The sequence below is a fragment of the Cololabis saira genome, chromosome 7 (genome assembly GCF_033807715.1).
Source record: "Cololabis saira isolate AMF1-May2022 chromosome 7, fColSai1.1, whole genome shotgun sequence".
Lineage (NCBI taxonomy): Eukaryota > Metazoa > Chordata > Actinopteri > Beloniformes > Belonidae > Cololabis > Cololabis saira.
The window spans coordinates 1,004,866-1,075,908 of NC_084593.1; the positions used below are offsets into that span (position 1 = coordinate 1,004,866).

Below are 71,043 nucleotides of genomic sequence, written 5' to 3' on the forward strand. Positions count from 1 at the left end.
GCCCCCGACGTGAAGAGTCCTGGAGCACGGTCACGGCACCATTGTAACAGTTGTTCACTTCAGCTTCCTTTCGTCTGCGTTGTGTTAGTAAGGGACCGACACTCCTTGGATTTTTCACCTGACATTTATTGCCTGCATACAGCGTGAGAATTCACTGGTCAGTCATAAGCACGTGCGCGCACACACACGAGGCGCAGCCCGTGAACTCAATCCTCTCATTCTGGTCCAATGTATTAATAAATTAAAATAAATGTGTACACAACAAAAATATATACCTGCATACAGCGTGAGAATTCACTGGTCAGTCATAAGCACGTGCGCGCACACACACGAGGCGCAGCCCTACAGAGAAGTTAGAAAAGTTAGCTCAGCTTTAGAAGCTAAGGAAGCTAACTACGATATAAACTAATTTGTTGCACCAAGTATAGTACAATGCAGTCGCCACTTTCTGTAATGTAGATAAACATAATATCATGACAGTTGTATTCCTGAATTATGTGATTATGACAGAGTTAACGTAACACAGTGCTTTGTGTACCCTACCGTGAACTCAATCCTCTCATTCTGGTACTGCGTCAACGTCACAGCCAGTATTTATAGACAGAGGAAAGTCACGCCAACCAATGAACTCTCACGATACTGGTACTATCTAAAAAGTAATAGGTGGCAAGTGGAGTCAACAACAAAACTCTGTTACACATAGATGCTACTTTTTAAATATATGTATATTTTAAAATCTGACGTACCCCCTGTAGTGCCTTAACGGACCCCCAGGGGTACGCGTACCCCCATTTGAGAACCACTGATTTAAGGGAATATATAGCAGTCTTGTTTTGGTTTATGTGTTTTATTTGTTTGTTTGTTTAAATGTTTTTCTCTTTTCATTATTATTATTATTATTATTATTATTATTATTATTATTATTATTATTATTATTATTATTATTATTATTATTATTAGATAATTGAATGTGAAGCTATAATAACTAGATCCTGTCCTACATTCTCCGGTCAGTAGGGGGCGCTAATGAACCTTACACTTGGTTTTACCATCCGCCTAAAGAGAAGAAGAAGACGCGTCAGTCATTTATCTCAGAGAGAAACAGCCGCAACATCGTCGCGTTTCTGTTTCTATGACGACGTCCACAGCTTCCTCGCGTTCACGTAGTTTGGTGTTTTTGCAGATTTTAACCTGAAGTTTAAATCGCTGATCTCAGGTGAGTCCGGCGACGCTTCCTCCTGCTGTTAGCTCCACATGCTAACGCCGCTAGCCGAATCCTCGTAGAGAATCTCCCTGATTTTACTCTGACTTGTTAAAATAAAACACCCGTTTGAAGCTGAAGTTCCCGTAACTCAGTAAACTGATTTAGCTGCTGCTGTGGCTGCTATCGGGGCTGTTTTAATCATTTATATATTTATTTATTTAACTCAGACCATGATCACATGGTCTGGAGCACCAGTTTACAAACCATTACATTCATAACAAAACATTACATTCATAACAAGTGGCGGCTCTACATGGTTTATTTATTAATTTATTCATTCTTTATTTATTTATTTATTTATTCATTTATTCATTCTTTATTTAATTCATTCATAAAATAAAACAACAAACAGTTTAATATAAATACAAATGTTCCTAAATTGTGAATGAAAGGGAGCAGAAAGAAGAAGAATCTTATTTAATCTGCCCCTTTTTCCCAAGAAATCAATTTACAAAGAACGTAAATTAAAAAGCAACAACAAAGTAACAACAACAGGTGTAGTACCAGTTATAGTACCAGTTGTAGTACCATTAGAACCAGCATCAGTAGTACCAGTCATTTATTTATTCTTTATTTAATTCATTAATAAGATAAAACAACAAACAGTTTAATATAAACACAAACCTTCCTAAATTGTGAATAAAAGGGAGCAGAAAGAAGAGGAATCTTATTTAATCTGCCCTTTTTTCCCAAGAAATCAATTTACAAAGAACCTAAATTAAAAAACAACAAAAAACTAAACTAAAATATCTGCAGGCGACCCAGACGTCCCATTCCTTTTTATTTCCCAAGTTACAATTCAGTTAATCCCGTTCAACAACAACAAACAATGTTTCTACCTTTCATGACGATGGGGACGTCAATCAAACATAACTAACATATGTCATAATATTTCCTTAACATTCTGGCTTTAAGATAAGATAAGATAAGAAATCATTTAATAGTCCCACAGAGGGGAAATTTGCAGATTACAGCAGCAAAGGGGATAGTGCAAAAAACAAGAGGCATCAATAAAAATAGTTATCACACAGTAATAATAACACACTATAAACAGTATATACAATAATAATAATAAGAAGAAAAAATAAATAATAAGAAATACTAGTATATAAAAATAACAGTTGTTATTGTTCTTTTGAATGTAATGTTTGATTTAGATTCTTTATTCAGATTGTTCCATAAACTGATTCCTTTCACAGAAACACAACGTTCCATCAATTTAGTCCTGAATCTTGGATTTTTTTATCTCTGTTCCTTTTAAGTTATACTTGCTTTCTCTTTTTACAAATCTTTTCTAGATGTTGATTGGTAAAGTTTTCTTATGAGCTTTAAACATAATTTGCCGAATACTATAGTCTACTAATTCATGAAATTTCAACAATTTTAACTGAAGGAATGATGGATTTGTTGGATCTTTATATCGTTTTCTACTGATTATTCTTATGGCTCTAGTGCTTGAATTTCAATGTTGTGTTTTCAAGGCCTGAAAAGTGCTTGAATTTTAGTTTTAAGTGCTTGAAAGTGCTTAAGTGATTAAATCAGTACGGGTTTCCTACACATTTTTCAAGGTCAAATTCAAGCACTTTTCAAGGGTCATTTTCAAAATCTTCCAGCACCTTATCGCTGGGGTAAAATATCTACAGGAATATATATATATATATATATATATATATATATATATATATATATATATATATATACTCAGAATTATTTTTTTCTGCTTTTTATCACAATTATATACAAACCGGATTAGGTTGAAGTTGGGAAATTTTGTAAAATGTAAATAAAAACAAAATACAATGATTTGACAATCATTTTCAACCCATATTCAATTGAATACACTACAAAGACAACATATACTCAAACTCCTAAACTTTATTTTATTTTTCAAATAATAATTAAGTTATTTCATGGCTGCAACATGTGCAGTAGAAGTTGGGAAAGGGCATGTTTACCACTTCGTTACATCACCTTTCCTTTTAATAACACTCAAACGTTTTGGAAGAGAGGAGACTCATTCTCTGAGCTTCTCATGTGGAATTCTTTCCCATTCTTGCTTGATGAAGCGCTTCAGTTGTTCAACAGTCCGGGGTCTTCTCTGTCGTATTTTACGCTTCATAATGCCACACACTTTCAATGGGAGACGGGACTGGACTGCAAGCGGGCCGGGGGAGAACCTGCACTCTTTTACTTCCAAGCCACGCTGTTGTAACACGTGCAGAATGTGGCTTGGCATTAGGGCTGAACGATTTTTGAAAATAATTTAATTGCGATTTTTTTTCCTCAATATTGCGATTTAATATGCAATTATTTTTTCTCAGTCCTGTTCTCATGTATTTTTCAACTACACAAGCAATAAATCAGTCTGTTTTATAATAAACAATGTCAGATTTATTTAAAGTGCAGATTACAACAATAAAGAAAACAAATCTGTGGCTTTACCTCTTTAACACGTCTACACTCGTCTGTACACACAAGTGTTGTGGGTCGTTCTCTCTGAACCCAATCACACGACACCAAACCGGGTTAAACTTTAGCCGAAACGAGGCGTAGTTTAATAGAAAAACACAGAAAAACTCCCACAGGGAACAAAAAAACCTCAGAACTTCTTCACAAATAACTCAAAAATTACAGAGAGAAAAAAAAAACACCAGCAAACTAACAAACAAACCAACAAAACCCAGAGTTAACAAAACCAACCAGCAATGAACCACTGGCAGCCCGCCTCATTAACCTCTCATCCTGATGAGCTGTCGGGCTGCAGGTGTGGTTTAAGGCTGATTTTATGGTTCCGCGTAGAGCCTACACCGTAGGGTATGCGGTACGCGCACCCTACGGCGTAGCTCTGCGACGATTTAACACGGAACCCTAATTCAGCCTTCACAGAGCGACTCCACTATCCGCCGGCTCGTGCTCGTCGCCGCGCGCAGCTCCTCGCCACGCCGACTCCGCGCTCATATATTTAATAAATGTATAAAGCCCCGCCTGGCCGAGCCCTAACACTGAGGCCGTGGTAGATTTAGGTTACACGCGGACACGCTGCACTGTTGACTTTTCTCTGCCGGCAACGTGACCTGGTCAAATCGCAGCCTTTGCGGTTAGAAAATCTCGTTTTATCACATCACGATATTATCGCAAATGCAATTAATTGTTCAGCCCTACTTGGCATTGTCTTGCTGAAATAAGCAGCGGCGTCCATGAAAAAGACGTGGCTAGGATGGCAGAATATGTTGCTCCAAAATCTGTATGTACTTTTCAGCATTTATGTTCCTTCACAGAAATGTAGGTCACCCCTGCCATGGGAACTAATGCCCCCCCCCCCCCAAACCATCACAGATGCTGCTGTTGAACTTTGCATTGATAACAGTCCGGATGGTTCTGCTTCCTCTTTGGTCCGGAGGACACGACGTCCAGTGTTTCCAAAAACTATTTGAAAAGTGGACTCATCAGACCGCAAAACACTTTTCCATTGTGCATCAGTCCATTTTACATGAGCTCGGGCCCAGATAACCCGGCGGCGTTTCTGGATGTTGTTCAGAGTTTTAACCCAAACTTACTGATGTAGTGACGAACTGTATTTACTGACAGTGGTTTTCTGAAGTTTTCCTGAGCCCATTTGGTGATATCCTTTACACCAGGGGTGTCCAAAGTCGGTCCTCAAGGGCCGCAGTCCTGCATGTTTTAGTTGTTTCCCTGCATCAGCACACCTGATTCTAATTAACGGTCGTCACCACCTTGTCATCAAAGTCTGGATAGTTCTGTTGATGACCAAACTCCTTGTATCACGGTTTGATAAAAAAAGGGACACATCTAAAACATGCAGGACACCGGCCCTCGAGGACCGACTTTGGACACCCCTGCTTTACACACTCATGTGGGTTTTTAAGGCAGTGCCGTCTTGAGGGATCGAAGGTCACCGTCATTCAGTCTTGGTTTCCGGCCGTGGTGCTTTCGTGCAGTGATTTCACCAGATTCTCTGAACCTTTTGATATTATGGACCGTAGATGTTGAAATCCCTAAATTCCTTGCAATTTTGCTTTGAGAAATGTTGTTTATGAAATGAAATATGAAAAAAGATTTAATGTCCCCGAAGGGCAATTTGGTTTAGAACCACAGGACAACATACATATCCCACTTCAAACACACAATACAATAAAAAAAAAACAGCACGCAGCTCCCGAGGCTCCGGCCTGCAAACATGCGCAAAAGAGAAAAAAGGGGGGCCAGCACAAGAAACTACAGGGGCGATGGACAAAAATGATAGCTATGAGATATTTATAATAAATAAAAATGGTAATGGAGAAGAGAGCAAGGGAAAAGGAGAGGAGAAGAAGGGTGAGAGGCACCACCCAGTGGATCATGTCGGTCCCCCCTGCAGCATAAGCCTATAGCAGCATATCTACCACCAAGCTATATTTGAGACTAACTATTATAGTCTTGTTCTATAGCTGCAACTATGACTACTGACTCTAACACACTAGAGTTTACACTACCTAGAGATTTACCAACACCAGCTAGAGGTTTACTAAACACTAACTATAGGCTTTACTAAACAGAAAGGTTTTAAGTTTAGTTTTAAAGGTGGAGGTGGTGACAGCCTCCTTAACCCAGATTGGAAGTTCGTTCCATAGTAATGGTGCCTGATAGCAGAACGCCCGCCCTCCAAATCTACATTTAGATACTCTAGGAACTACGAGTAAACCTGCACTCTGAGAGCAGAGAGCTCTGCCAGGAACATAAGGCACTATCAGGTCTTGTAAATACTGCGGAGCTAAGCCGTTTTGGGCTTTATACGCAAGTAATACAATTTTTAATTGGATTCTGAATTTTACAGGTAGCCAATGGAGCGACGCTAACACTTTTATTCACATTTTACGCATTTTCCCAACTTCAACCGAATCCGGTTTGTACATTGCATCGTGCTGTAAACATCTAGTCATGTGACGTCTGTCTGCAGGAGCCGCCCCGGCGGCCATGTCCCGCCACCACCCGTACCGCCTGCCGCCGCCGGACCCCGACGCCAGACCCGAGCGGCGCGGCGCGGCCTCGGGCGATCTCCACAGACGGCCTCAGGGGTCCTCGTCGTCCAGGGCTCCGGCAGCTCCGGCACCCCAGGACCACGAGGCCGGCCTCCTGGTCAGCTGCGGTCTGGAACCCGCGGACCTGTCTCTGCTGGCCGAGCTTCCCGAAGACGTGCTGACGGTGGAGGCGCTGCCGCACATCCTGCGGCAGCTCAAGGACAGCCGCGGCGTCGGCACCGGCACCGGCAAGCCTCCCAGGGCAGCTCCTCCCAGGGCAGCTCCTCCCAGGGCGGCTCCTCCCAGGGCGGCTCCTCCCAGGGCGGCTGCTCCCAGGGCGGCTCCGCCCACATCCTCCTCCCACCGGACCTGCTCCGGCCTCTCCCCCAGGGACCGGGAGCTGCTCCGGAACCAGCCGGTCCGGTACCCGCTGGACCGGATCCCGTCGTCCGTGCCTCCTCACCTCCCGCTCTCGGCGCCTCCGCACCTCCCACCCTCGGCGCCTGCGCACCTCCTGCCATCGGCGCCTCCGCACCTCCCGCCATCGGCGCCTCCGCACCTCCCGCCCTCGGGGCCTCCGCACCTCCCGCCCTCGGCGCCTCCGCACCTCCCGCCCTCGACGCCTCCGCACCTCCCGCCCTCGGGGCCTCCGCACCTCCCGCCCTCGGCGCCTCCGCACCTCCCGCCGCAGGCCTACAGGTCCAGGCCGGTGCCGAACCAGGACTACCGGTCCCGCCCCCCGGTGACGCGGGTCCCGGGGCAGCCCCCGCCTCCCCAGCAGCAGCAGCCCCCGCCCCCCCAGCAGCAGCAGCCCCTGCCCCCCCAGCAGCAGCAGCCCCCCCCAGCGTGGGGAGGGAGCCGGCGCTCCTCCAGAGCCGCCCCCCCGGCCGCCCCCTCCAGGAAGCAGGCCCTGGACTTCCACGGCAGGACGCCGGCCTTGTTCCCGTACTCCTGCTCGCTGTGTGACATCACCGTGCTGTCGGAGCGGGTTGGTACCCCAGATGCATGATGGGAGCTGCAGCTGTCCGTCATCAGCCGGCTCACTTTCTGTCGTGTGTTTTCAGGTCTGGATGCAACACGTGAACAGCACCGCCCACGCAGACGGACAGCTGGGCCTGCTGCAAGAGTGAGCGGTGAACACATGAACACACACACACATGAACACATACACACATTAACACACACACACACATTCACACGTGAACACATACACACACATGAACACATGAACACACACATCCTTGGCGGTCCATCGTAGTGGAAGATGACGTAGCTTCCTTCTGCTGTGGTTTGTTGGGCAGCGGCTATCGTTGCTGGCGACTGTGCCACTGTAGGTGACTATGAAGCCCAATTCTAGAGCCACATATCCTGCCACAGTCAGGACATGTGAGGCCTGGGCCGGTCCTGGGCCAGTCCTGGGCCGGTCTTGGGCCGGTCCTGGGTCAGGAGGCTGAAGTGGTACTGGGACAGTACGTTGGTGTCGTCGTTGGCGCCGTACCGTCCGCTGCTGAGTGCGTCTCTCCTCGAGCTGTGAGACCCTTCGTGGCTTAAAGAACGCCAGAATGGCTGATCAGCTGTAGCTGATCCAGATCACTGGGTTTGATGTTGCATCTTCAGGGTCTGTTTCAGCTGGTCTTTGTACCGCAGCTTTGGCCACCGGGCTTCCTGTTTGCTGACAAAGTCTGTCCATAAAGCACCTGACGAGGCAAGCGGCATCCAGGCATCCGGATGACATGACCAACCTAGTTGCCTCAGGGCTAGTGCTGCCTCGGGGCTGGTGCTGCCTCGGGGCTAGTGTTGCCTCAGGGCTAGTGTTGCCTCAGGGCTAGTGTTGCCTCAGGGCTGGTGCTGCCTCGGGGCTGGTGCTGCCTCAGGGCTAGTGTTGCCTCAGGGCTAGTGTTGCCTCAGGGCTAGTGTTGCCTCAGGGCTAGTGTTGCCTCAGGGCTGGTGCTGCCTCAGGGCTGGTGCTGCCTCGGGGCTGGTGCTGCCTCAGGGCTAGTGTTGCCTCAGGGCTAGTGTTGCCTCAGGGCTAGTGCGGCCTCAGGGCTAGTGTCTCCTCAGGGCTAGTGTTGCCTCAGAGCTAGTGTTGCCTCAGGGCTAGTGCTGCCTCAGGGCTAGTGCTGCCTCAGGGCTAGTGCTGCCTCAGGGCTAGTGCTGCCTCAGGGCTAGTGCTGCCTCAGGGCTAGTGCTGCCTCAGGGCTAGTGCTGCCTCAGGGCTAGTGCTGCCTCAGGGCTAGTGCTGCCTCAGGGCTAGTGTTGCCTCTATACTGATGGACTCAGTGCAGTGTAGGATGTCAGTGTGCAGGATGCGGTCCTGCCAAGTGATGCCGAGGATGCGCTGTAGGCATCTGATGTTGAATGCATCAAGGCGCCTGACGTGGCGTCGGTAAACAGTCCAAGTTTCTGACCCGTATAGCAGTGCAGACACGCACACTGCCCTGTAGACACGCACACTGCCCTGTAGACACGCACACTGCCCTGTAGACACGCACACTGCCCTGTAGACACGCACACTGCCCTGTAGACACGCACACTGCCCTGTAGACAGCAACTGTTTGTAGATCAGAAGGGGGGGGTTCCCGGCACACTACATCCAAGCGATCGCCGCGACTTCGTGGCGCTCGAAACCCGGAGGCTGTTGGGGGGGGGGGGGGTTGATAAGAGGGAGGGGCCAAGGAAGGCATTGAGTTGAGGGAGGTGTGTCAGTAAGTGTGTGTGTAGCGGTAAGTTGTGAACTTCGCTCAGAGCTGCTCTCAGCCAATGTCCTTGATGTTATCAGGCGGCTCGGTACAGTTCTGAAAACAGAGAGGGGAGGGATTAGTGTTAGTGGGGGCAGAGTCACCTTGTTTACATTCCACCAGGGAGATTGTGACCAGAGCAATCGGCCAAAGACCGCTCTGTCAAGGCCAGATTATAGGATCAACAATTATATTGCAAAAACAGGCAGCCACAGTAATTTTCCGTCTGCCTTCAGTCTCTGGTTCATCAATGGCGACTCCAATCAGTCGAATTTGTGATCACTTCCCGCCAAGCCGAGCTCCCAACTTCTCCAGGGTGTCCATCTTGCCAATGAGCTCAAAGACCGCCGCCAGCCTGCGATTCTGTTCGAGAATCGCATCCAGCTTACGGCTTTGCTCCCCCAAGGTTAAAGTTTGAGCGTTGATCGCCTTGCTTGACCCTTCAGCCACGTCCGGCAGCTCAGAAAGGGCCAGAACAGCTGTCGACGACTTACGCGTTTGTCGGTACACCAGGAATCCCCCTCCTCCTATCAAGAGGATAATCAATAGAAATCCTGCTATCATAAATCCAATTATGAAGGCATCTTCAACATTTGTAGGAATCCATTGTGTATCCAGCAAAAAATGTCCCATCGGGGCAGGAGGGCTCCCTTACCTCCTGCCTTCTTGTCGCAAAAATTTGGTCAATTGTGCTGAGAGACCAGTTAATCAATTCCGTGATTGTAGAGTTTCGGAGGAGTGAAAAGAAGAGACTCTGAAGACGAGACAGAACAAAAGCAGTAGCAGGGCAGATAAATAAGGGAGAGGAGCAGAAAAGCGTCCACCTTCGTTGAGAGCCAGAAGAAGAAAAATTAGATATAGAGATGGTTGTTTTCAAACACACGAGAGCGCAGTCTGCCAAAGGAGTTGGAGGCTTGGTTAATGCTCGCTTGGATGTCATCATCTGTGTGGCAGGAAGGGGTTCAATTCAATTTTATTTGTATAGCGTCTAATACAACAAAAGTTGTCAAAAGTCAGCAACACACAGCAGACATCCACGCAGGCAGGTGGAAGCGCCAAATGTCCTTGTGTTGTCAGGCGGCTCGGTACAGTTCTGAAAACAGGGGTCCACAGATGTTCGTGGGAGAGGGGAGGGTTAGTGGGGGCAGAGTCACCTTGTTTACATTCCAGCAGGAAGATTGTGACCAGAGCGATCGGCCAAAGACCGCTCTGTCAAGGCCAGATTATAGGATCAACAATTATATTGAAAACAGGCAGCCTCAGTAATTTTCCGTCTGCCTTCAGTCTCTGGTTCATCAATGGCGACTCCAATCAGTCGAATTTGTGATCACTTCCCGCCAAGCCGAGCTTCCAACTTCTCCAAGGTCTTATCCATCTTGCCAATGAGCTCAAAGACGCCGCCAGCCTGCGATTCTGTTCGAGAATCACATCCAGCTTACGGCTTTGCTCCCCCAACTTTAAAGTCTGAGTGTTGATCGCCTTGCTTGACCCTTCAGCCACGTCCGGCAGCTCTGAAAGAGCCAGAACAGCTGTTGACGACTTATGTTTGTCGATATACTAGGAATCCCCCTCCTCCTATCAAGAGGATGATCAAGAGAAATCCTGCTATCATAAATCCAATTATGAAGCATCTTCAACGTCCTCGACAGACAGAATCTGGAGGCACAAAGGCTTCCAGTGTTTGTAGGAATCCATTGTGTATCCAGAAAAAATGTCCCATCGGGGCAGGAGGGCTCCCTTACCCCCTGACTTATTGTCGCAAAAATTTGGTCAATTGTGCTGAGAGACCAGTTAATCAATTCCGTGATTGTAGAGTTTCGGAGGAGTGAAAAAGAAGAGACTCTGAAGACGAGACAAACAAAAGCAGTAGCAGTGCAGATAAATAAGGGAGAGGAGCAGAAAAGCGTCCGCCTTCGTCGAGAGCCGGAAGAAGAAGAATGAATCGTCCTACCCGTAGGATGAACAGAAAACAAAGAGTGGTCAGCACCTGTATGTGCACCGGGATGGCGCGATTCCGGTGGGGCGGTCTGTCTAACACTGGACCAGTTCAGCACATAGATCCAAGAGCACGTAGATCCAAGAGCTCGTAGATCGAAGAGCACGTGGATCTACGAGCACGTAGATCCAAGAGCACATAGATCCAAGACTCTGCGCTAGGGAATCATATCAGGAAATCTTGGTCCCTAAATACTCTCTCCATCCTGATCCATTTACGCGATCTTCAAGCAGTGCCAGCGCATCCATTGTGCAGCGTTACGCACGGCTGTCACCACGCAATTTATATTCTTACTCAGCAACTAGACTGATTATTAGACACCTTGTCACGATTAATAATCAATCTGGTGCTATTCAGCACTCCATACCAATCGAAGATGGAAGTATGATATATGAACGTAGTACCTACTGCTAATACCTGCGTAATGGCTCACTTATGGAACACATAGATCTATAACACATAGATCTATAACACCGCCGGCTTGAGTGTACATGGATCTATAAGTCTGATATGTGATGACATTAAAAGTATGACATGGATCTGGCTTCATTTCACCGCCTGCGTCGCCAGTTCCCCAGATCTTCAAAATGTTTGTGTACGAGGGTCAGGGTTGGTTTAAAGATACGCACATTTTCCCGTTGTTTTTTTTTTAATCCCAACCTTTGCGTAGAAGGTGCGTCTCATCTTTCTAGCCCTTATTTTGTGCTGCAAGCTTTAGAAAGGAGGCCCCAGGGCTTTTCTTGTTTCTGAGCCTCCGGACTGCAGAGAAAACCTCTGGGAGAACATTGAGGACAGAGGGACACATGAACACATGAATACATGAATACATGAATACATGAACACACACATAAATACATACACACATGAACACACGCATGAACACATGAATACATACATGAACACATGAACACATACATGAACACATACACACATGAACACATGAATGCATACGCACATGAACACATGAACTCATACACACATGAATGCATACGCACATGAACACACACATGAACACACACATGAACACATACACACATGAATGCATACACACATAGATTTTTTTTGCAGGTGATTGAGAGACATGCCCCATTAAGAAAATTTACTGTCAGGAATTGCAAATCACCCTGGGTAGATGAAGAACTAAGGCAACTCATTAAACAAAGGGAAGAAGCAAAAAAGGTGGCAGTATCGTCATCTTATGAGTCTGACTGGCAAGTTTATAAGAAAATAAGAAATTATGTGACTATAGTAAACAGGAAGAAGAAACATCAGTTTTATGAAAACAGAATTATTGAGCTAAAGCATGATAAGAAAAAGTTATGGGGACTTGTAAATAATCTTTCGGGAAGGACAGTAAAATCTAACCCTTCATTCCTAGAAGTGGAAGGAAAATTTTTAACTAAATCAGAAAGTATTGCAAATTATTTCAGTCAATATTTTTATGATAAAATAAGTAATTTAAGAAGAGATATGAAATCTATGAATAATGATACTTATACAGAAATAATTAGGGAATCAATTGTAAAGAATAAAATGTGTCAATTTAATATTGAGAGCGTAACTGCATCAGAGGTGGAATATCTAATTAATAAATGTAAGGAGAGACCTTCGGGTATAGATTATTTGGATGTTAAATTCCTAAAACTGGTATCCAATATAATTGCAGTCCCTGTATGCCATATTATTAATTTAAGCATCAGTAAAGGGGTCTGTCCACAGGCATGGAAAATTGCAAAAGTTATTCCTTTGCCTAAGAATTCAGCAGGACCTTTTTGTGGATCTAATAGTCGTCCTATAAGTTTGTTACCTACGTTGGCAAAGATTATGGAGAGAATTATTTTTAATCAAATTCAAACCTATTTTGAAACTAATAATTTAAATACATGCAATCAGCATGCATATAAATCTGGTCATTCTACCTGTACTGCTCTGACACAGTTGGTTGATAATTGGCAGAGTGAATTAGATAATAGAAATTTAGTGGGTGCAGTTTTACTTGATTTGAGTTCAGCTTTTGATGTAATTGATCATTCTTTGTTATTAGACAAGCTGAAACATTATGGTTTTACGGTTACTGCACTGAATTGGATGGAAAGTTACTTACTAAATAGGAAACAAATAGTTTATTTTAATGGCAGTGCATCTAAAATGAAAGATGTTACATGTGGAGTTCCACAGGGGAGCTGTTTAGGACCATTATTATTTTCTATATTTATTAATGAATTGCCCTTTGTTTTGAAGAAATCTAATATTGTTACATATGCCGATGATTCTACAATTTATGCTACTGCTCCTTTAATAGGTGAATTGAATGACATATTGCAGGAGGAATTAAAGGTAGTAGCTGAATGGATAGGTTACAATAAATTAATTCTTAATGTTGGCAAAACAAAATCAATATTGCTTTGTTCTAAATATCAATTTAAACCTGAACTAATATTGAAATTGAATATAAATAATATTTCTGTTGAACAAGTTTATGAGACAAAGGTTTTGGGTGTAATTTTAGATCATAATTTGTTATGGTCTAAACAAATTGATTCTGTAGTTTGCAAAATGGGAAGAGGCGTGTCACTAGTGAGAAGAATCTCAAAATTTTTATCTCTAGATGTTAGGAGACAGGTTTTGAATGCTTTGGTTTTGTCGCAACTAGATTATTGTTTTGTAGTTTGGTCTAATACCTTAGTTAAAAATATAAAGAAATTACAAGTGGCACAAAATAAAGCTGCACGTTGTGCTTTATCATGTCCTTATAGATCTAATGTGTCCAGCATGCACAAAAAACTAGGCTGGTTATCTGTAAGACAAAGGTCTACGTATGTTATGTTAAGTTTTCTAAGAAATATACTGGTGACACGCTCTCCAAAACAACTTTATGACAGATTCCATTATCATTTTGCTCACCATGGGTACAATACTAGAATCACATCAGAAAGCAGGTTTATATTACCAAGGGTGAGAACAGGTATGATTCAGAGAACTTTTTTTTACAGAGCCATGGTTGGGTGGAACTCTATACCAGTTTATATTTCACATGCAGGTAGCAAACATTGGTTTAAGTTTCAGTTAAAACAATATCTTTTACAATTTTATGAATGATGATTTTTTTCATTTAGAGGGAACAAAGTGAAGGCTGAAATATAATTATAGGTAGTGTAAACCCTATCGTAATAAGGTGAAAAGTGGTCAAATAATTTTAGATAAGGTCATTCCAGGCAGGCATTGGTTATAAAGGTGTTTTATTTGATTTCATTTCTATGTATGTATGTCTGAGAATGATGGTGATTTAGTTCTATCCTCTGTATAGATTGTGATTAAGGGAGTTGTGTCTATTACTGTTTTGTTTTGTCATGTGTAATGTATGTCTGTATGTATTAAGTGTTTATTTGTGTGTTGTTTGTATGTCGGACCCCAGGAAGAATAGCTAATGCTGTGGCTAATGCTAATGGGGATCCTAAATAAAACAAACAAACAAACAAACATGAATACATGAATACACACACACATGAATACATGAACACACACATGAACACATGAACTCATACACACATGAATGCATACATACATGAACACATGAACTCATACACACATGAACTCATACACACATGAATGCATACATACATGAACACATGAACTCATACACACATGAATGCATACATACATGAACACATGAACTCATACACACATGAACTCATACACACATGAATGCATACACACATGAACACATACACACATGAACTCATACACACATGAATGCATACACACATGAACACATACACACATGAACTCATACACACATGAATGCATACACACATGAACACATGAAAACACATGAATACATACACACATGAACACACACATGAACACATGAATACATGAACACACACATGCACACATGAACACATGAATACATACACACATGAATACATACACACATGAACACACACATGAACACATGGATACATACACACATGAACACATGAATACATAAATGAACACATGAATACATACATGAACACATACACACACGAACAGACACATACACACATGAACACATGAATACATACATACATACATACATGAACACATGAAAACATGAATGCATACACACATGAACACACACATGAACACATGAATACATACACACATGAACACATGAATACATACACACATGAACGCACACATGAACACATGAATACATACACACATGAACACATGAATACATGCACACATGAACACATGAATACATACACACACATGGACACATGAAAACACACATGAACACATGAATACATACACACACATGAACACATGAAAACACATGAACACATGAACACATACACACATGAACACATACACACATGAACACATGAACACATGAACACATACACACATGAACACATGAACACATACACACATGAACACATACACACATGAACACATGAACACATACACACATGAACACATGAACACATACACACATGAACACATACACACATGAACACATACACACATGAACACATACACACATGAACACATGAACACATACATACATGAACACATACACACATGAACACATACACACATGAACACATGAACACATGAACACATACACACATGAACACATGAACACATACATACATGAACACATGAATACATACATACATGAACACATGAACACATACGCACATGAACACATACACACATGAACACATGAATACATACACACATGAACACATGAATACATACATACATGAACACATGAACACATACATACATGAACACATACACACATGAACACATGAATACATACACACATGAACACATGAATACATACATACATGAACACATGAACACATACGCACATGAACACATACACACATGAACACATGAACACATACACACATGAACACATGAACACATACGCACATGAACACATGAATACATACACACATGAACACATGAACACATACGCACATGAACACATACATACATACATGAACACATGAACACATACATACATGAACACATGAACACATGAACACATACACACATGAACACATGAATACATACACACATGAACACATGAACACATACATACATGAACACATGAACACATGAATACATACATACATGAACACATGAACACATACATACATGAACACATACACACATGAACACATACATACATGAACACATGAATACATACACATGAACACATGAACACATACATACATGAACACATACATACATGAACACATGAACACATACACACATGAACACATGAACACATACATACATGAACACATGAACACATACGCACATGAACACATACATACATGAACACATGAACACATACATACATGAACACATGAACACATACATACATGAACACATGAACACATACATACATGAACACATGAACACATACATACATGAACACATGAACACATACACACATGAACACATGAACACATACATACATGAACACATGAACACATACATACATGAACACATGAACACATACATACATGAACACATGAACACATGAACACATACACACATGAACACATACATACATGAACACATGAACACATGAACACATACACACATGAACACATGAACACATACATACATGAACACATGAACACATACATACATGAACACATGAACACATGAACACATACACACATGAACACATACATACATGAACACATGAACACATGAACACATACACACATGAACACATGAACACATACACACATGAACACATACATACATGAACACATGAACACATGAACACATACACACATGAACACATGAACACATGAACACATACACACATGAACACATACATACATGAACACATGAACACATGAACACATACACACATGAACACATGAACACATACACACATGAACACATACATACATGAACACATGAACACATGAACACATACACACATGAACACATGAACACATGAACACATACACACATGAACACATACACACATGAACACATGAACACATACATACATACATACATGAACACACTCACTAATACCTCTCTCTCTCCCTCTCTCTCTCGCCCCTCCTCCCTGGCTCTGCCCCCCCCCAGGTGTCCCAGCTGGGACTGTCGGGTTGAAACCTCCAGCAGGTGAGTGGATCCCCTGGTCCTGGTTCTGGTTCTGGTCCTGGTCCTGGTTCTGGTCCTGGTCCTGGTTCTGGTCCTGGTCCTGGTTCTGGTCCTGGTCCTGGTTCTGGTTCTGGTCCTGGTCCTGGTCCTGGTTCTGGTCCTGGTCCTGGTCCTGGTCCTGGTTCTGGTTCTGGTCCTGGCTCTGGTCCTGGTTCTGGTCCTGGTTCTGGTCCTGGTCCTGGTCCTGGTTCTGGTCCTGATCCTGGTCCTGGTTCTGGTTCTGGTTCTGGTTCTGGTTCTGGTTCTGGTCCTGGTCCTGGTTCTGGTCCTGGTTCTGGTCCTGGTTCTGGTATAATAATAAGCCTATAATGTAATAAAATTTGAACTTAACTCAATCGAAAATTTAATAGAATATAATAATGTAATAATTTCACCAATAATGTAATAAAATATCCTGACTGATATTGTAATAACATTTTTACTGATAATGTAATACCTTATTACATTATTGGGAATTTATTACATTTTCAGGTGGGTCTTTTTTTTTACAGCTGATAATGTAATAAATATGTTGATTTTCAGTCCAGAGTTCTACATTTTGTGTTTTAAGAATCTAAGAATGTTTTATACACTGGGTTTGAAACACCTGAATGAATATTGGGTTAAATTGCAGACTTTGAGTTACATACAGCCATATCCACATATAAGAATAAGAAGCTTTATTATCATTGTACAATATAGAACAAAGTTTCGTTCGACAGCAGCTACATCCACGGTCCGAATCCCAAACAGCAAAAAATAAAGTGCAAGTTGAAATAATTTAATAAGAAAAAAAAGACCCACCTGAAAATGTAATAAATTCCCAATAATGTAATAAGGTATTACATTATTATTATTAATGTTAATTATTATTAATGTAATAAGGTATTACATTATCGGTAAAAATGTTATTACAATATCAGTCAGGATATTTTATTACATTACTGGTGAAGTTATTACATTTGGTTTTATTACATTTTCGATTGAGTTAAGTGCAAATTTTATTATATTTTCAGGCATTTACATTTTCAGGAAATTATTACATTATAGGGAGTTATTACATTATAGGAAATTATTACATTATAGGAAATTATTACATTTTCAGGAAATTATTACATTATAGGTAGTGATGCACCGAAATGAAAATTTGTGGCCGAAACCGAAAATAATAATAAACACTTGGCCGAATACCGAACAATACCGAACATGGTTCTTCAGCAGTTTTTCATTTATTTTGCCAATTTTTTCACCATTGCATAAATCAAATACATTTGATTTAGGCTTTTCAAAGAAAAAAATATTTTACAAAATTACAAGGTAGAAAATATTTATTGAACATAAAAAAATTACATTTTTTAATTTCCCAGCATTATGTTGTTTTGGTTCCACCTCCTGGTGAATGTTGGTAAAATTCTTATGGGGTTAGTTTTTGGTTGGCCAACGATTTATGTTTGTGGTGCAACCGTTACGGAGCGGCCAGTCTATTTCCTTATTTTACAACGCCGTTATTAATTGTTCGTTTTTTTCCCCCACTTATTCCACCGAACACCGAAAGTGTTTTTTTTGCCATTTTCGGCCGAACAATTTTGGTTACCGAACAATCGGTGCATCACTAATTATAGCAAATGATTACATTATAGGAAATTACTACATTATAGGAAATTATTACATTATAGGAAATGATTACATTATAGGAAATGATTACATTATAGGAAATGATTACATTATAGGAAATGATTACAGTATAGGAAATTATTACATTATAGGAAATTACTACATTATAGGAAATGATTACAGTATAGGAAATTATTACATTATAGGAAATGATTACATTATAGGAAATTACATTATAGGAAATGATTACATTATAGGAAATGATTACATTATAGGAAATGATTACATTATAGGAAATTATTACAGTATAGGAGCTACCAGCGTCTCCGTGTCGTTGCAGGGACGATGAGCGGTCGGAGAGTCCGCGGGACGCAGGGAAGGCGGTGAAGGCTGCAGCGGCAGCGGCGGCGGCCGTGAAGGTGGCGGCGGCCGTGAAGACGGCGGCGGCGGCTCCTCGCAGAGCCGGCCACAGCCAGGGTGAGTGGTGCTCGTTGACCGCGGTGGAGGGTTGATGGTTCTGTTCCTGCTCTCATCTCTGCTCTGTTGCTCAGCAGCACTACAGTCCAGCAAGAAGCAGCAGAAGGTGAGAGTCAACCCAGCTGTCAATCACCGCTGCTGCTTCAGCCCAGCTGCTCAGAGAGTGTGTGTGTGTGTGTGTGTGTGTGTGTGTGTGTGTGTGTGTGTGTGTGTGTGTGTGTGTGTGTGTGTGTGTGTGTGTGTGTGTGTGTGTGTGTGTGTGTGTGTGTGTGTGTGTGTGTGTGTGCGTGTGTGTGTGTACGTGTGTGTGTGCGTGTGTGTGTGTGCGTGTGTGTGTGTACGTGTGTGTGTGTGTGTGTGTGTGTGTGTGTGTGTGTGTGTGTGTGTGTGTGTGTGTGTGTGTGTGTGTGTGTGTTTCCTGACAGTCTTCAGAACGGGGGAAGGTGGTCTGTGTCAAATTTCCAGCTCAGTCTGTGGACGAGGCGGATCTCAGAAAACTGACGGAGCCTTTCGGAAAAGTCGTGAGGATCCTCCTGTTTCCATCTCTGGTGAGTCTCACTCTCATGTCACACTCTCGTCTCACACACGTCTCACGCCCACACTGGTCTCACTCTCTCGTTTCACACACGTCTCACACTCTCGTCACACACTCGTCACACAGTCGTCTCACGCCCACACTTGTCTCACTCGTCACACTCGTCTCCCTCTCGTCTCACACTCGTCTTGTCACGCTTGTCTCACACTCTCGTCACACACTCGTCACGCCCTCGTCTCACTTTCGTCTCACTTTCGTCACACACTCGTCACACACTCGTCTCACACTCTCACTCGTCACATTAGTCTCACACTCTCTTCTCTCTCATCTCTCTCTCGTCTCACACTTCATCACACTCTCGTCACACTGGTCTCACTCTCTCGTCACACACTCGTCTCACACCTTCGTCTCACTCTCGTCACACACGTCACACTTTTGTCACACAGTCGTCTCACACTCATCACACTCTCGTCCCACATTCGTCTCACTCTCTCGTCACACACTCGTCACACACGTCACACTCTTGTCTCACAATTGTCTCACACTCTCGTCATACACTAGTCTAACACTCGTCTCATTCTGGTCTCACACTCTCGTCCCACACTCGCTTCACAATTGTCACACACTCATCTCATTCATCTCACTCTCTCTCACTCTCGTCTCACTCTCTCTCACCCCTGCAGGCCTTCGTGGAGCTGGGCTCGGTGGACCAGGCCCAGGACCTGGTCCGGTGTCTGAGCAGCGACCCGCCCACGCTGAAGGGAGTTCAAATGGAGTTCAGCATCTCCACCACCTTCAGCTTCCTGCAGGTACCGGACATTTCTGCACCTCCTCAGGTCCAGGACCAGTTGGTTTTGTTGGTTGGTTGGTTGGTTGGTTGTCTGTTTTTTTTGTTGTTTAGTTGTTTGTTGACGTGCTGCTTGTTGGTTTGTTTGTTTGTTGTTGTGTTTGTTGTTTGTTGACATGTTGTTCGTCTCTCAGAGCTCTCAGGTCGTCAGCTTCCTTCTGTGGTTTAGTTTGTTGTTTTGTTTGTTGTTTGTTGACATGTTGTTCGTCTCTCAGAGCTCTCAGGTCGTCAGCTTCCTTCCCGCCCCGTCAGGAGACGACGGACGCTCAGATCTGATCAGCATCATCAAGCGTTTCGGGACGCCGCTCTACACGCTCTTCCTGCCGTCCAAGGTGAGCTACGCTAGCTGCTACGCTAGCTGCTATGCTAGCTGCTATGCTAGCTCTACACGCTTTCCTGCCGTCCAAGGTGAGCTACGCTAGCTCCTACGCTAGCTCCTACGCTAGCTCCTATGCTAGCTCCTACACTAGCTGCTACGCTAGCTCCTACGCTAGCTCCTATGCTAGCTCCTACACTAGCTGCTACGCTAGCTCCTACGCTAGCTCCTACGCTAGCTCCTACGCTAGCTCCTACGCTAGCTCCTACGCTAGCTAGCTCCAGGTCCAGGTCTCAGGACCAGGAACAGGTCCAGGTCCAGGTCTCAGGACCAGGAACAGGTCCAGGTCCAGGACCAGGTCCAGGTCCAGGTCCAGGACCAGGTCCAGGTCCAGGACCAGGTCCAGGACCAGGTCCAGGTCTCAGGACCAGGTCTCAGGACCAGGTCCAGGTCCAGGTCCAGGTCCAGGTCCAGGACCAGGTCCAGGACCAGGTCCAGGACCAGGTCCAGGTCCAGGACCAGGTCCAGGACCAGGTCCAGGTCTCAGGTCCAGGTCCAGGTCTCAGGACCAGGTCTCAGGACCAGATCCAGGACCAGGACCAGGTCTCAGGACCAGATCCAGGTCCAGGACCAGATCCAGATCCAGGACCAGGACCAGGTCTCAGGACCAGGTCCAGGTCTCAGGTCCAGGTCTCAGGACCAGGTCTCTGGTCCAGGTCCAGGACCAGGTCCAGGTCCAGGTCTCAGGTCCAGGTCCAGGACCAGGTCCAGGTCTCAGGACCAGGACCAGGACCAGGTCTCAGGACCAGGTCTCAGGACCAGGTCCAGGTCTCAGGACCAGGACCAGGTCTCTGGTCCAGGTCCAGGTCTCAGGTCCAGGTCTCAGGACCAGGTTCAGGTCCAGGACCAGGTCCAGGTCCAGGTCTCAGGACCAGGTCTCAGGACCAGGTCTCAGGACCAGGTCCAGGTCCAGGTTTCTCTGGTTTCTGGTCCAGGACCAGGTCCAGGTCTCAGGACCAGGTCCAGGTCTCAGGACCAGGTCCAGGTCTCAGGACCAGGTCCAGGTCTCAGGACCAGGTCCAGGTCTCAGGTCCAGGTCCAGGTCCAGGACCAGGTCCAGGTCTCAGGACCAGGACCAGGTCTCTGGTCCAGGTCCAGGTCCAGGTCCAGGTCTCAGGACCAGGTTCAGGTCCAGGACCAGGTCCAGGTCCAGGTCTCAGGACCAGGTCTCAGGACCAGGTCTCAGGACCAGGTCTCAGGACCAGGTCCAGGTCCAGGTCTCAGGACCAGGTCTCAGGACCAGGTCTCAGGACCAGGTCCAGGTCCAGGTTTCTCTGGTTTCTGGTCCAGGACCAGGTCCAGGTCTCAGGACCAGGTCCAGGTCTCAGGACCAGGTCCAGGTCTCAGGACCCCCTTCTCTCCTGTTCCAGGTCTTCGTGGAGATGACCAACCCGTCTCAGGCCCAGAAACTGGTGGATTATTATTCCTCCAACCGGCTCAGGATCGACCAGGACCAGGTCTCTGTGGCCTTCGCTGCCGAGTACAAGACCCTCAGGTGAGTGGACCGGGTCAGAACCAGGACCAGGTCTGGACCGGGTCAGAACTGGTTCTCTCTCGTCTCACTCTCGCCTCACTCTCGTATCACTCTTGTCTCGTCAATCTCTTGTCACACACTCGTCTCACACTCGTCTCACTTTTGTCACACTCTCGCCATGTCAGTATCTCGTCACACAATCCTCAAATTCTCGTCTCACTCTCATCACTCTTGTCACACACTCGTCACACTCTTGTCACACTCTCGTCTGACTCTTGTCACACTCTTGTCTCATCAATTTCTTGTCACACTCATTGCCACACTCTCGCCACACGCGTCTCACTCGTCACACTCCTCTCACTCTCGTCTCACACTCATCACACAATCGTCACACTCGTCTCACTCGTCACACTCTCGTCTCACTCTCGCCACACACTCGTCAATATCTCGTCACACAATCCTCACACTGTCATCACACTCCTCTCACTCGTCACACTCTTGTCACACTCATTGTCACACTCTCGCCACACAATCGTCTCACTCTCGTCTAGGGTTGTCACGATACCAAATTTCTGTTTCGGTACCGATACCAACATGTATTTCGATACTTTTCGATACTTTTCGATACTTTTTGTAAAAAGGTGGAACACTCTCAAATGTCAATATTTTCCTTTATTTTAAAGCAGACTTTGGGAACAATAACAACAATGAATAAAATAAATAATTGGCATGAGATATTAAAATTTTCAAACCTTTAGAACAGTGAGAACAAGTAAAATAAAGCAATGCCATTCAAATTAAAGTCACCATGTTAAATAAAATACTGTGAATGCCATTGCTTTATTTTACTTGTTCTCATTGTTCAAAAGGTTTGTGTTTTGAAACTATAGGCCACATGAAACATTAAATGGGCATAACTAGAAACATAAATTGAGGCTTATTCTATCATCCACAGGACTGTCTTAGAAAATTAGAATATTGTGATTTTCTGTAATGCAATTACAAAAACAAAAATGTCATACATTCTGGATTCATTACAAATCAACTGAATAATGCAAGCCTTTTATTATTTTAATATTGCTGATCATGGCTTACAGCTTAAGAAAACTCAAATATCCTATCTCAAAAAATTAGAATATTCTGGGAATCTTAATCATAAACTGTAAGCCATAATCAGCAATATTAAAATAATAAAAGGCTTGAAATATTTCAGTTGATTTGTAATGAATCCAGAATGTATGACTTTTTTTTTTTTTTTTTTTTTTTTTAAATTGCATTGGAGAAGAAGAAGATAAAGAACTTTATCATAATATTCTAATTTTACGAGACAGTCCTGTAGGATAGGATTAGATATTGTAGGCTAATGGAATGTTTTACAATGTAATAATAATTAATTAATATAATTCATTGCCTTAATGGTTTATAATATATATGAAACATTAAATAATATTAAAATATATAAAAAAAATATTAAAGTTATATTATAGTCTGTGGAATTTATTTAAATATTTTAAGAATGTAATTTTTTTTTTTTTATATTTAAAAAATTGCATTTATTAACCATGGACATGTTTTAACTCTGTATAGGCTACTGTAGGTTTACTACGGGCTGGGAGAGGCTCTGTACTTCTTTCATTGACATGACAGTGCAGTGAACTGGTGAACAAAGTTATCAGCTGTTGTTCTTGACTGAAGTCGCGGAACAAGTCCGCGTGGTTGTCCTTCAAATGTTTGGACAAGTTTGAAGTGTTGCCTCCTTTTGCGAGACACACGTTGTAGCAGCGCTTGCACTGCGGTGCTTCTGGGTTCAGTGACTCGCCTTCGGTTTGAACCTGAAATATTTCCACACCGTACCTCGGGCCGGGGCCCCCATTTTGTCCAAACGTACGGGCTTTTTTGCAGCTGCCATCTCTCTCTATTGACTTTATTTCAACCCGCTCTGTCTGTAACACGCGACTTCTCGTTTCTCTCTCTTCCTCCGTCTAAACATGCGAGTGGGAGGGGGAGGCCAGAGCGATGGATAAAACAGAGTGGCGACAACTTTTGTTCTCGCCGCCAGAGCGGTCACGTGGTTCATGGAGGCCCCGCGAGTTCCAAAACAAAGCCGCGCTGTCATGTTCGTCTATGGGACAGACAGCAGTGAGCTCGTTTTTGAACGGTAAATATTAAAATAAACCGTACACAAGTACATTTGCAGCTGATAATGAATCACTGGGAATACATCAATGTCAGTTACGTGTATTGAATGGCTGGATCACAACTAAAAGCCTAATTAGACAAGCTTTTCTGTGTTATTTGGGGGGAGGGAAAACTTCACTTCTTGGATTACAGAAAAATTAACAACTGAACTGTAATCTGGTGCAATGTATCTCTTGTGTAGCTACATGAGATTAATGTAAGCGATTTATTAAGAGCAAGTTATATCTGTGAGAACAAGTAAAATAATTAAAAGACAATGTATGAAGGCTCTTACATCACAGAAAAATATGTTTGGCATTATGGAATAACAATTTTATTTAACAGAGACTGTATTCCAGCATTATAGGACAGCAGAAAAAAAGGTGGGGCTACGAAATGTCTTACATTTCTTACAGTGGAACACAAGCTGCTTTTACACACTTACAGAGAATATGAGCATATATTTTATTAGAATACCTGCTAAGGGGCAGGATGGACCATTAAACCTTTAATATGTAATCAGTGTAATAATAATAATACATTTTATTTGTAAAGCACTTTTCATTTATTAAAGATTCTTGCATTGATCCAAGTGTGCAGATCCTCTTTTTTTTTTACACAAAGCACTTTTCATAAAATAATCTTAAAGTGCTAACATAAACAAAGGGAATAAAATCAAGACACATAAAAGACCAGGAGTAAAAAGCATAAAAACATCTATAAAAGACCAGGGAAAGCATTCCTGAACAAAACAGTTTTAAGCCCCTTTTTAAAAGGTGTCCAGTGTGTTTGACCCACTCTGACTTCTCCAAAGGGGAACAATTTGAAAAAAGAGGCATATCTGGTGTAAAAGTTGGCTTTATTAAAATATCCTCTAGCAATATCCTCTGTGCATCAACCAAACCTGTGGGAGACAGAAAGAAGAGTGAGAAAAAGTAATCTAGCATTCGAGCATTCACTAAATTCACCATCTCAATTACTATATATTCATCAATGGAAACAAAATAAAAGTTTTAATTAAATATATACACCACTACAAAGTATTCACCTACACTGTGTGGACAATTTGTTAAGCAAGTTGTATTTTTTAGGTTTTATTTTATTATTTAACAACTGCAGTGCTCTCAGTCAATCAGAAATGTTAATAATAATAATAATCAAGGTGACATCTGACAAGCTTTTTTTTTTTTTTTACATTTATTATTGTATGTAGAACAGTGATCATACCATGGTTGGCTGTGCAGCATTTGGGTGCACAAAATTATTTTGCTGCTCATGTAATTTATAGCTACCCCCCTTGTGGAGTCTATTGACAGCAGAAACTTCACAAGGCTCGTTCAGGATTACCTTTAAAATAATTAAACTCAACATCATATATAATAATAAATAATAATAATAAAACTTTATTTGTATAGCACATTTCATACAAGAATTGTAGCTCAAAGTGCTTTACATCAATAATAAGGCAAACAGCAAGTGCAGTTTAAATAAAGAGAAAGGTATAAAATAACAATCAACATCATATCAGATCCTAGTGTTCTAATAGGTTACTTGAATTACCATAATCTCATTACGGAGTATAAATAGTGACAGTTAAAAAAATGTAAAGTATATAATGTAAAAATATAAACATGTAATGTATTTTTTTTTAAATCAGAGGTTAACAATAGTCTATAATTAATTCAGTGGTAACCGGTGAGCTACTGCCGCAGTGTTTAAACCACTGTGCAATGAATGTTTTGACCTATTAAATGTATTAATTTAAAAATTGGGAAAAAAAATAATATCCAACATAAAAGGGGTCTCTGATATAATAACTACACATAATGACTTAAAATTGGTCGGTATTTCATCGGCTTACCTCAGGAGTTTCTCGACGTGCGGCCACTGAAATCAACGGGATCCAACGGGATCGACGCCACTTATGGAACTATAGACTAACCCTAACCCTAACTATAGAGGGCTCCAGAACCCGGAAGTGCGGGTTACAACGGAGTCCTATGGAACTGTCGCCACTCTGTTTTATCCATCGCTCTGGGGGAGGCGGCTCTGCTTCGGCAACTACGTCACACTGGCGGACCTCGCCGTGCTTAAAGAGACAGGCTCCAATTTACCAATTCGCTTGCATAGAAAAATATATAAAAGTACCGTTTGTTTTTAAATGCTGGTATAGTACCGTTTTCAAAACTGTAGTACCGTGGTACTATACTGGTACCGGTATACCGTGCAACCCTACTCTCGTCACACTCTTGTCTCATCAATCTCTTGTCACACACGGCTCACTCGTCACACTCCTCTCACTCTCGTCTCACTTTCGTCACACAATCGTCTCACTCGTCACACTCTAGTCTCACTCTCATCACTCTTGTCACACACTAGTCTCACACTCTCATCACACTCTCGTCTCACTCTTGTCACACTCATTGTCACACTTTCGCCACACACGTCAATCTCTCGTCTCACTCTCGTCTCACTCTCGTCTCACACTCCTCATACTCGTCACCAGTGGTGTAAAGTAACGGAAGTACAAGTACTTCTTTATTGTACTTAAGTAAGATTTTTGAGAATTTGTACTTTTATTGATACTTTCATTTTTCTGTACTTTTACTTTTACTTCGTTACATTTTCAAGGAAAAAATCGTACTTTTAATCCGCTATATTTAAAATTGGACACGTCGTTACTCGCTACAAATTAAAGTCTTTTTCCACCTCTGCTCATCTCACTCTCGTCTCACTCTCACACTGGTTCTGATCCGGTTCTGCAGGGGCGTCTCTTCAGCCCGGAGGTTCGAGGAGGAACCCGTCTCCGTCCAGAGGACCAGCAGAGACCCCGAGACCAGGACCAGGTCCAGGTCCAGAGACCGGTACCGGAGAGACAAGAAGACCAGAACCAGTCCAGAGTCCAGGTCCAGGTCCAGGTCCAGAGAGAGGTCTAGAGAGAGGAAGCAGAGACAAGGAGAGACCAGGAGCAGGTCCAGAGACCAGGACCAGGACCCCCCCAGCAGGTCCACAGGACCGATGGAGACCAGAGAGAGTCTGGAAGAACCACAGAAACCAAGTGAGACACCAGGGTCCAGATCCAGACCTGCAGGTCCTCTACAGACCACTAGGGTCCAGATCCAGACCTGCAGGTCCTCTACAGACCACTAGGGTCCAGATCCAGACCTGCAGGTCCTCTACAGACCACTAGGGTCCAGATCCAGACCTGCAGGTCCTCTACAGACCACTAGGGTCCAGATCCAGACCTGCAGGTCCTCTACAGACCACTAGGGTCCAGATCCAGACCTGCAGGTCAAAATTCCGACTTTTTTCTCAACTTTCTTCTCAAAATTCCGACTTTTTTCTCGACTTTTTTCTCACAATTCAGACTTTTTTCGCAACTTTTTTTTTTCAAAATTTCGACTTTTTTCTCGACTTTTTCTCAAAATTTTGACTTTTCTCAAAATTTTGACTTTTTTCTCAACTTTTTCTCAAAATTTTGACTTTTTTCTCAACTTTTTCTCAAAATTCCGACTTTTTTTTTCAAAATTTCGACTTTTTTCTCAAAATTTCGACTTTTTTCTCAAAATTCAGACTTTTTTCTAAAAATTTCAACTTTTTTCTCGACTTTTTTCTAGAGTTTTTCTCAAAATTTTGACTTTTTCTCAAAATTCCGACTTTTTTCTCAAAATTCCGACTTTTTTCTCAAAATTCCGACTTTTTTCTCAACTTTTTTCTCAAAAATTGCAGGTCCTCTACGGACCACTAGGGTCCAGATCCAGACCTGCAGATCTGGACCTACAGGTTGTCTCTCTCTCTCTCTGCAGGAGAGCTACGGGCGGGTCCGGGCGTTGCCACGGAGACGGAGGCTGCGGGGGACGAGGAGGACGAGTGAGTTGTCCTCCAGGTCTCCAGGGGAGACGGCAGCAGGACCAGGTTCTGGTCTAACCTAGGGCTGTGTTGAAAAGATCGATTCTCCGATTTTAAATCGATTCTCATATTAATTCCTAAAAATCGATTCATATGTCTAAAGATTAAAAAAAAAAAAAAATGTGGTGCCATGGTGCCATGTTTTTTCCTTTAAATATGTTTAAAGGTATGAAAACATTAAAGTTTTCAGATATAATTGCATACATTGTCTATATTTCTTTGCTTTATATACTGTCTTGGGGTTACATTTGCATAAATGTTAAAAACAAAATTCTCATAAATGGTAAAAAATAAAAGCGATTTCCTCCGTCTCTGTTTCCTCCCTGGATCTGTTTGGTAATTCCCCCCACGATGTTTCTGTTTCAGTTCTATCAGCATTCTGGGAGCTGATTGGTCCTTACAGCATCATTAGCTGCAATACTTGCTGTTGAATCTCAATATAATACTAGTATTCATATCTTGCAGAACTACAGTCATATCATTCATGTATAATATAATGTAATGCAACAGCTGGAAAAACTGTTTTAATAACAGTAACCCAAATCAATATCGGAATCGAATCGAATCGGATCGAATCAAATGATCGTGATAATCGATTCTGAATCTTAAGAATCGGAATCGAATCGATTCTTGAGATTTGAATGGATCCCCAGCCCTACTAACCAGGTTCTGGTGTGCAGGTCTGAGGACGAGGAGAGCGACCTGGAGGGGGTGGAGGTGATCGCAGAGGACGGAGAGGACCTGCTAGAGGACGAGGAGGACGAGGACGAGGAGGAGGACGAGGAGGACGAAGACGAGGAGGAGGAGGACGAGGACGGACCAAGACCAGGTAGGAGACTCAGAGCTCAGCAGCAGCAGAAACAGAGGCTTCAAAACACAAAAAGGTTAAAGTTCCTAAACTTTTATCCAGGAGACGACGTGATGAAGACACCTGAAGAGGAGGAGGGAGGACGGGCTCAGGAGACACCCGTGTCCCAGGAGACACCCGTGTCCCAGGAGACACCCGTGTCCCAGGAGACACCCGTGTCCCAGGAGACACCCGTGTCCCAGGAGACACCCGTGTCCCAGGAGACACCCGTGTCCCAGGAGACACCCGTGTCCCAGGAGACACCCGTGTCCCAGGAGACAGGGGACACCAACGAAGACGTGGAGATGAAGACGGAAGGAGACGAGATGAAGACAGACAAAGACGAGGAGATGAAGGAAGACGAGACAAAGACAAAAGAAGACAAGATGAAGAAACCTGAGGAAGAGGAGGAGGGAGGACGGGCTCAGGAGACACCCGTGTCCCAGGAGACAGGGGACACCAACGAAGAAGAGAAGACCAACGAAGACGTGGAGATAAAAGAAGACGAGGAGATGAAGACGGAAGGAGACGAGACGAAGACAGACAAAGACGAGGAGATGAAAGAAGACGAGACGAAGACAAAAGAAGACGAGGCAAAGACAAAAGAAGACGAGACGAAGACAGAAGAAGACGCGGAGATGAAAGAAGACGAGGAAATGAAGACGGAAGGAGAAGAAGAGACGAAAGAAGAGACGAAAGAAGACGAGACTAAGACCAACGAAGACGAGGAGACGAGTGGAGCTCAGGAGGAAGAACCGGAGGACACGGCGGAAGGAGACGAGGTAAAAACTGCTGAGACGTCCCCGGACTTAAGGCCCGTCTACACTTGCAGTTGAGAACGCGTACGCGTGACGTCACACGTATCCTGTGTTCATTTGACGCGTCGACGTGCACGTCCTCAAAAAGACACTGAACGCGTACGTGACCTGCAGTTCTGGCTCTGGCCGCTAGTGGCGCTGGTCCCGGTCTGATCCCATTCAATTCAATTTCATTTTATTGTCCCCCAGAGGGGAAATTCGCTTTACAGGGGGGATAAAACCAAGAAACATAAAACATAAAAGGCACATTCACACAGCTAGGACACAGCATACAAAGTACACACAAATACCCTGGGGGGGACTGAGGATGTAGTGTGGGGAGTGGAGTTCACAGCTGTTCATTTATTGAGTTTTAAATTAAGTTGGGTGATGGCGTGAGTTATAAAATAATTTTTCAGTTTGTTAGATCTGGTCCTGGGCAATCTGAATCTCCTGCCAGAGGGTAAGAGTTCAAACATGGGCATGGAGAGGATGATCAGGACACTGTAGGATGTCCTGATCCCAGCTGGCACTGCTGCTCTCTTACCCCTTTTACACCAAGCTGGTCCCAGTCTGATCTCAGCTGGTCCTGGTCTGGTACCAGCTGGTCCCGGTCTGGTACCAGCTGGTCCCGGTCTGGTACCAGCTGGTCCCGGTCTGGTACCAGCTGGTCCCGGTCTGGTACCAGCTGGTCCCGGTCTGGTACCAGCTGGTCCCGGTCTGGTACCAGCTGACACCATTATGCTGCTCTCAGCTGGTTAAACTTCCCCCTTGTTAACTCACTTTAACTTCACTTTAATTTTACACCAGAATGTTTTTTTTTTTATTGAAAGATAGATACAAACAAACAAAGCACATAAAAGTCATATCAGAATTACAAACTTTCGCCTTGGGTTGAGCAACATCAGTATTACAAAATATACACTGAGAATCTAATTATTGTACAACATAAAATAAAAAATAAATAAAAAATAACTCACAAGGGCCATCTTATATTAAATCATATCTTTCAAGAAAAGAAAACAGTTGTTTTGGGAGAAAATCAATTAAGGCTCGAGAGTGGTCGGCTGCACAAAATGAATCACACACACACACTCGCTTTTGCTATAATGATATATGAACCTTTATTACCACAAGAAAAGCAAGCAGTGCACATAGAAGACACACAATTGCTCTTTTTCTGGGATAAATGTGTCAAGTTATCCCCCACAAATGATAGAGCAAGATCACTGACAATTACACAGGGCCGAACAGTCCTGGACAGACAAACCCAAAAATCCCGGCTGGGCGTCGTGCACTAGACCCGCAGCTGACTCTGCTCGAACTTCCGGCTGTCCCGTCTTTATAACTTTCCTAGCTGGTGAGGGGGGAAAGGGCCTCTTCACCCCTACGTGTGAACAAGCCACATATTACAGTTACATTTGTTAATAAACAGCAGGTGCACACTGTGTTTTGGGAATTCAGGGCATTTCAGGACACAAAACATATTTTTCTCCCTTCATTCCACCTCTGAAATGTCCTAATTCAAAAACAAGCATGATACATGAGCATAATTAATATGAAAAGCTGAATTCAGGGCATTTCAGGACACAAAACATATTTTACCTTTCAACAGTTTAAGGTCTTTCTTTTCTTTAACAAGACTCAGGGACTTACTCAAGAGCTTTAGCTCATTTCTCCCATGGGTCAAACATGGTTTGGTCTTAAAAAAATCTATATTTGTGAATGAAGAACTTTCCCAATAACACCAAATTATTAAGGACAAAGTCCAAATTCTTGTCTTCAACAAAATAATATTATTCTAGTCTATTCCACCCATTTTTTGGAAAATCATATTAGGAACAATAAACCAGATGGAATGTCTATTTGTAAGGAAAGATTTTAACTATTTCAGTTTCAAGACACCATTCATAATATTGAAATCGATCACATTCAACATCATCATAGTTTTTTACCATGTCAATCTTTCTTATATATTGACATCTATTTCTCCATATGAACTTAAAATTAACGGTATTTATTGTTTCTTCATTCTTGTTGAGATGGGTAAGGAGAATGCCGGATAAATGAGTCTGGACAGACTATCCATTTTTGATAATAAGACACCTGATTTTGTCCACATTGTTCCAAATATTCATCTTTTCAATTGCTGTTTTGTCCTTAGAGATAAAAATCCCCAAATATATTCTGTTTTATCTTTATATTATACAGGGATTATAACCAAAGCAATAATAATAAGATAAGATAAAATAGTCCTTTATTACTCCCTCAATGGGGAAACTCACATGTTAGCAGCAGTGTACACACACACACACACACACACACACACACACACACACACACACACACACACACACACACACACACACACACACACACACACACACACACACAGGGAAAGGGGTAAAAAAGTCATAATAAAGAAGTAATAAAGAGTAACAATAATAATGGCTTGGTTTTATATTAGAGGTGGGTGCAATTCATCGATGTGTCGATGCATCGCGATGCGTCACGTGACGATTTGGAATCGATTAATTCATTTTTTTTAAATTTTTTTTAGTTATCCTATCCAGATTCCAGACTGAATAAACTGCTGAATCATTTCATTTTCAAGAATGCACATTTCTTATTGTTCACTGTAAATATGGCAGATATGTTTACACTAAGTTCATATCTAGTTTACTTGAATTAATGAACTCATTAAATCCAGGGCTTGAGCGTTTTCAGTGTTTCCACCAATAGAGGGCGCTCTCATGCAAGTGCAGCTTTCCCTGGTCAAAGTTAAGGAAGTCAAAGAGCAAATGTTTACATAGTCAGAAAATACATTATTTTGTGTCTTTGAAAAATACATGTCAAATGTTCAAAAAACCTTGTTATTTACTTAATGAGTGTTGTTAGAGGAACTGAGTTAATTGATTGGCTATTTATTTACAAATGTAGCCACAGATGAAGACAAAATCAATCTCGTATGGAAAAAAGCATTAAAAATCACAATAATCGAAGAATCGTGGCACCAATAATCGAATCGACAATCGTTATAATCGAAGAATCGAAGAATCGAAGCTCCAATAATCGAAAATCGAATCGAATCGTTAGGTACCCTTGTTTGCACACCCCTATTTTATAAAGCGCCCTTCAAGGCACCCAGAGCTTTGTTGATGTTGCTCGGCTTACTGCCCCCTATCGGTCACCACCGGTATGACGGGCTGTCCTGGCGTACTACGCGAGGAACGCTGCCGTTGTTAAGGGACCCGAACAGACGCGAACGCAGGCACCAACTGCAAGTCTAACCGCGGCTTTAGTGGTCCCCGGAGACGTCGCGGGTCCTGTGGTTCTGGACGGTCCTCGAGGACCCGGGACGTCTCACCGGACCTCTAAGTCCGGTCCGGTTCTGAACCCTCTGTCCCCCCAGGTCTCCCCCATGGAGCTGGACTCCAACCGGGTCGTCCTCCGCGGGTCCAGACGGGTCAGAACCGTGGCCCGGAGAGCCCCCCAGGACCAGGACCAGGACCAGGACCAGGACCAACCCGGTCCAGTGGCTCCAGAGACCGGGCCCCGGAGCAGGCGGGCTGCACAAGGCCCGGCGCGGCCTGGGAGGAACCTGCGGCCCAGAACCAGGTCCAGGAAGAGTCCGAAGAAGGAGGCGGAACCAGAACCCTCGGAACCAGGAGGACCTGAGACCGGACCGGAGACCGGACTTGAGACCAGACCTGAGACCGGACTTGAGACCAGACCTGAGACCGGACCTGAGACCGGACCTGAGACCAGACCTGAGACCGGACCTGGGACGAGACCTGAGACCAGATCCGAGACCGGGCCAGAGACCGGACCTGAGACCGGACCTGAGACCGGACCTGAGACCGGACCTGAGACCAGACCTGAGACCAGACCTGGTACTGGACCTGAGACCGGACCTGGGACGAGACCTGAGACCAGATCCGAGACCGGACCTGAGACCGGACCTGAGACCGGACCTGAGACCGGACCTGAGACCAGACCTGAGACCGGGTCAGAGACTAGACCCGAGACCGGGTCAGAGACCGGACCTGAGACCAGACCTGAGACCGGGTCAGAGACTAGACCCGAGACCGGACCTGAGACCAGACCTGGTACTGGACCTGAGACCGGACCTGAGACCGGACCGGAGACCGGGTCAGAGACCGGTCCGATGTGTGTCCAGGACTCCAGAACCGGACCTGGACCCACAGAACCGGACAGAACCAGCCCACCCGTCGGTGAGTTTTTTATTTAAACTTTTATTCTGAAAGTCCGGCGGAACAGTGTTGTTTTTAGCAGCAATTTTAGATTTAGTCTTAGTCTTTTGGACGAAAATGCTAATTAGTTTTAGTAACATTTTAGTCATTTCTGTATGTGATCGTTTTAGTCCAGTTTTAGTCGAAGAAAACTCCAAAAAGGTTTTAGTCTAGTTTTAGTCGACAAAAAATCAAAAAGGTTTTAGTCCAGTTTTAGTCGATGAAAAATCAAAAAGGTTTTAGTCCAGTTTTAGTCGATGAAAAATCAAAAAGGTTTTAGTCCAGTTTTAGTCGACAAAAACTCAAAAAGGTTTTAGTCGACGAAAACTGAAAAAGGTTTTAGTCTAGTTTTAGTCGAAGAAAACTCCAAAAAGGTTTTAGTCCAGTTTTAGTCGACAAAAACTCAAAATGGTTTTAGTCTAGTTTTAGTCGACGAAAAGTGAAAAAGGTTTTAGTCTAGTTTTAGTCGACGAAAAATCAAAAAGGTTTTAGTCTAGTTTTAGTCTAGTTTTAGTCGACGAAAAATCAAAAAGGTTTTAGTCGACGAAAACTCAAAAAGGTTTTTGTCTAGTTTTAGTCGACGAAAACTCAAAAAGGTTTTAGTCCAGTTTTAGTCCAGTTTTAGTTGACAAAAACTCAAAAAGGTTTTAGTCTAGTTTTAGTCGACGAAAAGTGAAAAAGGTTTTAGTCTAGTTTTAGTCGACAAAAGCTCAAAAAGGTTTTTGTCTAGTTTTAGTCGACGAAAACTCAAAAAGGTTTTAGTCTAGTTTTAGTCTAGTTTTAGTCGACGAAAAATCAAAAAGGTTTTAGTCCAGTTTTAGTCGACGAAAAATCAAAAAGGTTTTAGTCTAGTTTTAGTCGACGAAAACTCAAAAAGGTTCTAGTCCAGTTTTAGTCGACGAAAAATCAAAAAGATTTTAGTCTAGTTTTAGTCGGGGAAAACTCAAAAGGTTTTATTCTAGACCAAAACCCCGTCATGTACGACACACAGACTACCAGTAACACACATAAGCTGCTAAACTGATGTCAGCACAACTAAACTAACTTTAGCCTGGGTTAGCAGCGCAACCAAGCTAATTTTAGACTGAAGTCTGTAATTGATCGTATGAAACTGATCACAAGTGATTGTCCAGTAACATTGTATGTTTATGTTAACGGAACGTCTGACCCACTAACATGTTCGTCTCGTCAACGAAAATAATGTAGTCATCGTTGACGAAAACAACACTGCGGCGGTGCGTTCAGGGCCACCTGTGGTGCGTTCAGGGCCACCAGCGGTGCGTTCAGGGCCCTGCGGGGCCTTCACGGTCCCCCAGTGGTGCGTTCAGGGCCCCCAGCGGTGCGTTCAGGGCCCCCAGTGGTGCGTTCAGGGCCCCCAGTGGTGCGTTCAGGGCCCCCAGTGGTGCGTTCAGGGCCCCCAGTGGTGCGTTCAGGGCCCCCAGCGGTGCGTTCAGGGCCACCAGCGGTGCGTTCAGGGCCCCCAGTGGTGCGTTCAGGGCCCCCAGTGGTGCGTTCAGGGCCACCAGCGGTGCGTTCAGGGCCACCAGCGGTGCGTTCAGGGCCCCCAGCGGTGCGTTCAGGTCCCCCAGCGGTGCGTTCAGGGCCCCCAGCGGTGCGTTCAGGGCCACCAGCGGTGCGTTCAGGGCCACCAGCGGTGCGTTCAGGGCCACCAGCGGTGCGTTCAGGGCCACCAGCGGTGCGTTCAGGGCCCTGCGGGGCCTTCATGGTCCCCCAGTGGTGCGTTCAGGGCCCTGCGGGGCCTTCATGGTCCCCCAGTGGTGCGTTCAGGGCCACCAGTGGTGCGTTCAGGGCCACCAGTGGTGCGTTCAGGGCCCTGCGGGGCCTTCATGGTCCCCCAGTGGTGCGTTCAGGGCCACCAGTGGTGCGTTCAGGGCCCTGCGGGGCCTTCATGGTCCCCCAGTGGTGCGTTCAGGGCCACCAGTGGTGCGTTCAGGGCCCTGCGGGGCCTTCATGGTCCCCCAGTGGTGCGTTCAGGGCCACCAGCGGTGCGTTCAGGGCCCTGCGGGGCCTTCATGGTCCCCCAGTGGTGCGTTCAGGGCCACCAGTGGTGCGTTCAGGGCCACCAGCGGTGCGTTCAGGGCCACCAGCGGTGCGTTCAGGTCCCCAGTGGTGCGTTCAGGGCCCGGCGGGGCCTTCATGCCCGCGGTGCGTTCACTGTCCCGTGGTTGCAGGTGCGGAGTTCGTGCGGCCGGTGGTCGGATACTTCTGCCGGCTCTGCCAGCTGATCTTCTGTGACGAGGACGAGGCCAAACTGATCCACTGCAGCACGCCGGAGCACCGCCGCCGCTACCAGGTCGCCACGGTAACCGCCGCCGCTACCAGGTCGCCACGGTAACCAGCCCCGCCCCCTCCGGCTGCCGGCTCCGCCCACTGACCCGCTCTCTCTTCTCTTCTCTCAGGAGGCGAGAGGAACCGACCCGGGGCCCAGATGATGCCGGAGACGGACCCCCCTCCTCCTGACCCCCGACCCCCCCAGGAGTGTGTGATTTTTGTGTTGATCAATAAAGAAACGTCTTTTTCATGTGGAGAAAGTTTATTGTGGGAATTTAAAGAAAAACTGAAATCTCCAAAAGCGCCTGAACGCACCTGAACCTCAGGTTCAGACACGCCCCTCCTGGCTCCGCCCCCTCCTGGCTCCGCCTCCTCCTGGCTCCGCCCCTCCTGGCTCCGCCCCCTCCTGGCTCCGCCCCCGGTATAAACCTCGTTCTCCCTTTAGTCTTTATTTTTACTACTTTTATTCCGTTTATTTAATCATAGCTGAGAGCAGGAGACAAGTTAATCAAATTAACCGTCTCTAAAATCAGATTCATCCAAAAAGTGAATATATTGTAAAGTAGTTTCCTCTTTATTTATTTAGCCAGCTACTTTATTTATTTATTAACTCTTGATCCATTAGTATGATTTGTTGTTAAAAGCATCTATAATATTTATAATGGCTAATCAAAACAACAATGTTTTACTAAAATAAGCTCAACAGAAACTGAGTGATGACGTCATCATTCTCAGGAGACGATATGGAACATTAATCAATAATTATTCATTCTGATAATTGGTTTTGGTTCAAACTTGTTTTGTTGCACCTAAAAAAAACAGCTTTTGTTTTTATTCCTAGTGAATTCAACGCTCCGTAGTAAATCCCATAATAATCTGTAGCTGAAGCTGCAGTTCCCTGAGCGGTGCGTTCAGGTTCCTTCTCTCTCCAGCGGTGCGTTCAGGTTCCTTCTCTCTCCAGCGGTGCGTTCAGGTTCCTTCAGGTTCCAGCGGTGCGTTCAGGTTCCTTCAGGCTCCAGCGGTGCGTTCAGGTTCCTTCTCTCTCCAGCGGTGCGTTCAGGTTCCTTCTTTCTCCAGCGGTGCGTTCAGGTTCCTTCTCTCCAGCGGTGCGTTCAGGTTCCTTCTCTCTCCAGCGGTGCGTTCAGGTTCCTTCTCTCTCTAATGGTGCGTTCAGGTTCCTTCTCTCTCCAGTGGTGCGTTCAGGTTCCTTCTCTCTCCAGCGGTGCGTTCAGGTTCCTTCTCTCTCCAGCGGTGCGTTCAGGTTCCTTCTCTCTCCAGCGGTGCGTTCAGGTTCCTTCAGGCTCCAGCGGTGCGTTCAGGTTCCTTCTCTCTCCAGCGGTGCGTTCAGGTTCCTTCAGGCTCCAGCGGTGCGTTCAGGTACCTTCTCTCTCCAGCGGTGCGTTCAGGTTCCTTCTCTCTCCAGCGGTGCGTTCAGGTTCCTTCTCTCTCCAGCGGTGCGTTCAGGTTCCTTCAGGTTCCAGCGGTGCGTTCAGGTTCCTTCTCTCTCCAGCGGTGCGTTCAGGTTCCTTCAGGCTCCAGCGGTGCGTTCAGGTTCCTTCTCTCTCTCCAGCGGTGCGTTCAGGTTCCTTCAGGCTCCAGCGGTGCGTTCAGGTTCCTTCTCTCTCCAGCGGTGCGTTCAGGCTCCAGCGGTGCGTTCAGGTTCCTTCTCTCTCCAGTGGTGCGTTCAGGTTCCTTCTCTCTCCAGCGGTGCGTTCAGGTTCCTTCTCTCTCCAGCGGTGCGTTCAGGTTCCTTCTCTCTCCAGCGGTGCATTCAGGTTCCTTCAGGCTCCAGCGGTGCGTTCAGGTTCCCTCTCTCCAGCGGTGCGTTCAGGTTCCTTCTCTCTCCAGCGGTGCGTTCAGGTTCCTTCTCTCTCCAGCGGTGCGTTCAGGTTCCTTCTCTCTCCAGCGGTGCGTTCAGGCTCCAGCGGTGCGTTCAAGTTCCTTCTCTCTCCAGCGGTGCGTTCAGGTTCCTTCAGGCTCCAGCGGTGCGTTCAGGTTCCTTCTCTCTCCAGCGGTGCGTTCAGGTTCCTTCAGGTTCCAGCGGTGCGTTCAGGTTCCTTCAGGCTCCAGCGGTGCGTTCAGGTTCCTTCTCTCTCCAGCGGTGCGTTCAGGTGCCTTCTCTCTCCAGCGGTGCGTTCAGGTTCCTTCAGGCTCCAGCGGTGCGTTCAGGTTCCTTCAGGCTCCAGCGGTGCGTTCAGGTTCCTTCTCTCTCCAGCGGTGCGTTCAGGTTCCTTCTCTCTCCAGCGGTGCGTTCAGGTTCCTTCTCTCTCCAGCGGTGCGTTCAGGTTCCTTCTTTCTCCAGCGGTGCGTTCAGGTTCCTTCTCTCTCCAGCGGTGCGTTCAGGTTCCTTCTCTCTCCAGCGGTGCGTTCAGGTTCCTTCAGGCTCCAGCGGTGCGTTCAGGTTCCTTCTCTCTCCAGTGGTGCGTTCAGGTTCCTTCTCTCTCCAGTGGTGCGTTCAGGTTCCTTCTCTCTCCAGCGGTGCGTTCAGGTTCCTTCTCTCTCCAGTGGTGCGTTCAGGTTCCTTCTCTCTCCAGCGGTGCGTTCAGGTTCCTTCAGGCTCCAGCGGTGCGTTCAGGTTCCTTCTCTCTCCAGCGGTGCGTTCAGGTTCCTTCTCTCTCCAGCGGTGCGTTCAGGTTCCTTCTCTCTCCAGCGGTGCGTTCAGGTGCCTTCTCTCTCCAGCGGTGCGTTCAGGTTCCTTCTCTCTCCAGCGGTGCGTTCAGGTTCCTTCTCTCTCCAGCGGTGCGTTCAGGTTCCTTCTCTCTCCAGCGGTGCGTTCAGGTTCCTTCTCTCTCCAGCGGTGCGTTCAGGTTCCTTCTCTCTCCAGCGGTGCGTTCAGGTTCCTTCTCTCTCCAGCGGTGCGTTCAGGTTCCTTCTCTCTCCAGTGGTGCGTTCAGGTTCCTTCAGGCTCCAGCGGTGCGTTCAGGTTCCTTCTCTCTCCAGCGGTGCGTTCAGGTTCCTTCAGGCTCCAGCGGTGCGTTCAGGTTCCTTCTCTCTCCAGCGGTGCGTTCAGGTTCCTTCAGGCTCCAGCGGTGCGTTCAGGTTCCTTCTCTCTCTAGCGGTGCGTTCAGGTACCTTCTCTCTCCAGCGGTGCGTTCAGGTTCCTTCTCTCTCCAGCGGTGCGTTCAGGTTCCTACTCTCTCCAGCGGTGCGTTCAGGTTCCTTCTCTCTCCAGCGGTGCGTTCAGGTTCCTTCTCTCTCCAGCGGTGCGTTCAGGTTCCTTCAGGCTCCAGCGGTGCGTTCAGGTTCCCTCTCTCCAGCGGTGCGTTCAGGTTCCTTCTCTCTCCAGCGGTGCGTTCAGGTTCCTTCTCTCTCCAGCGGTGCGTTCAGGTTCCTTCTCTCTCCAGCGGTGCGTTCAGGTTCCTTCAGGCTCCAGCGGTGCGTTCAGGTTCCTTCTCTCTCCAGCGGTGCGTTCAGGTTCCTTCTCTCTCCAGCGGTGCGTTCAGGTTCCTTCTCTCTCCAGCGGTGCGTTCAGGTTCCTTCAGGCTCCAGCGGTGCGTTCAGGTTCCTTCTCTCTCCAGCGGTGCGTTCAGGTTCCTTCTCTCTCCAGCGGTGCGTTCAGGTTCCTTCAGGCTCCAGCGGTGCGTTCAGGTTCCTTCTCTCTCCAGTGGTGCGTTCAGGTTCCTTCTCTCTCCAGCGGTGCGTTCAGGTTCCTTCAGGCTCCAGCGGTGCGTTCAGGTTCCTTTTCTCTCCAGCGGTGCGTTCAGGTTCCTTCAGGCTCCAGTGGTGCGTTCAGGTTCCTTCTCTCTCCAGCGGTGCGTTCAGGTTCCTTCTCTCTCCAGCGGTGCGTTCAGGTTCCTTCTCTCTCCAGCGGTGCGTTCAGGTTCCTTCTCTCTCCAGCGGTGCGTTCAGGTTCCTTCTCTCTCCAGCGGTGCGTTCAGGTTCCTTCAGGCTCCAGCGGTGCGTTCAGGGTCCTTCTCTCTCCAGCGGTGCGTTCAGGTTCCTTCTCTCTCCAGCGGTGCGTTCAGGCTCCAGCGGTGCGTTCAGGTTCCTTCTCTCTCCAGCGGTGCGTTCAGGCTCCAGCGGTGCGTTCAGGTTCCTTCTCTCTCCAGCGGTGCGTTCAGGTTCCTTCTCTCTCCAGCGGTGCGTTCAGGTTCCTTCTCTCTCCAGCGGTGCGTTCAGGTTCCTTCAGGCTCCAGCGGTGCGTTCAGGGTCCTTCTCTCTCCAGCGGTGCGTTCAGGTGCCTTCTCTCTCTCCAGCGGTGCGTTCAGGTTCCTTCAGGCTCCAGCGGTGCGTTCAGGGTCCTTCTCTCTCCAGCGGTGCGTTCAGGTGCCTTCTCTCTCTCCAGCGGTGCGTTCAGGTTCCTTCAGGCTCCAGCGGTGCGTTCAGGTTCCTTCTCTCTCCAGCGGTGCGTTCAGGTTCCTTCTCTCTCCAGCGGTGCGTTCAGGTTCCTTCTCTCTCCAGCGGTGCGTTCAGGTTCCTTCTCTCTGCAGCGGTGCGTTCAGGGTCCTTCTCTCTCCAGCGGTGCGTTCAGGTTCCTTCTCTCTCCAGCGGTGCGTTCAGGTTCCTTCTCTCTCCAGCGGTGCGTTCAGGTTCCTTCTCTCTCCAGCGGTGCGTTCAGGTTCCTTCTCTCTCCAGCGGTGCGTTCAGGTTCCTTCTCTCTCCAGTGGTGCGTTCAGGGTCCTTCTCTCTCCAGCGGTGCGTTCAGGTTCCTTCTCTCTCCAGCGGTGCGTTCAGGTTCCTTCTCTCTCTAATGGTGCGTTCAGGTTCCTTCTCTCTCCAGCGGTGCGTTCAGGTTCCTTCTCTCTCCAGCGGTGCGTTCAGGTTCCTTCTCTCTCCAGCGGTGCGTTCAGGTTCCTTCAGGCTCCAGCGGTGCGTTCAGGTTCCTTCTCTCTCCAGTGGTGCGTTCAGGTTCCTTCTCTCTCCAGCGGTGCGTTCTGGTTCCTTCTCTCTCCAGTGGTGCGTTCAGGTTCCTTCTCTCTCCAGCGGTGCGTTCAGGTTCCTTCTCTCTCCAGCGGTGCGTTCAGGTTCCTTCAGGCTCCAGCGGTGCGTTCAGGTTCCTTCTCTCTCCAGCGGTGCGTTCAGGTTCCTTCTCTCTCCAGTGGTGCGTTCAGGTACCTTCTCTCTCCAGCGGTGCGTTCAGGTTCCTTCTCTCTCCAGCGGTGCGTTCAGGTTCCTTCTCTCTCCAGCGGTGCGTTCAGGTTCCTTCTCTCTCCAGCGGTGCGTTCAGGTTCCTTCAGGCTCCAGCGGTGCGTTCAGGTTCCTTCTCTCTCCAGCGGTGCGTTCAGGTTCCTTCTCTCTCCAGCGGTGCGTTCAGGTTCCTTCTCTCTCCAGCGGTGCGTTCAGGTTCCTTCTCTCTCCAGCGGTGCGTTCAGGTTCCAGCGGTGCGTTCAGGTTCCTTCTCTCTCCAGCGGTGCGTTCAGGTTCCTTCAGGCTCCAGCGGTGCGTTCAGGTTCCAGCGGTGCGTTCAGGTTCCTTCTCTCTCCAGCGGTGCGTTCAGGTTCCTTCTCTCTCCAGCGGTGCGTTCAGGTTCCTTCTCTCTCCAGTGGTGCGTTCAGGTTCCTTCTCTCTCCAGCGGTGCGTTCAGGTTCCTTCTCTCTCCAGCGGTGCGTTCAGGTTCCTTCAGGCTCCAGCGGTGCGTTCAGGTTCCTTCTCTCTCCAGCGGTGCGTTCAGGTTCCTTCTCTCTCCAGCGGTGCGTTCAGGTTCCTACTGTCTCCAGCGGTGCGTTCAGGTTCCTTCTCTCTCCAGCGGTGCGTTCAGGTTCCTTCTCTCTCTAATGGTGCGTTCAGGTTCCTTCTCTCTCCAGCGGTGCGTTCAGGTTCCTTCAGGCTCCAGCGGTGCATTCAGGTTCCTTCAGGCTCCAGCGGTGCGTTCAGGTTCCTTCTCTCTCCAGCGGTGCGTTCAGGTGCCTTCTCTCTCCAGCGGTGCGTTCAGGTTCCTTCAGGCTCCAGCGGTGCGTTCAGGTTCCTTCTCTCTCCAGCGGTGCGTTCAGGTTCCTTCTCTCTCCAGCGGTGCGTTCAGGTTCCTTCTCTCTCCAGCGGTGCGTTCAGGTTCCTTCAGGCTCCAGCGGTGCGTTCAGGTTCCTTCTCTCTCCAGCGGTGCGTTCAGGTTCCTTCTCTCTCCAGCGGTGCGTTCAGGTTCCTTCTCTCTCCAGTGGTGCGTTCAGGTTCCTTCAGGCTCCAGCGGTGCGTTCAGGTTCCTTCTCTCTCCAGTGGTGCGTTCAGGTTCCTTCTCTCTCCAGCGGTGCGTTCAGGTTCCTTCAGGCTCCAGCGGTGCGTTCAGGTTCCTTTTCTCTCCAGCGGTGCGTTCAGGTTCCTTCAGGCTCCAGTGGTGCGTTCAGGTTCCTTCTCTCTCCAGTGGTGCGTTCAGGTTCCTTCTCTCTCCAGCGGTGCGTTCAGGTTCCTTCTCTCTCCAGCGGTGCGTTCAGGTTCCTTCTCTCTCCAGCGGTGCGTTCAGGTTCCTTCTCTCTCCAGCGGTGCGTTCAGGTTCCTTCTCTCTCCAGCGGTGCGTTCAGGTTCCTTCAGGCTCCAGCGGTGCGTTCAGGTTCCTTCTCTCTCCAGCGGTGCGTTCAGGTTCCTTCTCTCTCCAGCGGTGCGTTCAGGCTCCAGCGGTGCGTTCAGGTTCCTTCTCTCTCCAGCGGTGCGTTCAGGCTCCAGCGGTGCGTTCAGGTTCCTTCTCTCTCCAGCGGTGCGTTCAGGTTCCTTCTCTCTCCAGCGGTGCGTTCAGGTTCCTTCTCTCTCCAGCGGTGCGTTCAGGTTCCTTCAGGCTCCAGCGGTGCGTTCAGGGTCCTTCTCTCTCCAGCGGTGCGTTCAGGTGCCTTCTCTCTCTCCAGCGGTGCGTTCAGGTTCCTTCTCTCTCCAGCGGTGCGTTCAGGTTCCTTCAGGCTCCAGCGGTGCGTTCAGGGTCCTTCTCTCTCCAGCGGTGCGTTCAGGTGCCTTCTCTCTCTCCAGCGGTGCGTTCAGGTTCCTTCTCTCTCCAGCGGTGCGTTCAGGTTCCTTCAGGCTCCAGCGGTGCGTTCAGGTGCCTTCTCTCTCCAGCGGTGCGTTCAGGTTCCTTCAGGCTCCAGCGGTGCGTTCAGGTTCCTTCTCTCTCCAGCGGTGCGTTCAGGTTCCTTCTCTCTCCAGCGGTGCGTTCAGGTTCCTTCTCTCTCCAGCGGTGCGTTCAGGTGCCTTCTCTCTCCAGCGGTGCGTTCAGGTTCCTTCTCTCTCCAGCGGTGCGTTCAGGTTCCTTCTCTCTCCAGCGGTGCGTTCAGGTTCCTTCAGGCTCCAGCGGTGCGTTCAGGTTCCTTCTCTCTCCAGCGGTGCGTTCAGGTTCCTTCTCTCTCCAGCGGTGCGTTCAGGTTCCTTCTCTCTCCAGCGGTGCGTTCAGGTTCCTTCTCTCTGCAGCGGTGCGTTCAGGGTCCTTCTCTCTCCAGCGGTGCGTTCAGGTTCCTTCTCTCTCCAGCGGTGCGTTCAGGTTCCTTCTCTCTCCAGCGGTGCGTTCAGGTTCCTTCTCTCTCCAGCGGTGCGTTCAGGTTCCTTCAGGTTCCAGCGGTGCGTTCAGGTTCCTTCTCTCTCCAGTGGTGCGTTCAGGGTCCTTCTCTCTCCAGCGGTGCGTTCAGGTTCCTTCTCTCTCCAGCGGTGCGTTCAGGTTCCTTCTCTCTCTAATGGTGCGTTCAGGTTCCTTCTCTCTCCAGCGGTGCGTTCAGGTTCCTTCAGGCTCCAGCGGTGCGTTCAGGTTCCTTCTCTCTCCAGTGGTGCGTTCAGGTTCCTTCTCTCTCCAGCGGTGCGTTCTGGTTCCTTCTCTCTCCAGTGGTGCGTTCAGGTTCCTTCTCTCTCCAGCGGTGCGTTCAGGTTCCTTCTCTCTCCAGCGGTGCGTTCAGGTTCCTTCAGGCTCCAGCGGTGCGTTCAGGTTCCTTCTCTCTCCAGCGGTGCGTTCAGGTTCCTTCTCTCTCCAGTGGTGCGTTCAGGTACCTTCTCTCTCCAGCGGTGCGTTCAGGTACCTTCTCTCTCCAGTGGTGCGTTCAGGTACCTTCTCTCTCCAGCGGTGCGTTCAGGTTCCTTCTCTCTCTAGGGGTGCGTTCAGGTTCCTTCTCTCTCCAGCGGTGCGTTCAGGTTCCTTCTCTCTCCAGCGGTGCGTTCAGGTTCCTTCAGGCTCCAGCGGTGCGTTCAGGTTCCTTCTCTCTCCAGCGGTGCGTTCAGGTTCCTTCTCTCTCCAGCGGTGCGTTCAGGTTCCTTCAGGCTCCAGCGGTGCGTTCAGGTTCCTTCTCTCTCCAGCGGTGCGTTCAGGTTCCTTCTCTCTCCAGCGGTGCGTTCAGGTTCCTTCTCTCTCCAGTGGTGCGTTCAGGTTCCTTCTCTCTCCAGCGGTGCGTTCAGGTTCCTTCTCTCTCCAGCGGTGCGTTCAGGTTCCTTCTCTCTCCAGCGGTGCGTTCAGGTTCCTTCTCTCTCCAGCGGTGCGTTCAGGTTCCTTCAGGTTCCAGCGGTGCGTTCAGGTGCCTTCTCTCTCCAGTGGTGCGTTCAGGTTCCTTCTCTCTCCAGCGGTGCGTTCAGGTTCCTTCTCTCTCCAGCGGTGCGTTCAGGTTCCTTCTCTCTCCAGTGGTGCGTTCAGGTTCCTTCTCTCTCCAGCGGTGCGTTCAGGTTCCTTCTCTCTCCAGCGGTGCGTTCAGGTTCCTTCTCTCTCCAGCGGTGCGTTCAGGTTCCTTCAGGCTCCAGCGGTGCGTTCAGGTTCCTTCTCTCTCCAGCGGTGCGTTCAGGTTCCAGCGGTGCGTTCAGGTTCCTTCTCTCTCCAGCGGTGCGTTCAGGTTCCTTCTCTCTCCAGCGGTGCGTTCAGGTTCCTTCTCTCTCCAGCGGTGCGTTCAGGTTCCTTCAGGCTCCAGCGGTGCGTTCAGGTTCCTTCAGGCTCCAGCGGTGCGTTCAGGTTCCTTCTCTCTCCAGCGGTGCGTTCAGGTTCCTTCTCTCTCCAGTGGTGCGTTCAGGTTCCTTCTCTCTCCAGCGGTGCGTTCAGGTTCCCTCTCTCCAGCGGTGCGTTCAGGTTCCTTCTCTCTGCAGCGGTGCGTTCAGGTTCCTTCAGGCTCCAGCGGTGCGTTCAGGTTCCTTCTCTCTCCAGCGGTGCGTTCAGGTTCCTTCTCTCTCCAGCGGTGCGTTCAGGTTCCTTCTCTCTCCAGCGGTGCGTTCAGGTTCCTTCTCTCTCCAGCGGTGCGTTCAGGTGCCTTCTCTCTCCAGTGGTGCGTTCAGGTTCCTTCTCTCTCCAGCGGTGCGTTCAGGTTCCTTCTCTCTCCAGCGGTGCGTTCAGGTTCCTTCTCTCTCCAGCGGTGCGTTCAGGTTCCTTCTCTCTCCAGCGGTGCGTTCAGGTTCCCTCTCTCCAGCGGTGCGTTCAGGTTCCTTCAGGCTCCAGCGGTGCGTTCAGGTTCCTTCAGGTTCCAGCGGTGCGTTCAGGTTCCTTCTCTCTCCAGTGGTGCGTTCAGGTTCCTTCTCTCTCCAGTGGTGCGTTCAGGTTCCTTCAGGCTCCAGCGGTGCGTTCAGGTTCCTTCTCTCTCCAGCGGTGCGTTCAGGTTCCTTCTCTCTCCAGCGGTGCGTTCAGGTGCCTTCTCTCTCCAGCGGTGCGTTCAGGTTCCTTCTCTCTCCAGCGGTGCGTTCAGGTTCCTTCTCTCTCCAGCGGTGCGTTCAGGTTCCTTCAGGCTCCAGCGGTGCGTTCAGGTTCCTTCTCTCTCCAGCGGTGCGTTCAGGTTCCTTCTCTCTCCAGCGGTGCGTTCAGGTTCCTTCTCTCTCCAGCGGTGCGTTCAGGTACCTTCTCTCTCCAGTGGTGCGTTCAGGTTCCTTCTCTCTCCAGCGGTGCGTTCAGGTTCCTTCTCTCTCCAGCGGTGCGTTCAGGTTCCTTCAGGCTCCAGCGGTGCGTTCAGGTTCCTTCTCTCTCCAGCGGTGCGTTCAGGTTCCTTCTCTCTCCAGCGGTGCGTTCAGGTTCCTTCTCTCTCCAGCGGTGCGTTCAGGTTCCTTCTCTCTCCAGCGGTGCGTTCAGGTTCCTTCAGGCTCCAGCGGTGCGTTCAGGTTCCTTCTCTCTCCAGCGGTGCGTTCAGGTTCCTTCTCTCTCCAGCGGTGCGTTCAGGTTCCTTCAGGCTCCAGCGGTGCGTTCAGGTTCCTTCTCTCTCCAGCGGTGCGTTCAGGTTCCTTCTCTCTCCAGCGGTGCGTTCAGGTTCCTTCTCTCTCCAGCGGTGCGTTCAGGTTCCTTCTCTCTCCAGCGGTGCGTTCAGGTTCCTTCTCTCTCCAGCGGTGCGTTCAGGTTCCTTCTCTCTCCAGCGGTGCGTTCAGGTTCCTTCTCTCTCCAGCGGTGCGTTCAGGTTCCTTCTCTCTCCAGCGGTGCGTTCAGGTTCCTTCTCTCTCCAGCGGTGCGTTCAGGTTCCTTCTCTCTCCAGCGGTGCGTTCAGGTTCCTTCTCTCTCCAGCGGTGCGTTCAGGTTCCTTCTCTCTCCAGCGGTGCGTTCAGGTTCCTTCAGGCTCCAGCGGTGCGTTCAGGTTCCTTCAGGCTCCAGCGGTGCGTTCAGGTTCCTTCTCTCTCCAGTGGTGCGTTCAGGTTCCTTCTCTCTCCAGCGGTGCGTTCAGGCTCCAGCGGTGCGTTCAGGTTCCTTCTCTCTCCAGCGGTGCGTTCAGGTTCCTTCTCTCTCCAGCGGTGCGTTCAGGCTCCAGCGGTGCGTTCAGGTTCCTTCTCTCTCCAGCGGTGCGTTCAGGTTCCTTCAGGCTCCAGCGGTGCGTTCAGGTTCCTTCTCTCTCCAGCGGTGCGTTCAGGTTCCTTCTCTCTGCAGCGGTGCGTTCAGGTTCCTTCTCTCTCCAGCGGTGCGTTCAGGTTCCTTCTCTCTCCAGCGGTGCGTTCAGGCTCCAGCGGTGCGTTCAGGCTCCAGCGGTGCGTTCAGGTTCCTTCTCTCTCCAGCGGTGCGTTCAGGTTCCTTCTCTCTCCAGCGGTGCGTTCAGGTTCCTTCTCTCTCCAGCGGTGCGTTCAGGTTCCTTCTCTCTCCAGCGGTGCGTTCAGGTTCCTTCAGGCTCCAGCGGTGCGTTCAGGTTCCTTCTCTCTCCAGTGGTGCGTTCAGGTTCCTTCTCTCTCCAGCGGTGCGTTCAGGTTCCTTCTCTCTCCAGCGGTGCGTTCAGGTTCCTTCTCTCTCCAGCGGTGCGTTCAGGTTCCTTCTCTCTCCAGCGGTGCGTTCAGGTTCCTTCTCTCTCCAGCGGTGCGTTCAGGTTCCTTCTCTCTCCAGCGGTGCGTTCAGGTTCCTTCTCTCTCCAGCGGTGCGTTCAGGTTCCTTCAGGCTCCAGCGGTGCGTTCAGGTTCCTTCTCTCTCCAGCGGTGCGTTCAGGTTCCTTCTCTCTCCAGCGGTGCGTTCAGGTTCCTTCTCTCTCCAGCGGTGCGTTCAGGTTCCTTCTCTCTCCAGCGGTGCGTTCAGGTTCCTTCTCTCTCCAGCGGTGCGTTCAGGTTCCTTCTCTCTCCAGCGGTGCGTTCAGGTTCCTTCTCTCTCCAGCGGTGCGTTCAGGTTCCTTCTCTCTCCAGCGGTGCGTTCAGGGTCCTTCTCTCTCCAGCGGTGCGTTCAGGTTCCTTCTCTCTCTAATGGTGCGTTCAGGTTCCTTCTCTCTCCAGCGGTGCGTTCAGGTTCCTTCAGGCTCCAGCGGTGCGTTCAGGTTCCTTCTCTCTCCAGCGGTGCGTTCAGGTTCCTTCTCTCTCCAGCGGTGCGTTCAGGTTCCTTCTCTCTCCAGCGGTGCGTTCAGGTTCCTTCTCTCTCCAGCGGTGCGTTCAGGTTCCTTCTCTCTCCAGCGGTGCGTTCAGGTTCCTTCTCTCTCCAGCGGTGCGTTCAGGTTCCTTCAGGCTCCAGCGGTGCGTTCAGATTCCTTCTCTCTCCAGCGGTGCGTTCAGGTTCCTTCTCTCTCCAGCGGTGCGTTCAGGTTCCTTCAGGTTCCAGCGGTGCGTTCAGGTTCCTTCTCTCTCCAGCGGTGCGTTCAGGTTCCTTCTCTCTCCAGCGGTGCGTTCAGGTTCCTTCTCTCTCCAGCGGTGCGTTCAGGTTCCTTCTCTCTCCAGCGGTGCGTTCAGGTTCCTTCTCTCTCCAGCGGTGCGTTCAGGTTCCTTCTCTCTCCAGCGGTGCGTTCAGGTTCCTTCAGGCTCCAGTGGTGCGTTCAGGTTCCTTTTCTCTCCAGTGGTGCGTTCAGGTTCCTTCTCTCTCCAGCGGTGCGTTCAGGTTCCTTCTCTCTCCAGCGGTGCGTTCAGGTTCCTTCTCTCTCCAGCGGTGCGTTCAGGATCCTTCTCTCTCCAGCGGTGCGTTCAGGTGCCTTCTCTCTCCAGCGGTGCGTTCAGGTGCCTTCTCTTCTCTTCAGTGGACAGTCTTCTTCTCCCACCACCATGTGGTGGAGGTAGAAATACAGCAAGGTCCTTGCAACTCTCTGAATACTGTATTGATATGCAGTACTTAATACTGTATTGATATGCAGTACTTAATACTGTATTGATATGCAGTACTGAATACTGTATTGATATGCAGTACTTAATACTGTATTGATATGCAGTACTTACCTCTGCTCATTCCTGAATGACCGGATTATTGAGTCAGCTGAGAAGCGAAAGGTTTGGTTGGACCTCATGCCAGATCTCCCTCATGGGCAAACCATGGTTGACCACATGGTCAATGACGGAGCCCTAATCTCATCAGAGATGATGGTTCTTCTCCCTCGTCCTCATTGTCCTCTTCCTCCTCCTCTTACTCTCACTCCTCCTCCTCTTCCTCCTCCTCTTCCTCCCCCTCACCTCTCTCAATATTGCCAACATCCAACAAACCAGGAGCTCACCTGTGACCTTTTTATGGCAAATTGCTGATTGCATATTGCACAACAGTCTTTGGAGTTGAGAAATGTGTGGTATGGAATGGGAATTAGAGTCTAGAGCAGTAAATGTGCTTGGAGTTCAGCAGGATTGGTTCATTGTGTCTGATATTCCAATAAATGTGTTTAAACAATTGTGAAAAACTGTAAGTGCCTTCCTGCTCCAGCGGTGCGTTCATGGTCCCCCAGTGGTGCATTCAGGGTCTCCCAGAGCTGCGTTTAGTTTAAGGTTTAGGTTAGGTTAGTTTAAGGCCAGGTTTATGTTAGGTTTAGAGGTGAACTGGTTTATCTTTGTCTTAAAACCTCATGAAAAAGTGAAAAGGTTTGGTGATAATTAGCAGGTTTTTAATTACAAGCTTTTCATTATAGTATTATGTGACATTTTGAAGAGAAAACCATGAAAAACGACTGTTTCCTGGTGTCATTGAACACATCACAACTTTATTAATAACACTTTTGAACATGTAGAGAGACTATCTATCTATTTATTTATCTATCATCCATCCATCAATCTATCAATAAATAAGTCCCTGATCCCGGTGGATCCCTCCGGGATCAGAGGTCGTCGTCGTCCTCGCTGGCCCCCGTCCCCAGGTCCTTGTCCAGGTCCAGGTCCAGGTCCAGGTCCAGACCCAGCTCCTTCTGCTGCTCCTCCTGCACCTGCAGCTCGGCCTGCAGCACCTGCAGGTGCGCCGTCCGCCGGGTCCTCAGCAGGCGCCGCGGGAACGGGTTCATGTCCCCGAAGGCGATGGCCGCCAGCTTCCTGCACACAGAGGGAGGTGATGTCATAGGGGGCGTGGCCCAGCTGTGATGTCATCACGGGGCGTGTGACGTCACCAGGGGGCGTGGCCCACCGCCGTGACATCACCAGGAGGGGGCGGAGCCCGCCGCCGTGACGTCATCAGGAGGGGGCGGAGCCTACCTGCCGTCGGAGATGGTCCTGGTGCAGCAGCGCAGGTACTGGTAGATCTCCACGCCGTCGCTGAGTCGCAGGAGCTCGTCCTGCTTGTACTTGAAGATGGCCAGAGCGTAGCGGAACAAGACCTGCAGAAACAGCACACCTGAACGCACCTGAACGCACCACGATCACTGCACCTGAACGCACCTGAACGCATCTGAATGCACCACGACCACTGCACCTGAACGCACCTGAATGCACCACGACCACTGCACCTCAACGCACCTCAACGCACCACAATCACTGCACCTGAACGCACCACGATCACTGCACCTGAACGCACCTGAACGCACCTGAATGCACCTGAACGCACCACGACCACTGCACCTGAACGCACCTGAACGCATCTGAATGCACCACGACCACTGCACCTGAATGCACCTGAACGCATCTGAATGCACCACGATCACTGCACCTGAACGCACCTGAACGCACCTGAACGCACCTGAATGCACCTGAATGCACCTGAACGCACCACGATCACTGCACCTGAACGCACCACGATCACTGCACCTGAATGCACCTGAACGCACATGAACGCACCTGAACGCACCACGATCACTGCACCTGAACGCACCTGAACGCACCTGAACGCACCTGAACACACCACAGAGCGTAGCGGAACAAGACGTGCAGATACAAACTTACTGAGTTGCGGTGCGTTCAGGCGCCCCCCCTTGCTGCCCTCGTACAGGAAGGCCCCCCCCCCCAGCGGTGCGTTCAGGCCCCCCCCCCCAGCGGTGCGTTCAGGCCCCCCCCAGCGGTGCGTTCAGGTACCTTGCTGCCCTCGTACAGGAAGGTGTCCCCCCCCAGCGGTGCGTTCAGGTACCTTGCTGCCCTCGTACAGGAAGGCCCCCCCCCCCCAGCGGTGTGTTCAGGTACCTTGCTGCCCTCGTACAGGAAGGCCCCCCCCCCCAGCGGTGCGTTCAGGTACTTGCTGCCCACGTACAGGAAGGCGTCCCCCCCCCAGCGGTGCGTTCAGGTACTTGCTGCCCACGTACAGGAAGGCGCCCCCCCCCCCCAGCGGTGCGTTCAGGTACCTTGCTGCCCTCGTACAGGAAGGCGTCCCACAGCGGCAGCAGCAGGTCCGATGCCAGATTCTCCACGAAGACGACCAGGAACCAGCCGAGCGAGACCAGCGTCACGTCCACGTCCCGCGCCTGCAGGTGCGCCGCCAGCCGGGGCAGCTTCTCCTCCAGCAGGTCCTTGAGCACCCGCTGGTCCGCCTGGGCCCCCAGCAGGGGGGGGGCGTAGTAGCCCGGGGGCAGCAGGGCCTCCACCACCGCCACCAGCAGCCAGAAGGAATCCTCCTCGTCCTGCAGGACCAGCAGGGCCAGGGCCGCCAGCCTGGGGGAAACGTTAGCGTAGACATGCTAAAGCTCAGCATAAACGTTAGCTTAGACATGCTAAAGCTCAGCATAAAATGTTAGCTGTAACATGCTAAAGCTCAGCATAAACGTTAGCTTTAGCATGCTAAAGCTCAGCATAAACGTTAGCTTAGACATGCTAAAGCTCATCATAAACGTTAGCTTAGACATGCTAAAGCTCATCATAAACGTTAGCTTTAGCATGCTAAAGCTCATCATAAACGTTAGCTTAGACATGCTAAAGCTCATCATAAACATTAGCTTAGACATGCTAAAGCTCATCATAAACGTTAGCTTTAGCATGCTAAAGCTCATCATAAACGTTAGCTTTAGCATGCTAAAGCTCATCATAAACGTTAGCTTTAGCATGCTAAAGCTCATCATAAACGTTAGCTTTAGCATGCTAAAGCTCATCATAAAACGTTAGCTTTAGCATGCTAAAGCTCATCATAAACGTTAGCTTTAGCATGCTAAAGCTTGTCATAAACGTTAGCTGTAACATGCTAAAGCTCATCATAACCGTTAGCTTTAGCATGCTTAAGCTCATCATAAAACGTTAGCTTTAGCATGCTAAAGCTCATCATAAACGTTAGCTTTAGCATGCTAAAGCTCATCATAAAATGTTAACTTTAGCATGCTTAATCTCATCATAAAATGTTAGCTGTAACATGCTAAAGCTCAGCATAAAATGTTAGCTTTAGCATGCTAAAGCTCATCATAAATGTGAGCTTTAGCATGCTAAAGCTCATCATAAAAGGCAGTAGCCCCCCAACCTGTTGAGGCCCTGGCAGTAGCCCACGGCGGCGTTGTGCCAGCTAAAGGCTAGCAGCACGCGGCGCAGCTGCTGGAGGGCGGGGCTTGACGGGGAGGAGAAGTGCTGATTGGTCGTCAGGGTTCGATGCAGGTCCAGCTGGATCTGATGGGAGGCTGGATGGAGGGATGACCGAGTCTGTTCACACAACTGGAGGAAGGAGGGATTAGAGGGAGGATGGATGATGGATGGATGGATGGATGATGGATGGATGATGGATGGATGATGGATGGATGGATGATGGATGGATGATGGATGGATGGATGGATGGATGATGGATGGATAAATGATGGATGGATGGATGGATGGATGATGGATGATGGATGGATTAATGGATGGATGGATGGATGGATTAATGGATGGATGGATGGATGGATGATGGATGGATGATGGATGGATGATGGATGGATGGATGATGGATGGATTAATGGATGGATGATGGATGGATTAATGGATGGATGGATGGATGATGGATGGATGATGGATAGATGGATGATGGATGGATGGATGATGGATGGATTAATGGATGGATGGATGGATGATGGATGGATGATGGATGGATTAATGGATGGATGGATGGATGGATTAATGGATGGATGATGGATTAATGGATGGATGGATGATGGATGGATTAATGGATGGATGGATGATGGATGGATGATGGATGATGGATGATGGATGATGGATGATGGATGGATGATGGATGGATGGATGATGGATGGATGATGGATGGATGGATGGATGGATGGATGGATGGATGATGGATGATGGATGGATGATGGATGATGGATGGATGATGGATGGATGGATGATGGATGGATTAATGGATGGATGGATGGATGATGGATGGATGGATTAATGGATGGATGGATGGATGGATGGATGGATGGATGGATGGATGGATGGATGGATGTATATACCGGTGTAGACCGGTTTAGACAGTCTGCACCGGTCCAGATAGATCTAGAACCGTCTAGACAGAAAGGTGAAATCTTGCAATCTGATTGGTTGTTAACTGTGGTATAATGATCTGATTGGTTGTTAACTGTGGTATAATGATCTGATTGGTTGTTAACTGTGGTATAATGATCTGATTGGTTGTTAACTGTGGTATAATGATCTGATTGGTTGTTAACTGTGGTATAATGATCTGATTGGTTGTTAACTGTGGTATAATGAGCTTATACCACGGCTTCTATTCTAAAGTCTCATCACAGCAGATCATTCCACGTCAGGGAAGCAACAATGTTTCCATGGCAACAACCAACTGGTACAGATTTGTTGACGGTTACAGCAGGTAGAAAAAAGTAGCTGGTGTTAAAGTTTATTTTTTATTTTCGTTAACAATTAATGAGTCATGTTGAGGGTGAACTTTGATCTCCGGGGAGGAGCTAACGATGGATGGATGGTTTGAGGAGTTCCTGTCTCCGACATGCGGAGCTACATCTGGAGAGATGGACTATTGTTTTGTAACGGGTTGAGCAGGCGACTAATCTAAACCTTACCCTGAACGGCGATGCGGGTTCGATTCCAGTCGCGGCATATTTTGCCTTCCTACGTGTCTGTCTTTTACTGCGATTCTGGACCGGTGTAGACGGTTCTGGACCGGTGTAAACGGTTCTGGACCGGTGTAGACGGTAGACCAGGGGTGTCAAACTCATTTTTCTTTGACCAATTTTTTTCTCGCGGTCCGCACGCTCAAAATAACAAAAACTGTGTGGAAAATTTTTTCTCTAATTCTTTTTTTTTTTTTTACTATTGTCATCTAATTCAATATCAGTTTAGTTAATTTTAAAGGAAATATGCACTTTGTTTACACTCTAATTATGTAAAATATATTTCTTCAGGATCTTTTCTTGAAATTTCTCGTTTTTTTTCAAATTATGTATAAGATACTTTTAATAACATTTTACAAAGATAAACAGAAACAAGTATGTTTTTCTTATATTTTGCTTTTTTATAGGAAATATAATTAAAAGCAAAATCTTTCTTATTACATCCTAGAGTGTTTCTTTGTGATTTAGAGATTTTTCCAGTACAATTAAGTGTATTTATTTTTAAAAATTTGCGCGGATATTTACGCCAGTGTGCTGAAAAAGTCAGAACTTCTTTTAACTGTTTTACTTTGTCACTATCCTCGTATTCAAAACTGAAATTCTCAGAATAAATATCTTCTATCATCTTTTTTAGCAGTGATATTTTTCCTGCGAAAATATATAATAGTAGTCAGTTAATAAAAATAAACGACTGTCTACAAAGAAATAAAATCGGCAAATTCATTCTAGAAAACAAAAAAAATGTCAAACTGCTGCATCTGCTGCACATCTGCTTTGTGGAATAACGATGGATTTGTAGAAGAAATATATTATGGGATATGCTGCGATTCATGGCAATTTTGTATGCCTTCCTTTTTAGTAAATTAATATTTCGTTTTTTTGCGTTGGAAACTTCTTGCGGGCCGCACATTTGGAACCCCTGGTCTAGACGGGTTTAGACGGGGTCTCACCTGCTGGTAGCGCTGCGGGTGCCGCTCCCTCAGGGTCCTGGTCCTGGTCCGGACCAGCCAGCGCCAGATCCGGGGCCGGTACTCCGGCGGGACGCCCCCCCTCAGCAGGGCCTTCAGCTCCGGGGACGGACTCAGGTCCTGGTCCGAGCGGCCGGCCAGGAACCGGGCCCAGCGGGCCAGCAGGGGGCGCTCCGGTCCTTGCTGGGGGGACAAAGGGGACGGGGGTCAGACCACCGACCCGGACCTGTGGGCCGGACCGACCCGGTGGACCTGCTGGACCTGCACCTGCAGCCGGAGGTTGTGCGACCGGATTTCCAGCGCCTGGATCTTGGCCAGCAGCTTCATGTCCTCCACCTCATAGTCCGGCAGGATCTTGAACCCGTACTGGTCGTGGTCCAGCGGGACGGCGGTCTTTGGCGGGACCCCCGTCTCCATCGTCCCCCCTAGAACGTCCTCGATGGTCCTCTGGACGGCCTCCTGCTGGCTCCGGTCCAGAGATTTGTCCTCCTGCAGCTTCCGCAGGACGCCCAGGTAGCGGCTCTCCACCTGGCAGAGGGAGGACTCCAGGTGGGAGCACTGTAGCCAATCAGAGGACAGGATACAAATGACGGCCCAATCAGAGGACAGGAGACAAATGACGGCCCAATCAGAGGACAGGAGACAAATGACGGCCCAATCAGAGGACAGGAGACAGGTATCAAGCCAATCAGAGGACAGGGGGCACAATCAGGAGACAGGAAACCAATGATGAGCCAATCAAAGGACAGGAGACAGGTACCCTGTTTTTCCATCTCCGTAATATTGCAAAAATTAGGAAAATCCTCTCGCAGAGTGATGCAGAAAAACTAGTTCATGCGTTTGTATCTTCTAGACTGGATTACTGTAATGTGTTGTTAGCAGGATGTCCAAGTAATTTGCTGAATAGGCTCCAGCTGATCTAGAATGCAGCAGCACGAGTACTGACAGGAATCAGCAGGAGAGACCACGTCTCTCCAGTGTTAGCGTCGCTCCATTGGTTACCCGTAAAATTCAGAATCCAATTTAAAATGTTATTACTTGCGTATAAAGCCCAAAACGGCTTAGCTCCGCAGTATTTACAAGACCTGATAGTGCCTTATGTTCCTGGCAGAGCTCTCCGCTCTCAGAGTGCAGGTTTACTCGTAGTTCCTAGAGTATCTAAATGTAGATTTGGAGGGAGGGCGTTCTGCTATCAGGCACCACTACTATGGAACCAACTTCCAATCTGAGTTAAGGAGGCTGACACCACCTCCACCTTTAAAACTAAACTTAAAACCTTTCTGTTTAGTAAAGCCTATAGTTAGTGTTTAGTAAACCTCTAGCTGGTGTTGGTAAATCTCTAGGTAGTGTAAACTCTAGTGTGTTAGAGTCAGTAGTCATAGTTGCAGCTATAGAACAAGACTATAATAGTTGGTCTCAAATATAGCTTGGTGGTACATATGCTGCTATAGGCTTATGCTGCAGGGGGGCACCGACATGATCCACTGGGCGGTACCTCTCACCCTTCTTCTCCTCTCCTCTTCCCTTCCTCTCTTCTCCATTACCATTTTTATCTATTATAAATATCTCATAGCTATCGTTTTTGTCCATCGTTCCTGTAGTTTCTTGTGCCGGCCCCCCTTTTTTCTCTTTTGTGCATGTTTGCAGGCCGGAGCCTCGGGAGCTAGGTTTCTTCCCTCCTAAAGGGGAGTTTTTCCTTGCCACTGTTTAAGGCTTTTCTCCCACTAGGGGAGTTTTTACCTGCCATTGTTTATGTAATAACTGCTCGGGGGTTTATTTTCATGTTTATGTTCATGTTTATGTTTATGTTTATGTTCATGTTCTGGATCTCTGGAAAGCGTCTAGAGACAACATCTGTTGTATTAGACGCTATATAAATAAAATTGAATTGAATTGAAGTACCCGGCCAATCAAAGGACAGAGGACACGGGACATGTGGCAGCACAATCAAGGGACAGGGGACAGGCCTCTGGCCAATCAGAAGTCGGGGAAATCAGAGGACAGGCTACGGACCAGTTAGAAGACAGGAGACAGACAACAAGGCAATCAAAGGACAGGGGGCAGACCAGGAGCCAATCAGAGGACAGGGGACAGGTCTGGGGGACAGGGGACAGTTCTGGGGGACAGGGGACGGGTCTGGGGGACCGACCTTCACCATCAGACTCTTCTCCGTCTCCGAGCTTTTCCTCCACAGGCGGGTCAGCTGGAAGATCTCAGAGTTCAGGAACCGGTTCTGGGTCTGGTACGCCTCCAAGTCGTCCTGCAACACAGAACCAGAACCTGGACTGGTACCCCGTCTCAGAACCAGAGTCTCAGAACCAGAACCAGAACCAGAACCCAACTCCTGGTCCCGGTACCAACACCAGAGTCCGGATACGTCACCTTCAGGTCGTCCACCTGCTGCTGGAGCCACCTGGAGGTCTGGGAGTCCGGACCCCCCACCGGAGACCGAGACCGGGTCGGTAAGGGGGACCGGGCCGGAGACCGGGTCGGTAAGGGGGACCGGGCCGGAGACCGGGTCGGTACGGGGGACCGGACTGGCTCGGACAGACCGGAGGTCACCTGGTCGGACAGCTTCTGGATCACCTGCAAGAACCAGGTACACGGTTAGCGGAGGGGGCGCCTGCAGGGACCCGGTCTGAGGTCCAGACCCGGTCTGAGGTCCAGGATATATAGTTATCTTTAGCTTGCTAAAACCCAGGATATAAAGCTAGCTTTAGCTTGCTAAAACCCGGATATAAAGCTAGCTTTAGCTGGCTAAAACCCGGATATAAAGTTAGCTTTAGCTTGCTAAAACCCGGATATATAGTTAGCTTAAGCATTATGAAACCCAGGATATAAAGTTAGCTTTAGCACGCTAAAACCCGGATATATAGTTAGCTTTAGCATTATGAAACCCGGATATAAAGTTAGCTTTAGCACGCTAAAACCCGGATATAAAGTTAGCTGTAGCACTGTGATGCAGCACACCACCTGCTGCTGGGCCTGGTTCTGGTCCCGGAGATCCCGGACCTCCTCCTGCAGCCGGGCCAGCCGGGCGTCCCGGTCGGCCAGCCGGGCGTCCCGGTCGGCCAGCCCCGCCCTCAGTAGCCCCGCCTCCGCGGCGGCGTCCTCCAGGCGCCGCTGAGCGTTAGCCGCCTCCACGGCGGCGTCCTCCAGGCGCTGCTGGGCGTTAGCCGCCTGGCGCTGGCCGTGGCGCAGCAGCTCCAGGCGCCGCTGCTCGCCGTCCTCCGCCAGGAACTCGGCGCACGACCTTTTCTCCAGCTGAGCTGCTTCCAGGGCCCTGTGGAGGATCAGGACCAGCTCCTGCAGGAGGAGATCTTCATCATTAAACTCATCTTCATCATCATGTATGGTGTCCCGCAGGGTTCAGTGCTAGGGTCTGCTAGCAGGGTCCAGTTCTAGGGTCTGCTAGCAGGGTCCAGTGCTAGGGTCTGCTAGCAGGGTCCAGTGCTAGGGTCTGCTAGCAGGGTTCAGTTCTAGGGTCTGCTAGCAGGGTTCAGTTTTAGGGTCGGCTAGCAGAGTTCAGTTCTAGGGTCTGCTAGCAGGGTTCAGTTTTAGGGTCTGCTAGCAGGGTTCAGTTTTAGGGTTGGCTAGCATGGTCCAGTGCTAGGGTCTGCTAGCAGGGTTCAGTTCTAGGGTCTCAATGTTCGTTGCTATGCTGATGATACGCAGCTGTATTTGTCTATGAAGATGAACCAGAACTGTTAGCTAAACTTCAGACAAGTCTTAGGGACATCAAGGATGGAGGTTCAATAACTTGTTACTAGTCAGTGTTTAGTAAACCTCTAGTTAGTGTTAGTAAACCTCTAGTTATTGTTTAGTAAACCTCTAGTTAGTGTTTAGTAAACCTCTAGTTAGTGTTAGTAAACCTCTAGTTAGTGTCAGTAAACCTCTAGTTATTGTTTAGTAAACCTCTAGTTATTGTTTAGTAAACCTCTAGTTAGTGTTAGTTAACCTCTAGTTAGTGTTTAGTAAACCTCTAGTTAGTGTTAGTAAACCTCTAGTTAGTGTTAGTAAACCTCTAGTTAGTGTTAGTAAACCTCTAGTTAGTGTTAATAAACCTCTAGTTAGTGTTAGCAAACCTCTAGTTAGTGTTTAGTAAACCTCTAGTTAGTGTTAGTAAACCTCTAGTTAGTGTTAATAAACCTCTAGTTAGTGTTAGTAAACCTCTAGTTAGTGTTAGTAAACCTCTAGTTAGTAAACCTCTAGTTAGTGTTAGTAAACCTCTAGTTAGTGTTAGTAAACCTCTAGTTAGTGTTAGTAAACCTCTAGTTAGTGTTAATAAACCTCTAGTTAGTGTTAGTAAACCTCTAGTTAGTGTTTAGTAAACCTCTAGTTAGTGTTAGTAAACCTCTAGTTAGTGTTAGTAAACCTCTAGTTAGTGTTAATAAACCTCTAGTTAGTGTTAGCAAACCTCTAGTTAGTGTTAGTAAACCTCTAGTTAGTGTTAGTAAACCTCTAGTTAGTGTTAATAAACCTCTAGTTAGTGTTAGCAAACCTCTAGTTAGTGTTAGTAAACCTCTAGTTAGTGTTAGTAAACCTCTAGTTAGTGTTCAGTAAACCTCTAGTTAGTTAGTGTTAGTAAACCTCTAGTTAGTGTTTAGTAAACCTCTAGTTAGTGTTAGTAAACCTCTAGTTAGTGTTAGTAAACCTCTAGTTAGTGTTCAGTAAACCTCAAGTTAGTGTTTAGTAAACCTCTAGTTAGTGTTAGCAAACCTCTAGTTAGTTAGTGTTAGCAAACCTCTAGTTAGTTAGTGTTAGTAAACCTCTAGTTAGTGTTAGTGAACCTCTAGTTAGTGTTAATAAACCTCTAGTTAGTGTTAGTAAACCTCTAGTTAGTGTTTAGTAAACCTCTAGTTAGTGTTAGTAAACCTCTAGTTAGTGTTAATAAACCTCTAGTTAGTGTTAGTAAACCTCTAGTTAGTGTTAATAAACCTCTAGTTAGTGTTAGTAAACCTCTAGTTACTGTTCAGTAAACCTCTAGTTAGTGTTTAGTAAACCTCTAGTTAGTGTTTAGTAAACCTCTAGTTAGTGTTAGTAAACCTCTAGTTAGTGTTCAGTAAACCTCTAGTTAGTGTTTAGTAAACCTCTAGTTAGTGTTAGTAAACCTGTAGTTAGTGTTAGTAAACCTCTAGTTAGTGTTAGTAAACCTCTAGTTAGTGTTTAGTAAACCTCTAGTTAGTGTTAGTTAACCTCTAGTTAGTGTTAGTTAACCTCTAGTTAGTGTTTAGTAAACCTCTAGTTAGTGTTAGTAAACCTCTAGTTAGTGTTTAGTAAACCTCTTGTTAGTGTTAGTAAACCTCTAGTTAGTGTTAGTAAACCTCTAGTTAGTGTTAGTAAACCTCTAGTTAGTTAGTGTTAGTAAACCTCTAGTTAGTGTTAGTAAACCTCTAGTTAGTTAGTGTTTAGTAAACATCTTGTTAGTGTTAGTAAACCTCTAGTTATTGTTTAGTAAACCTCTAGTTAGTTAGTGTTAGTAAACCTCTAGTTAGTGTTAGTAAACCTCTAGTTAGTTAGTGTTTAGTAAACATCTTGTTAGTGTTAGTAAACCTCTAGTTAGTGTTAGTAAACCTCTAGTTAGTGTTAGTAAACCTCTAGTTAGTTAGTGTTAGTAAACCTCTAGTTAGTGTTAGTAAACCTCTAGTTAGTTAGTGTTTAGTAAACCTCTAGTTAGTTAGTGTTTAGTAAACCTGTAGTTAGTGTTTAGTAAACCTCTAGTTAGTGTTAATAAACCTCTAGTTAGTGTTTAGTAAACCTCTAGTTAGTGTTAGTAAACCTCTAGTTAGTGTTTAGTAAACCTCTAGTTAGTGTTAGTAAACCTCTAGTTAGTGTTAGTAAACCTCTAGTTAGTGTTAATAAACCTCTAGTTAGTGTTAGCAAACCTCTAGTTAGTGTTTAGTAAACCTCTAGTTAGTGTTAGTAAACCTCTAGTTAGTGTTAATAAACCTCTAGTTAGTGTTAGTAAACCTCTAGTTAGTGTTAGTAAACCTCTAGTTAGTGTTAATAAACCTCTAGTTAGTGTTAGTAAACCTCTAGTTAGTGTTTAGTAAACCTCTAGTGTTAGTAAACCTCTAGTTAGTGTTAGTAAACCTCTAGTTAGTGTTAATAAACCTCTAGTTAGTGTTAGCAAACCTCTAGTTAGTGTTAGTAAACCTCTAGTTAGTGTTCAGTAAACCTCTAGTTAGTTAGTGTTAGTAAACCTCTAGTTAGTGTTCAGTAAACCTCTAGTTAGTTAGTGTTAGTAAACCTCTAGTTAGTGTTTAGTAAACCTCTAGTTAGTGTTAGTAAACCTCTAGTTAGTGTTAGTAAACCTCTAGTTAGTGTTCAGTAAACCTCAAGTTAGTGTTTAGTAAACCTCTAGTTAGTGTTAGTAAACCTCTAGTTAGTTAGTGTTAGCAAACCTCTAGTTAGTTAGTGTTAGTAAACCTCTAGTTAGTGTTAGTGAACCTCTAGTTAGTGTTAATAAACCTCTAGTTAGTGTTAGTAAACCTCTAGTTAGTGTTTAGTAAACCTCTAGTTAGTGTTAGTAAACCTCTAGTTAGTGTTAATAAACCTCTAGTTAGTGTTAGTAAACCTCTAGTTAGTGTTAATAAACCTCTAGTTAGTGTTAGTAAACCTCTAGTTACTGTTCAGTAAACCTCTAGTTAGTGTTTAGTAAACCTCTAGTTAGTGTTAGTAAACCTCTAGTTAGTGTTCAGTAAACCTCTAGTTAGTGTTTAGTAAACCTCTAGTTAGTGTTAGTAAACCTGTAGTTAGTGTTAGTAAACCTCTAGTTAGTGTTAGTAAACCTCTAGTTAGTGTTTAGTAAACCTCTATTTAGTGTTAGTTAACCTCTAGTTAGTGTTAGTTAACCTCTAGTTAGTGTTTAGTAAACCTCTAGTTAGTGTTAGTAAACCTCTAGTTAGTGTTTAGTAAACCTCTTGTTAGTGTTAGTAAACCTCTAGTTAGTGTTAGTAAACCTCTAGTTAGTGTTAGTAAACCTCTAGTTAGTTAGTGTTAGTAAACCTCTAGTTAGTGTTAGTAAACCTCTAGTTAGTTAGTGTTTAGTAAACCTCTTGTTAGTGTTAGTAAACCTCTAGTTAGTGTTAGTAAACCTCTAGTTAGTTAGTGTTTAGTAAACCTGTAGTTAGTGTTTAGTAAACCTCTAGTTAGTGTTTAGTAAACCTCTAGTTAGTGTTAGTAAACCTCTAGTTAGTGTTTAGTAAACCTCTAGTTAGTGTTTAGTAAACCTCTAGTTAGTGTTAATAAACCTCTAGTTAGTGTTAGTAAACCTCTAGTTAGTGTTCAGTAAACCTCAAGTTAGTGTTTAGTAAACCCCTAGTTAGTGTTAGTAAACCTCTAGTTAGTGTTTAGTAAACCTCTAGATAGTGTTAGTAAACCTCTAGTTAGTGTTTAGTAAACCTCTAGTTAGTGTTAGTAAACCTCTAGTTAGTGTTTAGTAAACCTCTAGTTAGTGTTAACCTCTAGTTAGTGTTTAGTAAACCTCTAGTTAGTGTTAGTAAACCTCTAGTTAGTGTTAACCTCTAGTTAGTGTTCAGTAAACCTCTAGTTAGTGTTAACCTCTAGTTAGTGTTTAGTAAACCTCTAGTTAGTGTTAATAAACCTCTAGTTAGTGTTAGTAAACCTCTAGTTAGTGTTTAGTAAACCTCTAGTTAGTTAGTGTTTAGTAAACCTGTAGTTAGTGTTAGTAAACCTCTAGTTAGTGTTAGTTAACCTCTAGTTAGTGTTTAGTAAACCTCTAGTTAGTGTTAGTAAACCTCTAGTTAGTGTTAGCAAACCTCTAGTTAGTGTTAGTAAACCTCTAGTTAGTGTTAGTAAACCTCTAGTTAGTGTTAATAAACCTCTAGTTAGTGTTTAGTAAACCTCTAGTTAGTGTTAGTAAACCTCTAGTTAGTGTTAGTAAACCTCTAGTTAGTGTTAGTAAACCTCTAGTTAGTGTTTAGTAAACCTCTAGTTAGTGTTAACCTCTAGTTAGTGTTTAGTAAACCTCTAGTTAGTGTTAGTAAACCTCTAGTTAGTGTTAACCTCTAGTTAGTGTTCAGTAAACCTCTAGTTAGTGTTAACCTCTAGTTAGTGTTTAGTAAACCTCTAGTTAGTGTTAATAAACCTCTAGTTAGTGTTAGTAAACCTCTAGTTAGTGTTTAGTAAACCTCTAGTTAGTTAGTGTTTAGTAAACCTGTAGTTAGTGTTAGTAAACCTCTAGTTAGTGTTAGTTAACCTCTAGTTAGTGTTTAGTAAACCTCTAGTTAGTGTTAGTAAACCTCTAGTTAGTGTTAGCAAACCTCTAGTTAGTGTTAGTAAACCTCTAGTTAGTGTTAGTAAACCTCTAGTTAGTGTTAATAAACCTCTAGTTAGTGTTTAGTAAACCTCTAGTTAGTGTTAGTAAACCTCTAGTTAGTTAGTGTTAGTAAACCTCTTGTTAGTGTTAGTAAACCTCTAGTTAGTGTTAGTAAACCTCTAGTTAGTGTTAGTAAACCTCTAGTTAGTGTTAGTAAACCTCTAGTTAGTTAGTGTTAGTAAACCTCTAGTTAGTGTTAGTTAACCTCTAGTTAGTGTTAGTAAACCTCTAGTTAGTGTTTAGTAAACCTCTAGTTAGTGTTTAGTAAACCTCTAGTTAGTGTTAGTAAACCTCTAGTTAGTGTTAGTAAACCTCTAGTTAGTGTTAGTAAACCTCTAGTTAGTGTTAGTAAACCTCTAGTTAGTTAGTGTTAGTAAACATCTTGTTAGTGTTAGTAAACCTCTAGTTAGTGTTAGTAAACCTCTAGTTAGTGTTAGTAAAGCCTCTAGTTAGTGTTAGTAAACCTCTAGTTAGTGTTAGTAAAGCCTCTAGTTAGTGTTAGTAAACCTCTAGTTAGTGTTAGTAAACCTGTAGTTAGTGTTTAGTAAACCTCTAGTTAGTGTTAGTAAACCTCTAGTTAGTGTTAGTAAACCTCTAGTTAGTGTTAGTAAACCTCTAGTTAGTGTTAGTAAACCTCTAGTTAGTTAGTGTTTAGTAAACCTCTAGTTAGTGTTAGTAAACCTCTAGTTAGTGTTAATAAACCTCTAGTTAGTGTTAGTAAACCTCTAGTTAGTGTTAGTAAACCTCTAGTTAGTGTTAGTAAACCTCTAGTTAGTGTTCAGTAAACCTCTAGTTAGTGTTAGTTAACCTCTAGTTAGTGTTTAATAAACCTCTAGTTAGTGTTAAACCTCTAGTTAGTGTTAGTAAACCTCTAGTTAGTGTTAGTAAACCTCTAGTTAGTGTTAGTAAACCTCTAGTTAGTGTTAGTAAACCTCTAGTTACTGTTCAGTAAACCTCTAGTTAGTGTTAGTAAACCTCTAGTTAGTGTTATTAAACCTCTAGTTAGTGTTTAGTAAACCTCTAGTTAGTGTTAGTAAACCTCTAGTTAGTGTTATTAAACCTCTAGTTAGTGTTAGTAAACCTCTAGTTAGTGTTAGTTAACCTCTAGTTAGTGTTTAATAAACCTCTAGTTAGTGTTAAACCTCTAGTTAGTGTTAGTAAACCTCTAGTTAGTGTTAGTAAACCTCTAGTTAGTGTTAGTAAACCTCTAGTTAGTGTTAGTAAACCTCTAGTTACTGTTCAGTAAACCTCTAGTTAGTGTTAGTAAACCTCTAGTTAGTGTTATTAAACCTCTAGTTAGTGTTTAGTAAACCTCTAGTTAGTGTTAGTAAACCTCTAGTTAGTGTTATTAAACCTCTAGTTAGTGTTAGTTAACCTCTAGTTAGTGTTTAGTAAACCTCTAGTTAGTGTTAGTAAACCTCTAGTTAGTGTTAGTAAACCTCTAGTTAGTGTTTAGTAAACCTCTAGTTAGTGTTAGTAAACCTCTAGTTAGTGTTATTAAACCTCTAGTTAGTGTTAGTTAACCTCTAGTTAGTGTTAGTAAACCTCTAGTTAGTGTTAGTAAACCTCTAGTTAGTGTTAGGAAACCTCTAGTTAGTGTTAGTAAACCTCTAGTTAGTGTTAGTAAACCTCTAGTTAGTGTTTAGTAAACCTCAAGTTAGTGTTAGTTAACCTCTAGTTAGCGTTAGTAAACCTCTAGTTAGTGTTAGTTAACCTCTAGTTAGTGTTAGTTAACCTCTAGTTAGCGTTAGTAAACCTCTAGTTAGTGTTAGTGAACCTCTAGTTAGTGTTAGTTAACCTCTAGTTAGTGTTTAGTAAACCTCTAGTTAGTGTTAGTAAACCTGTAGTTAGTGTTTAGTAAACCTCTAGTTAGTGTTAGTAAACCTCTAGTTAGTGTTAGTAAACCTCTAGTTAGTACTAGTTAACCTCTAGTTAGTTTAGTACCATCCTCCTCACCTTCTGAGCCTTCACCTCCTCCACCAGCATGAGCTTCTCCTGCTCTGGCGTCACGGACGAGCGGCGGGTCTTGGTCCTCCTGCCGCTCAGCGGCGACGCCCCGCCCTCCGCCGGATCGGCCAATGGGAGAGGAGGGGGCGGGGCTTCTGCTGGGCGGGATGGAGGCGGGGTCCGGGGTGGAGTCCGGGGCGGGGTCTCTGCAGGAAAGACGCTCCGCCTCTTCTTCAGGCTGTGGACCGAGTTTCTGTTGGAGAGAGCAGAACTGAAGCAGGAACTACCCCCCCTCGGACCAGCAGGGAACTCATTTTTTTATTTCTTATTTGTAAGTGTACTTTATTTATATAGCACCTTACATCAACCTACAGGTGAACCAAAGTGCTTGCAGAATAAAGCAATAAAACATACCATCAAGACCATAGTATAAAAAAGTGTCGCCACACTACTGGGTATTAAAAGTCACCCTGAATGAATCCGTTTTCAGTTTAGATTTAAAATGGCCCAGGTCAGAGATGGTGGTAAGTCCCAGGGGAGCTGATTCCAGAGCCAGGGGCAATTGAAGAGGGTTGGTCTGCCCAGTACTTCTGCTTTGACCTGGGCACTTCTGTAGTACTGTAGTACTGTAGTACTGGAGTACTGTAGTACTGTAGTACCGTAGTACCGCAGTACTGGAATACCGGAGTACTGGAGTACTGGTCACCCCAGTGCTTCTGCTTTGACCTGGGCACTTCTGTAGTACTGGAGTACTGGAGTACTGTAGTACTGGAATACCGGAGTACTGGAGTACTGTAGTACTGGAGTACTGGAGTACTGGAGTACTGTAGTACTGGAGTACTGGAGTACTGTAGTACTGGAATACCGGAGTACTGGAGTACTGTAGTACTGGAGTACTGGAGTACTGTAGTACTGGAATACCGGAGTACTGGAGTACCTGAGTACTGGAGTACTGGAGTACTGTAGTACTGGAATACCGGAGTACTGGAGTACCTGAGTACTGGAGTACTGGAGTACTGTAGTACTGGAATACCGGAGTACTGGAGTACTGGAGTACTGGTCACCCCAGAGCTTCTGCTTTGACCTGGGCTCTTCCAACAAACGTTGGTAGGAAGATGTCAGAGCTCTGCCAGGCTCACACACCGTTAAAAGCTCTGATAAATAAGGAGGGCAAGGCCGTTCTGAGCTTTAAAAACAAACATCAAAAGTTTCAAATCAACTCTAAAACGAACAGGCAGCCAGTGAAGGGAATAGAGGACTGGGGTGATCTGCTCTCGTCTGGGTGTGTTTGTTACGGGGTGATCTGCTCTCGTCTGGGTGTGTTTGTTACGGGGTGATCTGCTCTGGTCTGGGTGTGTTCGTTACGGGGTGATCTGCTCTCGTCTGGGTGTGTTCGTTACGGGGTGATCTGCTCTGGTCTGGGTGTGTTCGTTACGGGGTGATCTGCTCTCGTCTGGGTGTGTTTGTTACGGGGTGATCTGCTCTCGTCTGGGTGTGTTTGTTACGGGGTGATCTGCTCTTGTCTGGGTGTGTTTGTTACGGGGTGATCTGCTCTCGTCTGGGTGTGTTTGTTACGGGGTGATCTGCTCTCGTCTGGGTGTGTTCGTTACGGGGTGATCTGCTCTCGTCTGGGTGTGTTTGTTACGGGGTGATCTGCTCTCGTCTGGGTGTGTTTGTTACGGGGTGATCTGCTCTCGTCTGGGTGTGTTTGTTAAAAGACGGACAGATGTATTTTGTACCAGCTGAAGACGCTAAAAGAAGATTGGGCGATGCTAACATAAAGTGCATTGCAATAGTCCAATCTGGAGCCGACTAGAGCGTGGATAGCTTTCTCCATGTCGTGGCGGCTCAAAAATGTTTTCACTTTTTTTTTTTCACTCGAGTACAGCGAAGGCCAACATACTGTTTCAGGCGTGACAGGAAGTGTGGTCCACTGTAGCAAAGGCTGCTGGGAGTTCCAGCAGCACTAACACAACAGGGTAATGTAATGTACTTTATGAAGTGAGATTGTATGTTTGATTTTGTATTTTATTTAGTGATGCACCGATTGTTCGGTAACCGAAATTGTTCGGCCGAAAATGGCAAAAAAACACTTTCGGTGTTCGGTGGAATAAGTGGGAAAAAAACGAACAATTAATAATGGCGTTGTAATATAAGGAAATAGACTGGCCGCTCCGTAACTGTTGCGCACCACAAACATAAATCGTTGGCCAACCAAAAACTAACCACATAAGAATTTTACCAACATTCACCAGCAGGTGGAACCAAAACAACATAAATCAATCTATTCCAGGTTTAGATGAGGAAATCAACAGCGAAGAGCGTGGAGTGAAGTGGTGCAAACATGTCAGCAGTGTGGAAGTATTTTAGAGTGGCAAAGAATAATACAAGAATGGCTGTTTGCAATGAATGTTCTGCTCAAATATCTAGAGGGGAAACATCTGCAAAGTCTTTCAGCTACAAGTTTGATTTATCATTTGAAATGATAAAAAACATTTTTATTGTTTTAAGGCCTATGTTACAATGTTCAGTCAGTTAAGCCTAACGTAAGCTCAAAGATGGCCAAAAAATGTATTTTGCTAATTTATTTTAAGTTATTGTTCTTTGCTGGTATAATGTCTGCTGGAATATTTAAGAAATGCTGGGAAATTAAAAAATGTTCAGTTTTTTATGTTCAACAAATGTTTTCTACCTTGTAATTTTGTAAAAGATTTTTTTCTTTTAAAAGCATGCCTAAATCAAATTAAATGCAATGGTGAAAAAATTGGCAAAATAAATGAAAAACTGTGAAGAACCATGTTCGGTATTGTTCGGTATTCGGCCAAGTGTTTATTATTATTTTCGGTTTCGGTTTCGGCCACAAATTTTCATTTCGGTGCATCACAAATTTTATTGTCTGGACCCCAGGAAGACTAGCTTTTGTTTTGGCGTCAGCTTAAGGGGATCCTTTTAAATAAACAAATAAACTACCCCCCGACCCAACCCGACCCCCCCCGCTGGACCAGCAGGAACTCCCCCCCCACTCACTGGATGTGGATGAGCGGGTGCTTGATGGACATGTTGGCGAGGCCCCCTCCCCCCCGGGGGGGGGCGCTGGCCGCCCCCTCCCCCACCAGGCCCAGGGGAGTCTCCATCGTCAGCAGGAAGTCTCCTGAAACACAAACAGGAAACACATGTTTACAGTCCCGCCCCCATATGGGCGTGGCTTCCCTTCACGCATCATTGACTACGTTTAGTGTTTCTCCATCCTGGTCCTCGTGGGGCCCTGTCCTGCATGTTTTAGATGTTTCCCTGCTTCAGCCGACTGTGATACAAGTACCTGTGTCACCAACAGAGCTGTGCAGACCTTGGTGACAAGTTAATTAGGAACATTAATTAGAATCAGGTGTGTTGGTTAGGAATGGGTGATATTTTACCGTTCACGATAAACCGTCAAAAAAATTCCCCACGATAAGAATTTGTATCTCACGGTAAAAACGATAAATTCCTGTTGATGATGTTTTTGTGTAAAACTGATTTATGGTTCTGAGTTAAATCCACGCACAACGTACGGAAAGGAAGAAAGAAAGAAAGAAAGAAAGAAAGAAAGAAAGAAAGAAAGAAAGAAAGAAAGAAAGAAAGAAAGAAAGAAAGAAAGAAAGAAAGAAAGAAAGAAAGAAAGAAAGAAAGAAAGAAAGAAAGAAAGAAAGAAAGATAAATTCCCGTTGATACGTGTTTGTGTAACAAACATGGAGGATCTGAGTCATTCCAGTTTTGCAGTACAGATGTAACTCATTTAATTGGTTTTTATTAAATCAATGTAATTGGTGTAGTTTAGTATTTAGTATCTTTTAGAGCAGTGTTTTGGCTCCAAAGACTGAATGTGGTGATAGATTTATAGTTACAAAGGTGGAGTTGAATTGGTATTTTTTTTATCGTCATTTTTATCGTTATAGGGATAAATGCCAGAAATTATCGTGATACATTTTTTAGTCTATACCGCCCATCCCTAGTGTTGGTGCAGGGAAACATCTAAAACATGCAGGACAGGGAACACGAGGACCAGGATTGAGAAACACTGGTTTACATGCAGTCAAAATTGGAGTTAAGGTCAATATTCTGGTTACTGAAACATTGGGAATAATCCGTTTCCATGCGTGAGCTAACAGGGTTATCCCTGTTTACATGGTAATTGTAATAATTTGGGATATTTGGATCAAACCAGCGACGCACGGAGAACGTCATGACGCAATTCCCGTCATTTCCACTTCTTCTTCCTGTATCCAAATCCAAGACAACAACAATAACAGCAGCACGGCGGATAATCAACAGCCCAGGAGAAGTGGTTTTGTTTCTCGGCACTGTGGTTCTCCTTTTTCAGCGTCTTCCAGCGGTGATTGATCTGGACTGGCGTTCCTACAAATCCCGCTTCGCGCAACTTTTAATAATAAATGCATATATATATCTGGAGATATAGGCATATATATAAATGTTCATATCCTTCATTACATTTATGAAGTGATTAGTCTCCTCCTGGTCTTGTGTTTCTCCGTGTTTAGAAGAACTTCCTGGACTCAAAAGAGCAGGATTCCTTGCGAAAAGAACATGTGCAGAAAACAAATTCCTGTTCCTTTTGATGTGGATATTCCGTTAGGCTAAACATGACCCAATATTCGGGTTTTAAAAGGAGTAACCCAGGGGTCATATTCAGGTTTTTAAAACCCGGAATATGAGCAAATTCCGGTTATTCAAAGGGGTTATTTGTGTTTACATGGCCGTGCAAAACCGGGTTTTTGCTAATATTCGGTTTTAAAAGGGTTATTGATGCATGGAAACGTAGTCATTAACAGGAGCTTTAGAAGCATCGGGTGGTCCCCGAGGCAGCAGGTCCTGGGTCTCCTGCAGGTCCTGCAGGTTCTGCAGGTCCTGGAGGTCCTGGAGGTCCTGGAGGTCCTGCAGGTCCTGCAGGTCCTGGAGGTCCTGGAGGTCCTGGAGGTCCTGCAGGTCCTGGAGGTCCTGGAGGTCCTGGAGGTCCTGGAGGTCCTGGAGGTCCTGGAGGTCCTGCAGGTCCTGGAGGTCCTGCAGGTCCTGGAGGTCCTGGAGGTGAACCACCACAGAACACCTGTTTGGATCCAGGTGGACTCAGACCAGAACGATCCGGTTCTTCCTCGTCAGCGGGCACAGAGACGGAGTCTCCTCGTCTCCTCGTCCTCCCGGCTCAGCAGACCAGTGAACCGGAGATCCTGCTGTGATCCTGAAGATCCGTCTGATGACTCACCGCCCCCCCCCCACAGGAAGGAGGTGGGCGGGGCCACACCCACTTCCTGACGGGGCCACACCCACTTCCTGTCCAGCTCAGGAAAACAAGTCCATGGGGATCCGACCCTGGAGGATTCTAGATGAAACCAGCAGACCGGACTGGAAACCTGAGACCAGTTTAACCATCAACCCAGCAGTTAAAACTCACCCAACCTCCAGTATTATTTCTTAGTTAATAAGTTACAGTTTATCTGAAAATGGTGTTAAAATCACTCACTAGATAGTCAACGGCTGGATTCAGAACAAG

The 71,043-nt window shown here is 46.4% G+C and overlaps 2 protein-coding genes across 2 annotated transcripts in view; one reads left to right on the top strand and one right to left on the bottom strand.

Annotated features, from left to right (window-relative positions):
* The first annotated feature begins 1,063 nt into the window (after positions 1–1,063).
* matr3l1.1 (matrin 3-like 1.1) lies at positions 1,064–36,950 on the top strand. Its single transcript, XM_061726475.1, has 17 exons — positions 1,064–1,216; positions 6,222–7,270; positions 7,347–7,408; positions 17,134–17,172; positions 19,145–19,281; positions 19,356–19,387; positions 19,707–19,829; positions 20,500–20,625; positions 20,879–20,995; positions 22,410–22,534; positions 27,457–27,749; positions 28,498–28,561; positions 29,281–29,317; positions 29,528–30,229; positions 33,657–34,479; positions 36,690–36,820; positions 36,918–36,950. The coding sequence occupies exons 2-17, from the start codon at positions 6,239–6,241 to the stop codon at positions 36,948–36,950; spliced, it is 3,876 nt and encodes a 1,291-aa protein (XP_061582459.1). The 5' UTR covers positions 1,064–1,216; positions 6,222–6,238.
* Positions 36,951–50,030: 13,080 nt separating this feature from the next.
* The window catches only part of tbc1d2 (TBC1 domain family, member 2), a 28,763-nt gene continuing 7,750 nt past the window's right edge, over positions 50,031–71,043 (bottom strand). Inside the window, 11 exon segments of the mRNA XM_061724708.1 lie at positions 50,031–50,313; positions 50,473–50,594; positions 51,549–51,855; positions 52,649–52,836; positions 55,193–55,393; positions 55,478–55,768; positions 57,360–57,646; positions 57,649–57,796; positions 58,184–58,516; positions 65,508–65,751; positions 68,526–68,649. Coding sequence (XP_061580692.1) covers positions 50,106–50,313; positions 50,473–50,594; positions 51,549–51,855; positions 52,649–52,836; positions 55,193–55,393; positions 55,478–55,768; positions 57,360–57,646; positions 57,649–57,796; positions 58,184–58,516; positions 65,508–65,751; positions 68,526–68,649 — 2,453 coding nt within the window. The 3' untranslated portion in view covers positions 50,031–50,105.

Coding starts and splice junctions, on each gene's coding strand:
- matr3l1.1 (XM_061726475.1), top strand. CDS start 6,239: ATGTCCCGCCACCACCCGTACCGCCTGCCGCCGCCGGACCCCGACGCC. Junction 28,562..29,280: donor GCGGGGGACGAGGAGGACGA/GTGAGTTGTCCT, acceptor TCTGGTGTGCAG/GTCTGAGGACGAGGAGAGCG. Junction 34,480..36,689: donor CAGAACCAGCCCACCCGTCG/GTGAGTTTTTTA, acceptor CCGTGGTTGCAG/GTGCGGAGTTCGTGCGGCCG.